General features: G+C 41.3%; 1 protein-coding gene and 1 non-coding gene across 2 annotated transcripts; both read left to right on the top strand.

Moving 5' to 3' along the window:
• The first annotated feature begins 1,765 nt into the window (after positions 1–1,765).
• Positions 1,766–1,840, top strand: Trnaw-cca. The gene has a single exon. It is a non-coding gene; the product is annotated as a tRNA-Trp (tRNA).
• A 19,399-nt stretch (positions 1,841–21,239) lies between these two features.
• On the top strand, positions 21,240–71,086 carry LOC124545832 (odorant receptor Or2-like). Its single transcript, XM_047124789.1, has 5 exons — positions 21,240–22,057; positions 37,019–37,118; positions 51,666–51,767; positions 63,644–63,799; positions 71,009–71,086. The coding sequence occupies exons 1-5, from the start codon at positions 21,240–21,242 to the stop codon at positions 71,084–71,086; spliced, it is 1,254 nt and encodes a 417-aa protein (XP_046980745.1).
• The last annotated feature ends 1,003 nt before the right edge of the window (positions 71,087–72,089 follow it).

Raw genomic sequence — 72,089 nt, 5'->3', positions numbered from 1 at the left:
CATGTAAACAAAATATTTGTGTTAGATATATGTAACTGTACGTGATATCACGAAAACAGAAACATGTTATCTCTGTAATGATAAACTTAACAAATGGAGTGTAAGTTAAATACACACATTAGAACAACAACAACGAATGCGTGATGTCAGTGGGGACATAGCCAACCAATGAGTTCACGGAGAATTGGTGTCAGGTTTGGTCATTAAGTGCAAGGCAAAGAACAATGGAAATTGGGAAAACATTGAAAATAAGATCTTACAGAGAAATACAATTGATATATATAATTGTTTCCAATTGTAGTCAAATATGTTATGATACCATTTGAGCGAGGTGAGAAATGGCAGTCTCAGAAACTGTAATCGTAGTTTTGAAAGTGTCAAATGACTTTACAGTAACCCTTCATTACAATTCACACGTCACTATCACTTTGGGCTGTGAATCGTGATCCAAGTTTTTTAGTACAGCTGTGGGGGGTGCCAGACGAACGTCCCACCCGTCAAAAGCAGCATGTTGTGGAACGGCAGACTCTTTTGTTTCCGTGTTGGGAGCACAAGGTGGCAATTATGACAGTTCGTGCAGACAGTCTCATTGGCTCCTCTAAATTGTGTTCTGATACAATTCGTCAATTATGTAACTCTTGCAGTTCGTAATCCTGATTGTAGTGCCTCACAAGGTTAAGAGCGCATTAAACGTCGCTCTATGGTGAGAAAGATACGATCTGAAAGAATGAAGGAGTAACACAATAGGTGTGGTGTCGCTATTCAAATGCCAGTTGATGTTCGTTGGTCCTGATGATTTCCGTTTCCATGGATCACATGATTTGACTAGTCACGCTAGGAGAAAAAATGTGTTTGGTTACAACGTGGCTGAAGGTAATGAGTCACTAGGACTGAATTATCAAGAAGGTTGTGGGATCTGATTACTGGGAAATGTAGCAGTAATTATTAAAGATAGATATCTACAAGGAGCTTTTCAACCTTCCAGGAATCCTCCAGGTGGTCGTGCCCAGGGGAAGCACTGTGTGACTGTGTCACCACATATGTCGTAGTGTCTTCCAGTTCTGGAGGTTGTCAACAATGAGTTTCTCCTCCTGGGACGCACTTTGGCACTTTTGCCTCACAGCATTGCGCTCACACAGGTAGGCAAGGCTACGTACCTCAGAAGTCCCATTCTGTCAATGGTTGTCCGCCTGGGGTCCCAGTCAGCTGATCACCACCAACTGGATGTCATCCCACTACCCAGTAGCCAAGACGCCTTTCCCGGCTGCACCACGTTGACATGAAGCATCTCGTGTATACGCCGTCAGGCGCCAGATCCAACTCTGCACACACTTCATACATGCCATCCGCAATCGACTGGTAAACTGATTTACAATAAGAATTTACAACGAAAGAAAGGCACTGGCAATCTGAATACAAAAATTGAATTTCCGTAATATATAATAATAAAAGTGACTCTTGCTATTGCTTAACTAGTATTGTAGTATGTACATGATGGTTCACAAATATCAAAAATATGGGTAAAATGAGGGTACAGTCTGTAGCAAGTGTAACTGCCCTTGATTCAGCATGCACGTTGAAAAGTACCAGTCCCACTACTTACCTTATGACAGCAAGGGTACAACCCAGTAACATGCATCTCCCACAACCAATTACGTCTTAAGATAATGTTTACCTATTCCCTCCACTATTAAACAACATGCCTCTTGAAGGTAGGAGACGAGGTACTGGCAGAAGTAAAGCTGTGAGTACCGGGCGTGAGTCGTGCTTCGGTAGCTCAGTTGGTAGAGCACTTGCCCGCCAAAGGCAAAGGTCCCGAGTTCGAGTCTCGGTCGGGCACACAGTTTTAATCTGCCAGGAAGTTTCAACATTCCTCTTATTCTAACGTACGATTAACAACAGCAATTACGACACAGAACGTTCATTGTGGTGGCGTGCATGGTCGGGAAATCGGCACAACCTGTTGACATACTAGCACACAAACGACAACAATGATAGCTAAAGTTTATAATCGGGGTCAATCTGACATAAACATAAAACGTATGGTACATCTTTGCAGTAAAGTATTGCGGTTGACTAAATCTTATGAACATTGAAGTGTGTTCATACATTTCAACCCTAGATACCTATATCTTCCCAAGAGGTAGATCACCCCGATGACGAAGAGCTTCGTATTGCTTGGCAGGTGTCCAGACTCAATAGCTTGTTGATACATAACAAACATGATCCACTTCAGTACGATTCATTGTTTTGTTTTCTCTCTCTGAAACTCATTGTTGAGTATTAATGACATGATGCACATTCTCTTACATGAAAAATTTTTTGTACAGTGTGCTCATGTCTGCTCCGATCGTCAGTGCACAAAGATATGAACTCCTGTCGTTCATTCTTTCGATTGTAAGTGAAATGTGGTTTCGCAGGACTGAGCGGATCAGGTTGTGGAAGGGGGCCAAGGTCAGTTACTGTTAGTTATACAAGAACACACAACTACCGCGCGAGGTGGCGCTGTGGCTAGCACACTGGACTCGCATTCGGGAGGACGACGGTTCAACTCCGCATCTGGTCATCCTGATTTAGGTTTTCCGTGATTTCCCTATATCGCTCCAGGCAAATTCCAGGATGGTTCCTTTGAAAGGGCACGGCCAACTTCTTTTCCTGTCCTTCCCTAATCCGATGAGACCGATGACCTCCCTGTCTGGTCTCCTTCCCCAAACAACCCACCCAACACACAACATTATTGCCCAAACCAATGCACAGTTTTCTCTTTGAAACAACAAAGATCAATTCACGGCTGAGGGCCCAACTAACTTCTCCAGAATCAAATGATTGCTTTTAAAACACCAGGATTTACAGTAACGAGTGAAGGCCTTACTTAAGTAAAATTACAATATATTCCGGCTAAAGGCCTTGTTAAGGAAAATTCAAGTTAATTATTTGGCTGAAAGCCCAATTAACAAAATTTAAGGCCATTTCAAGTATTGAAAATAAGTAAAGAGAAACCTTACAGACAAGGATTTACATATTAAAACCACAGATTCTGAAACAGAGGCGGCTGGAGGTCTAAATACAGAGCAACAAGAATTGTAAATGAAACACTGCTGAAGGAATAATCTTAAAGTTGTTGTGAAGTTTGGCTGAACACCATATACTAAACATAAAACAGACAATATTAATACATAGCTGAAGGCCTGGCACAGTACCTAAGACCAAATAAAATGACAATCACAGGCAACAAACAGTGGTGCTCAGAAGTGTTCCAAGGGTCGGCCTGGGGAGGAAACTCTAACCACAGTTTAGGTGAGACAGACAGCCAAGCGTAACATTTACCAATTGGGTTGCAGCACGACCTATGGACGGCTGACGAACCAACCAACCGCCTAATCAAATACACCAAAGTACCAGCGAAGACGAGGATCGCAGCAGGCTTATGTCTTAATAATTGGTGTATAAACACACTCAAGGCACAACAAACACTTAAAGAGAAAAGGAGAATAACACCAAGCTGTTGAACTACATGTCATGCCGGACAGCATCAACACGGCAAGGAAGACACACTGCTACAAAACTATGCTAACGACCAAGGCACGTAACCTGTACGTCAACGGCCACAAGGCAGAGGATGCCGTAGCTCCACTTCATTAATAAAATATAATCAATTCAAAGGTTAAGCACCATACAGGGAGACGGCTGTAAAATTTTGCTGATTCTAACTCACCATCACGTTGCTGCTTGCGGAGACGGCCCAGGATGCAACAACCAGCAATCAACGAAGAGATGTCACAATGGTTGAGCTTTCATGACAGGTTCACTGATTACTCAACTCCAGTATGCAGGTGTGGTGCGCGCTGAACTTAGCAGTCCTCACAGCAAGTGCCACACAACTCCGACTGGGCGTGCATGCCGCCAGTGGCCCCAGCCTGATCACACCCCGCAGAGACTTCCTCGCTGCTCCGCCGCAACTGACCAACTACCCACACCCTGAAACGGTCAAAAGATCAAATACACGTAGGTCGATGACACGACCAACCGAATGACCAACCAACGGTGGTTCCAAATCCAGTCTTCTTCAGTCAGACAGTCCATGTGTTTCGCTAGCGGTCGGCAAGTACTGGTTGTCCGTAATTCACTGGGGCTTCGTGCCCGACGCTCCTTCGTCCCCGACTGCTGCCCCATCCCCGGTTGCTGCTCCGTGACCAACTCCCGTGATGTCCATTCGCAACTCTGACACACGATGACCCAGATACACTGGCTTGGACCCAACCATGCAGAGGGAACACCAGCCCATTGGCCACCCGACATCTCTGCACAAGGAAGGAACCGACCCATGTCCCACAAGATGACCAATTGAAGGGGCCCAGATGCGGTCAGAAGACCAAATACACGTCGCCCGATGAGACGACCGACCGAATGACCAACCAATGGTCGTCCCCGCTCAAGTCTCCTTCCGCTGGACAGTGCATGTGCATTGCCAGTGGTCAGCGAGTACTGGCTGTGCAGACGTTACTGGAGCTCCATCCCGACTGAACTCTGGCACGAGGCGACCCGGAAATACTGGTTCGGACTCAACCATGCAGAGGGAACACCAACCCATTGGCCACCTGACATCTCTGTACAAGGAAGGAACTGACCCAAGTCCCGCAAGATGACCAATTGAAGGCCCAGAAGTGGTGTGAAGACCAAATACACGTCGCCCAATGAGGCGACCGACCAAACGAGCAACCAACGGTTGTTCCCGCTCCAGTCTCCTTCCGTTGGACAGTACGTGTGTGTCGCCAGCGGTCGCCGAGTATTGGCTGTCCACACCTCACTGGCGCTCCGTCCAGACTTCACTGCTGCTGCGTCCCACGACTGACTCCGCAACTGGTCCGTCCGCAACTGACCAACCGCCACACACACCATGCCACGGAAACATAACTGTTACACCAAAGAAATTACAGAAGTACCAGTATCGATAAACGCTCCTTCTGCCACTGACGGAGGCAAGTGAGCAAGTCGTTCAGATAGTAACTGAGGGAGGAATAAGACGCCACTAGATGGTGACAGAATGCTCAAAAGGAAAAACGGCGTTAACGTGAGCCGACTACGGCTCAGTAAGATAGTTACCTTTTGCTACTCATTCATTGGATGCTGCTCGATACATTACACCGCCAAATAACTTGCACTATTCATGCTGTCCATTAACCGACCTCAAGACAGAACTGAGTGCGTGACACGTACTTTGGCAAGGGGTGTAACAAGAAACACTTAATGAATGGATCCTGACACTTAAGTAGTATTAGCAAAGCTCAAAAGCTAAGCCTGTGTCCAACAAATATTCACTCTGCGGACACCAGATGAACTCTAGTAAAAGCTCAGGCAAGCGCGCAGCTCCTGCGTCGCCAATTACAGCAACACAAACGGATGTTAATGATGGCAAAACAAGTGAATGGATGACCATGTTTCGAGAAGATAACAACTCGAACACTCCTTAGTTGGAGTAGGATTACAAACGTTGTGATTCTATCACAGAGAAAAGACAGGAAACAGGGGAGCAACTCTCTACATAATCTCGTTACTGATAATTTGGTACAAAATTTGTTCTTTAGAATCTGTGACTCTCTCTCGCCTTCTTTCTCCATGAAGTAATTGAAAATCGAGCAAATTTGAAGATATGCACCACACTCGGATTATTGCAAGCTGAATGACACCACATTAATCATTGCAGCCCTAGGATGACACAAACTACTTGTGAAAGGTAGCCACATATTATACTAACTAATTATATAGCAACAGTATAAATTTAAATAAAGTATGCCTAACATGAATTTTTGAATCTCTATACGCTCCTTCTGTTAATCACCCTAATTGCCAAGAAACAGGCGTACTCCAATAAATTCCTCCTGTCCTCATATTTTTGAAAGTTTTGAACATACATGAAAATTTTGTGGTCAAATCCCATATCATTATTTTCGATCGCTTGTTTCCTAGTTTCTGAAATGTGAACTTCTTCACTGCGTCATGTAACATCATTATGCACTATTTTCCTCACTAGTGAGTGATTCATGTTTCCATATTGATAGACACTTATGAAATTATACACGCCCTGACTCGTGTCTCGTGGTGCGCTTATTTGCTGTGGGCCTTAAACAGCCAAACGACACGCTGGTGGTTCTATGGTATGCACAAGTTGTGTTAGATCTGAATGTGATCTTTCCGTATTATCCAATCGCTCCATTCATTTTCTGTGATCGCTGTCCACTATAGGTTTCTTTTTTGATCAATTTTAAATGCGTTTTACGTCATCTTGGATCTCTCTGATGTCTTTAACAACTTCGTTCTGCTGTGTACTAATTCCAGAGTAATCCTCCTGTACCTTCTTGAGTTCTTCATGCTGTTGTTCATTTAACATATCCTCACCAATCCTATCTGTTCCTGTGTTTCTTTTGCAATTTTCTTGCCGTGCTCTTGTAGAGTACTTAGCACCTTCCTCATTTGACAAACTCATGTTTTGGTTGTCTCGCATGTTTCTTTGCGACAAGCGCCTCATTTATTGCTCCTAATGCTTCAGTATGAGCTAGCCCTGCATCTCCTCTGGGTCAGCTGCCGTATGTTTGAATTCTGTTGCTGTTCGTTGAAATTTTTCTCTCTCGTCTCTGATGTCTATTATGTTTTGTTCTAATTTCCTAGTGAATTCCTGTACTTACTTTTCTGACTATTTTAAAAATACTTTATTTCCTTCTTTACTCTACACCTGTTTTAAAAATTTGAAAATGGTTTCAACCTACATGCTCTTGCTTATTTTTGTTTTTTGCTAAATCTTGCGTAAATGATTATGAACATATTTACTGGATCACTGTGGTGGCGAAACCGATCTCACACCCTCTCTTGTTATCGCATTTTGGATGATGATTGCTGCTTCTACATGTTGTGAACCTGCTGCGCCTTCATCCTCAATGTTGTCGAATACACTAGACATTTCTTTGTCATCTACTGTCACCACTCTGACCTGACTGACCTGCACGAGAGGTGATAAATTCGTGCACAAATTCGTGTATCTCCCTGTTTTGCGCGTGATCTAAGCCGAAATCTCGATACCTACTCTCATCGCACGCTAGCAGTGCTTTGCTCCTTATTACCATCCATGTCATGGTCTAACATATCATTATTATCAACCCGAATAAAAATTACCTACAAACGAGGAATAATCTCCCCTATGTTGCAAACATATAATAAATAACCCTTCCAAAAGAACAGCAATGGCACCAACGCCGTCAGCAATAGAACACGTAATGGCGAAAGCATAAACCAAATTCGCTCCAGCCACTACAGGTACCGCCGAGGTAATGGTTCAAAATCCTGTCGTAATCAATTAACTGATGATTAATTGTAAATTATCAGTTTGCAAATGAAGTTGTTTAAACATAATCTGATTCTGCTAGGCAATGACTTATACGCAAAACTCATTCGACAATAGCGGCCTGCTACGTCACTAAAGAGCCATAAACGCGGTGGCCGAGCGGTTCAAGGTGCTTCAGTCGGGAACCGCGCGACTTCTACGGTCGCAGGTTCGAATCCTGCCTCGGGCATGGATATGTGTCATGTCCTTAGGTCGGTACGTTTAAGTAGTTCTAAGTTCTAGGGAGCTGGTGAACTCAGATGTTAAGTCCCACAGTGCTCAGAGCCATTTGAACCATTTAGCCATCTGAACTTCAGCATTCCAACATCTCTAATACACAAATCCACCCGTAAAGTGGCCCTGCGGTGAAGATAATACTCAACGGGTTTTTAATGTAGATGATATGAAATGTGAAACTGGAGATTACAACTTGTATCTTTAATCCAAGATTACTCCTATTATTCCCACATAGACTACTAAAATTAATGAAGGTGCTCAAGGGATTTTGTCTACTTGATAACATATTTTTGGATTTACGCAAATCTAATACGCTGTGGAATGTAATGCACACACCAATTTTTAATAATTAAATCATAAAAAGAGAGTTTGTTGGCGCGCCCATGATAGGCTGCATTTATTTTACACAGCGACGGGCGTGTAGATGAGTTATCAAGACAATAACTTTTAATTGTCCCATTGTTAAGTGACACCGTCTTTGTTAAAAAAGAATGTCTAAATTGGTTACCTGCATACTACGCTAAAAACATATGTAACCTACCTGTGTTACCCATCCTTATTCACTAATTTGATCATTACTAGTATCCTTAGACTCATTGGTATTCAGTAATGTCATCATTACTGATATCCTTGGAGGAGTCTACATCAGAAACAATTTCATCATTCCCCACCATCCGCTGTGTCGTTCCGAAGTACATCTTCTTGACTTCCATCCAGACGATTTGGAATATAGCATTTGTTGAGTAATTTTACGATCATTGGTGCTCCGATACTTTTACAGGGAGCCGAAACACATTGTGGACTGAAGACGGTAACATCACGCTCCATTTCTCCTGTCGGAGCTGTTCATAGTTTCGCTGGCAATATCACTTATCATACTGTTCGTGAATGTAACCTTCGATAGTTTTATCTATACTGACGTCCAGTGGTTGTAACACAGACGTCACTCCTCCAGCAGGCTATTGGCTAGGCTTTCTTAAGTCGCCAGTGTGATGACCACCAAATGTACCTAGACAAAGCATTGGTGGTGGTTTGGTAAGCCCACCAGGACGTATTTCCCGTACGTTTGGGGGCTAGTATAGCATTAATGTTTCCCTAATCTATTCCTTCACTTGATATCAAGCAATGGCGTCATCACGGAACAGATTTTCATTTTTAGAGATCTTCTAGCATGTTTTCCGTTTGAAGATTAAGAAAGGGGGGAGTTTGTGCCCATCTGCTGTGATTCCCAGCGTTACAGTTATGCACTGTTTTTCACACCCTGATATTTTAATGGTAGCTGCTTTTGTCCCCTTCTGATGAATCGTGTAATTACATGGCATATCTAACAGAAATGGTGTCGCGTCAGCGTTGCCAATTTGGCCCATCGAGAAATTCTTCTCTTTTTGAAGTGTGGTGACATACTGCTGAAACTGTTGAAACTTTTTCTGAAAATCATGCTGAAGCTTTTAGCAACCTCAGCGCTTCAGAGATAAGCCCATCCAATTCATAAAGTGATGCACCGCTAACCTTAGGCTCTAGTCTTGATATACTAAGCCCTGCAGCCAATTTTTTGTTTCGTTTTCTATGGAGTCTATAGCCACAGATTGGCCATTTTTCCTCCTTTCATGGACGAATTCCAAAACTTTTTCTCCAACGTCTGCATGTCTTTCTTTGGGACGGCTAGCGGATTACTTTGTAGTAGGGATTGTCACAAGTAATTACAGTTTCTGTTTCTTCCATAAGAGAACGTTATTCTCTTCCTGCTGTCGTGTTACCATATTTTTCAGCATAAAGAATTACTTCTCTAACATTACCTTTTTTTTATAGAAACAGGCGATACCAAAAGGTATCTTAAATCTTGCATAGATGAACATTCTCGGCTGTTTGACTGAAAGAATTTCAATTGATTTTGTATACAATGTATTATATTTCAGACTAAAATGTATAAAGGGAAATTGATTTGGTTTGCAATCTCTTTGGGAGTGCCGTGGAATGTAAGTGGTAGTGGGAATGTGTCTGATCGATACAGACGTATTTTTATGATCGATACTAATGATGTAATTTGTAAGTGTGGAAATTGTAAAGACAACGTGACATTGAAAAATGTGACAAAAAGTAAAATTCATCAGTAAAAAAGGCAAATCTTTGAATATTATTGAGATCAACAGGAACCCCCAAAATCAACATTTCAGTCTCAAGAATGTACCTCTAGACGCGGGAACTGCAGCCAATAATAATAGAAAATGAAGATAAGTAAATAGTTTTTCTCTTGTGTATCATACGCCTCTTGAAGCTTTCGAAACATTTAGAGACAGAGGAATCTCTGTGGGAGGGTAAGATGACAACCTTCATCTCCTTCTCCCATTCTGACCCACCTGCGCGCCCAGTTCTGAGTCCAAAACCACGTATTTTCTCCAAGACTGAATCGACCACTCTCCTTGGCGGTTCACGATTGACTCCGCAGCTTACACACATTACATTCAAGTCCGCCAAAACCTTCACGAGGAGTTTGCGCCAAGAAGCAAAACCACCAATTGAAAGTCGGTGCAAATCGCATATCACTTCATGTACCAGAGATACTCCCTGCGTAATATGGGAAAAAACCTGTTCCTTCAACCCTAAGACGTCTCGAGGTAACGAAAACTGTTACGTTTTGTAAATTACAGATTGCAGCAATCTATAATTTACAAGTCAATGTAACAGTCGCTGAGTGCAACCGCTTTCCAAATGGAAGGTAACCTGCTGGTACTTTTTGTTATATCTTGGTCTGTGTCCCAATCAATACACTGTTATCTGGTGTGCTTGGGAAATAACTTGGCTTGTGTGTTTACATCACCTCAATTTAAAAAAAAAAAAAAGAGGAAAAACAACGCCACACCTCTCTTGGCCATCCAGTGTGCGGTTTTATGCAGTGTCGGCCCATTTCACCTGTTCTAGCGAAATGTTTTTCCTGACCTAGCTAATACTGGTATACAGCAAGCTTCCCGGACAACAACATGAGGACTCCTGCCGAAACGGTGGAATGGCCTTTGTCTCGGCAGGGAACAGCTGCCATTGCCTCAGTCTAACACATCTCGGCGAAAGCAGTTACAAAATATTTGGCCTCTGCCATCATGGACAATATGCTTTGGCCCCTCTCTGGGACCCCTGGTTCCTATGGCAAGTGACCCGCGTAGTTTACGCCGAGTCGTCTTCTGCTTTGCTAAGAATCCGGCCTGCGTCTCACTTCGCTCTCTCTGTACGTGGGTCTTACCCTGTGCTCAGAACGAGCACCATTAAGCCTCACGTGCCGTAGCCGCTCCTCTGCCTCAAATCAGTTCGTGCATCTAGCTGCCATTAAATTCGGCATCACGACCACCGTCAACACTCTCTAATTGTCACAGTGATCACAGAGACTGTAATTGTCTGTTTTATCAGATAAAGGGAGTGGGAAAAAATCGGGTCGAAAGGACCAAATGTCTTTCAAAATCTTTAATAGGGTGTAAACCTTTGAGTAGATAAACACAAGGATATTTCAGGTGTTTTATCTTATAGGATAACGAAAGAGAGTTTACGGGTATTGTACTAGACTCTATTGTATTCACAAGTCCCTATGACAATAGATTTGGCGGTAGCACCATTGCAATATGGCTTTCTGGTACGCGAAAGTGAAGGTGATGACTTTTGTCTCATCTGTGAGATCTAGTAAGACTTATAGAGTCATTACCACATTATCAATTAACCACCATTGTCTCACATCCTGTAAATTAGTTTTAACCGGTTTGGCAAATAAGTTAACCATCACGCATGCGGAGTATGATGTTGGATACCTGTAGAACCAAAAATAAGCGGTCATTTGCTTAATGTAAGTAGTGTGAATTTGCATGTCGTGCAGAAAGTGCAGTCCTCGGGCGCCTACGTTTATAAACTGTCGTCCATCTCACCAGACACCTGAAGCTGGCGCCAGGCTCTCATCAGGTATCTCTGGCGGCTGGCTGCATGATAACACAAGCACAGCACTGCCGAGACAGTACAGTCGCAGCAGCGAAGTCTCATATAATTTCTCTTATATCGTAACTGTCTTGTGAAGATTCGGAATTTTTTCGATCAAAAAGGAATCGTTTGAATATTAACGACATGTTGCATAGAATTTTCTATCGACGATGCTAATTAAACTCAATGCAGACGAGAGAAAATAGTTGCCACTGAATTGCTGAGCTGATAATTCTGAAGTGAGAGTTACTAACAGTATGTGGTATTATTTGTGAAGTATGTGGATAGATATGTGTCTAAATATTGCTCCATCAGAGTTTCAAAAAAGGTTTGCAGCTATACTAAGTTCAATTAACAAATTTTCTCATTGATGATGGAAAGCTCTAGATGTAGTTGATGTAAAGGCTAGCGTATATTTTAAATAATGGAGCAGGTACAAATGATCAACAACATGGAACATGCTAGGTTACAACATAAACCGAGATACTAGATTATCGAAAGTACTGAAATTATTCTGTACTGTCGATTGGGTACAAGACGACGTAGACCAAATTTCTTGTTCGCTTGATGAATCGCAGAACGCTCTAAAAGTAGAAAACTGTACGTTAATGCAGATGTATTGGAAAACAATTCCACAATGTTCGAATACAGCATTAGTAGCGATATGAAATGGAACAAGCATGTAAGGATTGTAGTAGGGAGGTGAATAGTCGACTTCGGTTTATCGGGAGAATTTTAGGAAAGCGTGCGACCCATTCCTGAGTACTGCTGGAGCACATGGGATTCCCACCAGGTCGGATGAAAGGAAGACGTGGAAGCAACCGACAGGTGGGCGGCTAGATTTGTTTCCGATATGTTCGAGCTCAGTTTGGAAGCCTTCGAAGGAATGCGACGTTCTATTCTAGAGACCACTGAGAAAAATTATAGAATCGTCGCTTGAAGCTGCCTGCAGAACGATTATACTGCCTCCAACACATATTTCGAGTAAGAACCACGAAGATACGAGAAATTGGGGCTTATATGGTCACCTAGTCAGTCGTTTTTCCCTCGGTCTGTTTGCTACTGACACAAGAAAGGAAATGCCTAGTAGTGGTTCAGGGTGGATTCCGCCACTCACAGTACGTTTGCTTACGGACTCTGTATGTTGATGTAGATGTAGACGAGCACACGACGAAGACCGCTCCGGACGTGAGGACCTTCAGAGGAAGAAGAGGACATCAGAAGAATACCTTCAGACTCCCAGTTTCTGCTGACTCCCTCCTGCTCTGCTGCCGCAGAGCCGGAATCATGTCTCACATCCTGGAATTGGTTGGAGAAATATTAGTGGCAGCCATTTGAAGACTGTTCTTTGCCCTTTCTCTTCCTCTCGATTCCGACTTCTAGGAAGCTGTATTTCCATTGATGTACGAGCTTCTGGGGATTGCTCCCACGATCCGGTGTGATGCCAGGTCGTGCCGGGGACAACATCAAATTGGTCTCACATTTAAAGTGTTCTCAGCATCCATTATGTTTGATTTCCATAGGCAGGGATGTAGTCAAGCGGTGGGTTTTTCTTGTTCCGTGAGGGTGACGGTCAGCGAATCCCTTCCACCAACTCTGAGCCATTACCAACAAGTCCGAGCACGATACATTGTCCTCTCCAGGCATAAGTGTCATCGTATCGGAATAACAGTCGTCATACCAGTCATAGAGGAAGATGGACCACCCAAGTAAACACTCCAGAGGATCCTTTTGTGCGTCAAGCTTATTGACGGTATACTAGGATTCCTCATTTACTACACTACGTTAATGCAAGTGGACTGGCTGAGAGCAAAGGTTTATGTTTTATAGTAACTCGCAAATACGCTTCACAATATGTGACTGATAACTGTTTCTTAAACGTTGTCTCTTGAAAGATTTTCAAATCATTGAATTGAAAGTAGTCTTTGTACTACCTTAGCTCGTATGATTGTATATCACGTGTTATTTTACTTTTGGTGATAACCAACGAAATTTCGTACTACACCCCTCCGATGCTCGGCTTCCTTTCCTCAGTAGGGAGTGGGCCTCTGGTCTCCAGCTCAGCCAATGGAAAGCACTGGTTCCGAAAATGGCGTGGATCGGTTCCTTTATGATCAGATTCAGCTTTGGTTAATTATTTAACTTACGACTTCTTCATCCTGCCCAACGTGTGGAATTTTGGAACAAATTTGGGGTCCTGCAGTTCTTCTCCACTTTCACAGAATGACATCAATATCTTCTCCAAACCAAGTTGTTACTCGGAATTTTCAAACATATAAATCTTTCACAGAGCTTAAATAATCCACATATGAGTGTGAAAATATTAGGACTCATTGAGATACCACTAAACCTGAAAGCTGATCTTTATCCACTTAGCCATGGAGCCATTGTGCTGAATAAGATACAGTATTAAATTTGTACACCGATATGCCAGAATATTGTGACCACCTACTATCGATATAAACCAGTCCAGCAGGTAGCAGCGTCACCTGGCGAGATATGACTGCTAGTCGGACACACGCACGGTGCATGTAAAACTAATGAGCGTGCTGTCTGTGTGCAGAGTAGAGAAGGCGCGCAATCTATCCGAGTGTGACAAACGGCAGAAGCTGGTGAAACGGAGGCACGAGCAATTCGGAAACTGCACGACTTGCCTGGTGTTCAAAGAGTACTGTCTTCCACACGTGCCGAAAGCAAAGTGAAACGACATCCAAACATTGGGGCTGGGCTGCCACCGCTCATTACAGATGTCGGACGTCGTAATCTGAGTAGACTGGTAAAACAGGGCGGAACTAACATCAGAGTTTAATGCTGTCCTGAGTAGAAGTGTGTCTCAACACACATTGCACCGAACACTCTTAACGATGGGCCTCCGCAGCTGGCGATCCATACATGGGCCAATGTTAACACTACGACATCGGCAGCTACCGCTGAAATGGGCATCTGACCATCGGAACTGGACGTTGGCGTAGTGGAAGAGCGTTGCATGGCCTGATGAATCCCGAAACCTTCTTCATCAAGCCGATGAAGACAAGCTGGCGGCTGCTCCATTATGCACCGAAGAACATTCACGTTGGCATCCATTGGACCAGTGAGCTCGTGCGAGGCACCATGACGGCCATGGTGTATCGTACACTGGTTGTAGAGCAAGTACACCCTTTTCATGACGATCATGTTTCCCGACGGTAATGGCATTTTTCAACATGACAATGCGCCATGTCACATGGCCAGCAGTGTGATGGATTGTTTCGAGGAACACAACAGCGAGTTCCAATTGATATGATGGTCCCCTAACTCGCCAGATCTGAACTCGATCGAACACATGTGGAATGTTATTGGACGTGGTATCAGAGTTTATCGTCACTCCCCGGAATTTTGGAGAATTAGGTGACTTGTTTGTGCAGATGTGGTACGAGTTCCCTCAAGCGACCTACCAAGATCTCATTGCTTCCATGTCATATCGAGTCGCCGTTGTTGTACGTGCCAGAGGTGGACATACCAGCTGTTAAGTAGGTGTTCATAATGTTCTGACTGATGAGTGTATATGAAATGTACGTCATAGGTCTAGAAGGACGTTTTGATCCTCCTGCACAATAAGTGTACGGCTGGTGTAACCACCTTCATGTAGAACTGAGGGCTTTAGTATCAATCGTTGTTCTGTCTGGAACATAATCAGACTGTGAGGTTCGACACGAACTATTCCTGTGTCTCTACGGTATCAAGTAGTATTGATATCCGACCTCGCATCGTGCGCTCTGCAGTTGAGCAATTGAATCCCAGCACCGGCACCGATGTCCGCAGCCGAAACGCCGGTCTGTAGTGTTACGGAATCTGGCAGCTCCCACCACCATACGAAGCAACAGTTTTCGGTTTAAAGAAAAGGGCCGTAAAAACTGTAGACACAAATAATTAGATTCACTGTAAAAATGTGTTTAACTAGCTGAGGATTCTAACAGCATAAGTCGGTGTGCAACTGTCTGTTATGCACAACAAGAAGAATATCAATAATTCTTGAACAACAACTAGAATTAACTAAGATTTATGGGAGAAAAGCGAACACAAAAAAGCATTCTACATCAGTTAGTGAAATTATACTAGAAATTGTCCAAAGAGAATAGAGAGTGAATTAAAGTCCAGGTATTTAAAAAAGTTCGTTAAAACATATATGAAATATAGTAAATACCACATGGTTTAGAGTTATTTAGAGAACACAGAACACGGATTGGTAAAAAGAAATCATTCATTAAGGGGCTCAGGAGCAGTTGAAATCTTGAAATTTCTTGTATTTATCTTAATCTACGAAATTTTCCCTTTCGAACGGTATCTAATACATGTATATTATTGCCTTATTTCTTCTTTGTTCATTTATGTAAACAAAACACAGTGTGAGTGTGACTATGTACATTCGACAGGTCTCAGGCTAAAACTAAATTTTTTGGATCACCCACATACTTGGGTTCATTTCTTAGACACCAGCGACATTATTGTGTTACGTTCGATGCACAGATGTCTCTGTAAGGACAAAATCGCCTTTTGATCTTTTTTTAAAAATTTTCTTTGGTTTCGTTCATGGTTTTGTTCCAGTAAGCCGGTAAGTAACAGTTAATTTGTCTATCGTTACAATTTTCTTCAGTATACAGTGAATTTATTAGTGCGGTTAATTTATGATTTAGTTCATTAGAGACATAAATATAATGTTAATAGCCTAAAAGATATGAGAGAACTTGTATGGGCAGTTTTTCTTTTTTTGCTTACTTCGACATAAGATAAGTCTCTTCATTCCCTATCCCTTCAAATAAATGATTCCTGCTGCAAATACAACAGAACACAGCAGAATAGTGAGAAATTTATTCACGGAGCAGCTACACCATAGTGGAGGCCTTGAAACAAACTTTCCGAAATTTGGCAGGTGAAAGATTATTGAAGAAATATCTCCGTGGCACTACCAAGAGTGCTAACGAGTCCTTCAACAATGTAATCTGGTCTAGAATTTCGAAGATAGTGTTGTGTTGGTGTCAGTAATACTCTCCATTCGGTGTCTTTAATGCAGTGTCAACGTTAATGAAAGAAATGTTACAAGGTGTGAAGGCCTGAAACGACTGCTATAAACTGATGGTCGTTTCACAGTGAAATAATTGTTAAATTTAGGTAAAAAGAGTTAGGGCTCCCGATAGAGCCATTAAAGACCTTCAAATAAGGGCAAGATAACTCAGGCGACCAGGGAAAAAGAAAATGCAATATGAGACGGAAGAGGATGCCGACACTCATGGAGCCGGAATACATTTACAACTTTAATGGCTGCTTCTCATACGTGGGTTTTAAGAATAAAGTGTAATTTTTCTCAACTTCAACTTGAAGACTTTGTTCAGAATTAGATGATACACTAATGTGAGTGTTGTGCATATTTTAACAAACGAGACATCCTTTTTTTAAAGCCAAGGAAGTTATAATCTTACGAATATAGAAAATTGCAGACAGTTCCTTATTTGATGTCAACTTTTTTGCAAAAATCGTTATTACTTTAAAACTAATTCATATTTTTAGAAATTCTTCTGTTGAAGTGGTTAGAAATATGCAGCCCACGAGAAATATTTTTTGCAAAATTTTATTCACATTAGTTCCTGATAAAAGGTACGTTTTATGCGAATAAACTTTACATAATTTAAGATGGGATTACCAATCTGCTCGATCCCACTTACTTTTTAACAACCCCCGAACTTTTGGAATGTACGGTCAAAATGTACAGTACGCGTCTGTAAATCTTATACCGATGAACTGTCATTCATATTATGCAAACCTCTTTCCATCTTCCCGAGCTCAAGATAACGTTTATTCGTAGAGGAAGAGGATTCATCTGTGTCCTGGACAGACAAATAGGAAAATGCGGAGGTCATACAGAGCTATAAATGCTGAAGAATCTTGATGGTTCTGCTGTAAGCCCAAGACAGTGTTTGTGTGCGTGTGTGTGTGTGTGTGTGTGTGTGTGTGTGTGTGTGTGTGTGTGTGTGTGTGTGTGTGTGCGCGCGCGTGTGTGTTTGTGCGCGTGTGTGCGTATGTGTGTATGTGAGTTTGTGTGTGACACACACACAGTGGTTACGGTTACTAGAAGCCCCAACACAAGTTGGGAAACGGGGCCAAAATGTCTAGTAGTTTACTGTCGAGTTGAGATTTTCACACAAAAATGTTTTATTTATATCTTACAGAAACTTACAGTACGGCAATAAACAACCTTTAAAACACGCCGCTAACGGCAATCAAGTCATTTATAGCAATAGAACAGTTTAAATTTTTTTTAAAAGAAACACAGAAGCCAACAGTACGGCAATAACAGCCTTTCAAAACACGCCGCTAAGGGCAATCAAGTAATTTATAGTAATACCACAATATAAAAAATATTCTTTCCTTAAAAAAAACACAGAAGTTAGCAGTACGGCAATCAACAACCTTTCAAAACACGTCGCTAACGGCAATCAAGTAATTTACAGCAATGCAACAGTTTACAAATTTCTTTTAAAACGGCAATCAAGTCATTTATACCAATAAAACAATTTAAATTAAAAAAAAACGCAGAAGCTAACAGTACGGCAATAACAGCCTTTCAAAACACGCCGCTAACGGCAATCAAGTAATTTATAGCAATACCACAATTTAAAAAAAATTCTTTAAAAAAAAGACACAGAATCTAGCAGTACGGCAATAAACAACCGTGCCGCTAACGGCAATCCAATAATTTATAGCAATACGACAATTTAAAAAATTTAAAGAACATTAGTAAACAGGCTACTAAAGTAAATACCGAACTTTGTTAATAAAGTACGGTGAGGTAGTGAAGCTACTAACACCGCCATTTAAAATAAATCAAAATCCTCAGCAAACATACGATTAATGGCAATAAAGCAATGGAGGAATTTAAAAAAGTTTTTAAACAAAAGTGTCCTGGAATATCATTAGAACATAACAGATATGACGGACCCGTGTAAGGTGGCCACAAATCACCCACTCAGGGCTGCTCAGGCTAGGCAGAAAACTGACCAATTTAAATACGCCCGTAAACACAATTGCCACTCTCAGGCTGGTCATTGCACCGGCTTTTAGCCAGCGAAAACTTATAATAAGATGGCTTAACCTGTTGACAACATTAGAGCTAACCTCGTGCAAGGCTACATTACACCACACAGTCCTGAATGAGCGACCATATGATCAACCAACAAGAAACATGAATTTACTCATAACACACGACAGAATAGCGAAACAAACTGCCAAAACTACACCTCCCACCGGGTAGTAACGAGAGGAGGAAAGATCACTGTCTTCAATTACACCGGTGCCGGGGACAGGAACCCGATCGCCGGAGGCCACAAGGCAGAAGAGACACTGCTTACGCAAACTTATTACTTAATGCTTAAACCTTACACTAACTTAACTTGCAATTATGCTCGAACAGGCAGTACACTACCTTCGATGGCAAGGATCCACACATCCGACCGCGCACGCTTCGCCAGTGTACCCAACACGCCACGGTCACGCGACAACACGCTCTGTCACCGGAGTTCACCTCTTCTCTGAAACGTGACCGCTCCTTCATGTTAGGTATCTCCTTTTGAAATTCCAGTGTTGAAACAGAGGACTTAAAGAAGCTTGTTAACGTCCCACCAAGGTGAAATGAACAGCAAGTACTCGTCGGGCGATTCTGTATACAACCAACCCGCAGGGAGCTCTTCCGTCAACTCGACCCGCGCGTTACACACAACCGACATACATCACATGGCGACTCGGTACAACCGACCACGCCAGGTCGGAACTGGCGAGCCACACTGCCCTCCCATGTCCACCAGACTCTCTGAGCGCACCCCTACTTCCGCGCCACCACACGAAGTTACCACCGGTCAGAGATCTCATTTCCTCCGTAGCAGTTTCCCGGACGCAAAAACGCAGATATCGATAGCAGAGAGAAAAGACAACGAAGCTGCCACTTGATGACAGACAACATATGAAACAAACATGTCAGAGGAAGAAAAGGTAAACCAATGCTATCTAAATACATGGTGTAGCACGAGTCGATACACGGCTCAGTGTGTGTATGTCTCCGTGTGAAGGTGTGTAGTGCATTGCAAGAAGTGAACAGTGAAGATGCATGAGTTGGAGATTACCATAAACATTTTGGGAGACTATAGGTTAGCTCATTTATAAAATACCAGCTCTGCGCTCAGTACTTGACGGATTAATCTATGTCGACCGTCCGCCACGTCACCCACCGCGACCTACCTGATTATGATTCGGTATGGAAGGGCATAGTGTCAGTACACCACTCTCCCGGCCGTCGATAGCTTCTCAATCCTTGATCCTGTTACTTCTCCATCAAGTGCTTTGTCGAAATCAACCACGAGGCTGAGTGCAACTACCCTAGCCATGCCACCAGGAAAAAAAAACAAAAAAAACGAAGCGCATACCGAGAATTCACATTTGGGCTCCCACATGGCAGGCACTGTGAGCGCTCAGCTAAGGAGGAGGATTCGTCTTTAAGTTTATATCTTTTGTCGCCTAAGACTGTCTGTAGACTATTAATAGGGTTACATGTGTGAAAAAATTACCTTTCCAGCAATTGACCTCTCTGTATTGAGATGACACGTGGACGAGTAAGATAGTCAGCTGTCATGGCGGGTAAGATCCTTACAAACTGGATGGCGGATCGATAATATTTCTTCCTTTTTCCCTCTTTGAGTGTTCAGATAATGAGAATAACATTTCACATCTCACATTCGCACGGAATACGGTACATACCGTTTCCTGGAGCCTAAATAGTCTTCAAGATAACACTTACCTTCCTTGTTGGATATGACATACAGTATGCATCTTGAATATATTATGACAATTCTGAGCATTTCCTCACAAGACGAAAGAGACGTTAGTAAAATTAGCAACCTTTCTGTCATCAGTTTTGTAATATGGGTCACATACTTGTAAGAAAGGGACCAACCAAACAGAATACACAAATTTCGACCGTTGTTGTACACAGCTCAGTGACAATAACAAAAAAATTATGGGACTAAAGGGTATTTGTTCCAAAGGTATTTCCAGCAGCATAATTTCATTGCAGCTCAGTTTAATCGACGAACTTTATACTTTCTTGCGTCACTGTTATTTTCTCAGCTCCCGGGATTTGCTGTAACTGAGAAATTTGTGAAACTTTTCATGCAGGAACCCTAATTTACGTGTAGTAGTATACAAATCTCATAAGACAGCTCGCTATTCTTATGAACTACATTATGAGAACTACGTCGTCTGCTGGATACGAGAGAAGAGAGTGTTATTACTTTTAATCACCACCATCGATCAGTTTCGGTGAGTCGAGCTATTCCAACGAAACACTTTCATATTTTATTTCTTTACCTTGATCGTTTGTTTATGTTATATAACCCAGAAATGTGTAACTATGGAAGATTATAAATTTTACACAGTAGCTCATTTATTTAAATCCCATTAACAAGCCTTTTCATTCCTCCATTTGCGTCCGTGTATATAACGTAGGCCTCCTTCAGAAGAAGTCACAGTGAAATTGTGAACGGCTCAGAGTACGTCGTAAGGAGTACAAAGTAGAATATCCACCGTGCACTAGTTCACAAGTCCTTACAGGAAGGGAAAGAGTGGTCATCGGGACTGATACCGGTACTAGATGGGGGGAGAGGTAGCAAATGATATGGAACTGCCTCTGTCCTGGGCAGCTAGCGGGCAGTCGATCCTCAAGCTCAACATCCGCCATCTGTGGTTATGTGGTGTGTGGCAACTACCTGGTTCCTGGATGTTTGAAGCGTACGGGGCTTTGGGCCTGGCGCTGGGCGTCTGGAACGCGATAGAGGGTTCGCTGGCCATCTATTACAGCTGGGGGGACATGGAGGAGACGACACTGGTGCTTACCAGTACCGTATACATCGGCTGCAACACCATCAAGATGGCCTTCTCCAGGCGCAACCGGCGGCAGTACTACGCGCTGGCTCGACGCGTGCAGACTCTCGTGTCCCTGCAGAGTGAGTCCTGCTTCGCGGATCCTGCCTTGGCCGGCATCCAGAAGGACTCCCAGAGGCTCGCGCTACGCCTCACCCTGGGAATACTGCTTTTCATGTTCGCGCAGTGCTTCGTGTGGTTCCCCACGCCGCTCGTGGCGCATCCAGGAGAGCGCCGCCTGCCGCTGGTTCAACACGCCTGGGACAACAACACCAACTACTACGCTCTGTCGTACGCCTCGCAGTGCGTCATAGGAGCGTGGACGAGTCAGCTGGGCTACAGCGTCGACCTGCTGTTCATGGCCGTCATGATTCTCGTGGCCGCGCAGCTGCGGATACTTTCGCTGCGCATAGCCAGTCTGAAAACGGAGGACTGCGAAGAAAATCTAGAAGATGGGGAGAGACGCATGAACGGCATGCCAGCAGACACCTGCGATAAAATGTACGAAAATTTGTGTCTTTGTATCGAAACTCATCAGAAAATTCTCAGGTACGTTACGTAAAATGGATAATTTCGGTAGTACATACCTGGATTAGCGCTATGAAGTTTCTCTGTAATATGCACGATACCTGATGCAGTGCGACACACAATAATAAATAACAATAACCCAACTTTTCTGTTTAATGTTAAGCATTGTTGTAATGAAACTTCCTGGCAGATTAAATCTGTGTGCCCGACCGAGACACGAACTCGGGACCTTTGCCTTTCGCGGGCAAGTGCTCTACCATCTGAGCTACCGAAGCACGACTCACGCCCGGTACTCACAGCTTTACTTCTGCCAGTATCTCGTCTCCTACCTTCCAAACTTTACAGAAGCTCTCCTGCGAATTTCTACTCACATCGCGATAAGACATTGTCTTGGTACAGAGACCTACTCTGAATGAAGAGAAATTCGTCGTTGTCAACTTCGATAAACTTTAGAGTACACTATAACATGCCGATTTTAAAAATTAAACAGCCGTCTAAATTTCCAGCTGGTATTTTATTTGAGAAACCAATTTCAGAACGACATTACGCCATCTTCATGCCCTGTCACCTGCGTGTAAGAAGAAACCCACCTCCGGTCTCGTCAAAGTAGGGACCCGCGTTCAGTGACTGGCTTCCGTAGATATTTGACACGGTGATCCCTTAGATTATCACTTGCCGCTCCGTCAAAGACTTATGGATACCAGTCATAGCGTGTTGGTCCCTATTTTGACTCTATCTGGGGTGGGTTTCTTCCTGCATGTCGGTTAGGGGGGCCTGAAGATGACTTTATGTAGCGCTGGAACTGGTTGCTCAAATTAAATAACAAGTGGAAATTTAGACTGGAAAGGTGTTCTGATTCGACATATTATGTTGAACAGCCGAGAACCCGAAACCATCAGTATAAAAGTGGAACTACAGAGATTTAGAGTTTAAAAGTAGTACTTACTCTTTGTATGTTTCCACAAGCGTACAATTTGATTCTGTTACGTTGAATACTATCCCTAATAGGCTGTATCTGGTTGAAAAGGGTGGACCGAATTGCAGCGTTAACCATAATCTAAAATTTCATTATACGTGGTGTTGACTAGAATACACTCTGAGGATTTCTGAAGATATCATGGATAACCTAAAGGCCGCCCTGAGTGGCCGACCGGTTCTAGGCGCTTCAGTCTGGAACCGCGCGACCGCTACGGTCGCAGGTTCGAATCCTGCATCGGGCATGGTTGTGTGTGATGTCCTTAGGTTAGTTACGTTTAAGTAGTAGTTCTAGGGGACTGATGACCTCAGCTGTTATGTCCCACAGTGCTCAGATCCATTTGAACCATAACCTAAAGGAAGTGATGTGGTATCTACAATTTGTTGAGAATTCAGAGCCCAGTACTTAGAATTTAAGAACCTGACACTGGCGCATCGGCTGACAAAAGAGTTACTTAACTTCAATTCACAAAAAGAAAGGACAAATTTCGAAACCAAATATAAATTCAGGGTGAACCTATAAGAGATAATATTTGCCGATGACCTTATAGCCCTACCAGAGATAGGAAGATCACATTTACGGGAAGTAATACATATTGTCTTGAGAACACCATTAAAATTCAGACGAGGACAATGGAGCCTGTTAGACTTAAGTGATGCTGGGGCAATTGGGTTAGGGAATTAGAGGCAACAAGTAGTGAGCAGAAACAGCTAACGATGTCACAAAAAAAGGGTATATAAAATGGATACTGGAAGTAAGGGAAAATGTTTTTCCAGAAAAGAGTAATATGTTGATATCTGATATAAATTTGTTTTAACAAGTCATTCCTGAAAGCACTGCTCTGAAATGTAGCCTTCGATACAGTCAATTAGAGAGGAGAATTTTTGGGAATATGGTGGTACAAGAGAGTGGTGAAGATAGGTGAGTAGATAGAATAAACTATGGCGAGATATTCGTACTCGGGAGAAAACATGGTAAAATTTGATTAAAGGAAGGGGTTGTTCAATAGGAGGCATCTCAAGGCATCAAGGAATTAGTTCAAGGAATAGTCAAGTGCGACAGAAGGCTTTGTGTGTGTGTGTGTGTGTGTGTGTGTGTGTGTGTGTGTGTGTGTGTGCGTGTGTGCGTGTGTGTTTGGGAAGGGATGGAGAAATGAGGAGCAGGAAAGGGGTCCAGAGAGAGAGAGACCAAGGTATGGGAAGCGTAGACAGGTTTTACGGATGTAGATTGCAATAATTTATACAAAGATGAAGAGCTTTGGACGGGATAGACTGACGTGGAGCGCTGCGTCAAGCCAGTCTTTAAACAAAAATAACAACATATATGGCATTAGAATATGATGCTTGAAACTGACATTAATGAAATCATTGGAAAATACAACCCAAAAGGAAAATCATCTACAAAATTTAGATTTGACCATGCAGTATGAGGATAACTACGAGGGTGTGTCATACCGCACTAACATCTGGGATAAATAGAGTATTGGGATGAAATAATGAAGGATTACTTAGTTTTGTTGAGGCTCAAGGGTCTAGTGCAAGTCTCTTGATTGGACGCCACTTCAGTGACTTGCCTGGCCCTAAGTTATTCCATTTACGCAACGGGGGAAATGAGACCTACAGCTTAACGTGGTATCCAAACCACCTATCGTTCCAGGGGACTCTTCACATCGCTGGACGGTAAAGGTTGTTGACAGACTGAAAATTTCCGTCAGCTGATCTGGATTCGATTCCGCCACCTCTTTGTTTCCAGGTATGCGCTTTACCATTAGACCACCAGGAACGACAAATTCGAGGTTTAGATATAAGGACAGTGTTTAACTGAGGAAATTTTGAAAAGAAAGGTTATATACTCCTGACATTGTCAGTACTGGAGCGATTAACTGTGCACGATAACTGAAGAAAACTTCACAAACCAAGATAGGATTTTACTGGATGACCGGTTTCAACAGAGATGCGATGGTGGCAGAATAGCTAAGTCGAAACCGTTGATCCAATAAAATGTTTTTTACCGATGTTGGCTTGTGAAGTTTCCTTCACTTACCGAAAAAAAGGTGTTGATCATACGAGTTTGTAAGGAAGCATTTAAAGCTCCTTTGACGACAAGACCATTAGACACGAAATCGGCCGTGAACATTTCAAATGAATTTCCTACCATTATTTTCAAGTGTTAAAGGCACGTCAGATTGCTGTCAACATATAGCGTAGGCAACGCAAACGTTCACAGACGTGTTTAACTGGTGCAAGAGAGAAACAGAGAAACCGCAATGCTCCAGGGCGTAAACTGGTAAACATTCACTAGATGACACCTAATACATATTAAAATTCACAGTACCAGATTTCAGTGAATAACATCAAATATTATTAAACTTCATTATTAATCGCTCCTGGATGGTCCACGAGGAAAGATAAACAAATAGTTCGGGAAATAACAAAAAAGCCTTCCCCTAAAACAGCAATGCGGTAAATATGCGAAAATGACTATGTATTGCTATAGTAAGTGTTACATCACACACCCCCACCCCACACACTAGAGATTAGATGTAGATAGCCGGCCGGAGTGGCCGTGCGGTTATAGGCGCTACAGTCTGGAACCGCGAGACCGCTACGGTCGCAGGTTCGAATCCCGCCTCGGGCATGGATGAGTGTGATTAGGTTAGTTAGGTTTAAGTAGTTCTAAGTTCTAGGGCACTGATGACCTCAGAAGTTGAGTCCCATAGTGCTCAGAGCCACTTGAACCATTTTTAGATGTAGATAAACAGAAGTGAGACTCAGCCACAAATCGCGTGTTATGAGGCACTGCTTAAGATACTCATCTTGAACTCAAGTAACACTGGAGTCACATTCCATCCGACTATTACATAGGATCCAATAAGCATAATCAGAAAGCTGAAATACCTTTGCGAAAAGCGTAGGACTGGTTCCTGCACCATTTCCTCAGGTTCTCGGCCGGCCGCTGTGACCGAGCGGTTCTAGGCGCTTCAGTCTGGAACTGCGGTGCTGCTACGGTCACAGGTTTGAATCCTGCCTCGAACATGGATGTGTGTGATGTTCTTAGGTTAGTTAGGTTAAAGTAGTTCTAAGTCTAGGAGACCTGATGTTAAGTCCCAAACTGCTTAGAGCCATTTGAGCCATCACGTTCTCGATTTCTATGAACGTATACTTATATGAGCTTTCAAAGGTTAGAGGTAAAACGATTCGCCATCATCACAAAACTATTCACTTGCAACTATAATAGGAATATTTAACAACTACGACCGGTTTCGACGCTTACATCTTCTTCGGACAGGCTGTCCATCTATTCATCTCTTGAGGCCCATGATCTGTCTATCGATGTAGTCTTCTGTAATCTTTCTCAGGCTAAAATCCAGGTACAAGAGGCGAGAATAACGGTGTGCTATCCGCACATGATAGAACTACCGAAACTGTTCATAGCTGCTGAAATTATTTGATTGCTGTAAAATTCCTTCGTATTAACTTACACCCCAAATAGCCTTTAGGTCTGTCACCATCAATATGACAAGAATCCTACATCAAAGATCAAGCTCGACTGTTATAAAGTGCATGGAGAAGACGAAACTTCCGTCAATAACGATGGGTTCAGAATACACCATCGGCGTGAAACACAACTCATTTTTGACCTTAGATATATCGGAAACGGTACATAGGACGACATAATTTCCACCAGGGTGTTAGTTTAAATGATTAATAAGTGAGGCCATTGTGGTGTAGTGGGCAGAGCATTCGTCTCCTGCTATGAAGTGTTCCGAATTCCAACCTGGGCAGGGTTGAGGATGTTTCCTCACCCATTGCCTATAGGACGTCCCACATCAACCGATCACCCTGTTAAAATGAGCGCCGGAGGTCTTTTCTGTGGGTACAGCGTTGGCGTGGTTACGTCGCCACTTCTGTGCTCCTGGCGCCACGGTGCATAGAAAGGCTACGTTCTACCGGTGTTCCTGCCGACAGTAGCGACACTTGGCCCTTGCTCCACAGGCTGTACGTTTACTTTATTGGATTGAGTACGCTGTCTAGTTTCGGCCAGGTACACTCACAAGAGGACTGCATCTACTCGTCATCACCGATTTCGCCTAAATTTATGTTACATGCAAGGCTTAGCCAAAAATGAAAATAACTGGAGCTCCAGGATTCAGGAAAAAAAGCGAAGTAAAAAAATTGCAGCGGGTGAGGCAAGCATTAAACTTTTATGTTTAGTTACCGTGCAGTGGTTGGCGCAGCAGAAATAGTACAGAACGATAAACGTAGGGTAGTGGGGGGCTGGGCCGCTACGCAGAAACTTCTATTTTATTTTCAATTTTTTCTTTAATCACACTGAAAATAAACCAAAATTATGCTCAGTATGGTTTATTAAAATTTTCATGCAACATATGGAAAGGAGGACGATGCTTGGGATTATAAATAAATTTCCAAGTAGGAATTGTAATTGTACACGGGAACAAAGTGTATAAAATTAGACACTTTTAGTATCTTACACTTGATGATGTGCAAATGCTGAAGCGATATTCATCGGAAAAATCGGGGAAGGACTAATAGTATTGACATGTTTCACTCGCTATAAATGCTACATTTTTGTAATCACACGGTTGTTTTAAAGTTGCTACAGAAAAACAAACGTGATTTACATTGGCAAATTGTTCTCTCTCTTTGCACAGCTTGGAAATAACAACATGTAACTTATCATTTCGCCGAATATTGGCGAAGAGCGCTGATGATGTACAATGGAGCGTATTTTGATGCAGTCTTCTCGGGAAATGATCTCCTTTCCCTCGCGATGGGGCGGTTGTACCTGCACCAGGAACCAATCGATCGCGTGTACCTGCCGAAGGCTGCTGGAAGGTCAAAATAAAACCAACGGGAAGAAATTCTTGTATGCTTTAATTCCAATCTCTTCTTCGAAATATATTTACAGAATCCTTGAGGAAGCCGTAATTAAAATCCATGCCGGCCGTGGTGGCCGAGCGGGTCTGGGCACTACAGTCTGGAAACGCGCGACCGCTACGGTCGCAGGTTCCAATCCTGCCTCGGGCATGGATGTGTGTGATGTCCTTAGGTTAGTTAGGTTTAAGTAGTTCTAAGTTCTGGGGGACTGATGACCTCAGAAGTTAAGTCCCATATTGCTCATTTAAAATAAATAAATAAAGAATAAAATAAAATCCTTCGTAGGAAATTTATTTGCAATCACAAATTTTTCCATTGCCATTCCTTTCAACGCCATTTGCGCTTATTTGCAGTGTAAATAACCTTAACATTGAAAATAATAAATATTCTGTATGGAGGCTCTAGTCCAAAACGACTGGTCATCTGAATCTCCCACCTGTTTCACATTCATTTCCGTCCTAGCCTTGCAAATGTCGATGGAGTCGGTGATGACATGAAGGCGAGGTCCCCTTATCAGGTGAATGTAGAAACGTCATTATCATAAGCAGTATAAAAAAATAATCACTTGTCGTTGAGAGTCATGCATGGCGTAGTCGTCAGTGGACATGCCTTCGGAATAAGTATCCACAAGCTTTTCATGCATTGCGTGGAATACTACACCGCTCAAAATAATTAACGTATCACGTCTTCTGATTTCTGCCCTTTTTTCACATGTGTGGACATCTTTCTGTTCGAAGAGTCGTCAAGCTAGACGATGACGTCGCAGGGCACCAAACTTTTGCACCGTTACAGAAGAACCCCTAGGCATCTTTCAGCCAAATTTCAAACTTAATGAGCGCAATGGGGGAAAATGACGGTCTATCGAATAAACGACCCTTTAATTCCTTTGCGCTGTCTATCTTAAGATTTCCATGTTGTTCTTAATGGGGTAAACCCATCTGACATAAAAGTAAGTTTGCGAGTAGCGCCAGAGAATGTTGCGTGATCGTCACTATTTACTAATTACATACGTACGTACATACATACAATGGTGAACCAAAACATTATGACCACTACCCACCATGTTCCTGAATGGTGGCCACCTCACTATCTCCAAATGACAAGACGACAATATGTGTACTCAAACAGCAACAGCGAACTACAAATAAAAACTGACAATCGATGGATGACCACACAGCAGCCGGAATACCAACATGCAAAACTAAAGCTCTACGAGCTTATGCACCAACCTGATAGTTCATGTCAGCCGCATACGTCCTCGTAAAGGAATTGTAGAGGTGCCGCTTCCAGGCCTCAGTACCTTCGGTAGGGGCTAGGGGAATTTGTGGGAAAAAAAGAAATATGGAAAAGGCTAACTAAGAAGAAGACAGTTCTGCAGTTATCCTGACACACTGCCATGCGCTAAGGCCAGGGGAAAGAATAATAAAATAACAACAGAATTTTCCTCTTCCTTTAGGGCAAAATGTTCTACAATAGGTCGAGATGACGCAGTTACAACACCAGGCTTCCGGCTCTTGACGAAAAGGCAAAGAAATCCAGGAAGCTCCATTATAATACGGCAGCTATGTTGCCGCAGAAATTGTAAAAACCATCCAGATACGTGCTCTAATAGGTGGTATCTCATTTTCATGACATCGAACGTGATATGTCAAACCAGCAGCGGGCCCTGGAGTTCGATTGCAATGTTCGAGCACTGGAGAACGAAATTCTGCGGGTAGAAAGCACATTTGACAAATTACAGGTCATGATAAATAAACGGGTTCAGTGACATGCAGGGAGGGTATCCGTTACTGCGGTTAACTTTTTCATGACTCAGAGACAGCTACCTAAGACTGTGGAGTTACTCCCTGGAGTACGCCAAAAAAACAGATTCGCCTAGCAGCCGGCTCTTGAAAGCAGTGTTTGGAACAGCTGACATTGACTGCCTAGGTAAGATAGACAAGGCACTACAAAAAAGTACATGCCGACTGGCACGGCAACCAGAAGACAGTGGAGAAAGACGTAGTAAAGACTACCAAATATCTGCACGCCTTGGCCAAAGCGCTGCTAGTGTCCAACGTTCAAGCAACAGCCGATCTTGGTCATTCTTAAGGACCGACTGGCTAATGTAGATACCTATCTATTAACTGCAGAATTACTCGCGACCCTTTATGATGGAATTACTGATAAGCGCATTGCGACCAAAGAGCTAAAGAAAGATCTTTTATACTCTGTTAGCATGAATTTTACAGCAATTCTGCTACCACGAAATAAATTATTAGAATGGTTATAGAAAATCCAAATAGAAGTAACGACTCCTTAGAGCTGCAAACAGCAGCAGGACAAAACATTTTGGCATTGTACTGTCACATGAGTACAGTTGTTAGTAGATAAATAAGCACATGCATCCAAGTTGCTGACAAGAATAATATGCAGAAGAATCGAAATGAAATTTCGGGGATCTGCTAGACGATAACGAGACTGGTTTTTGGAAATGTAAAGGCACCAGAGATGCAGTTGTGACACTACGGTTGATAATGGAAGCCAGACTAAAGAAAAATCAAGATACGATCACAGGATTTGTCAACCTGGAGAAAGCGTTCATTAATGTCAAATGCAAGATATTCGAAATTCTGTGAAAAATAGGGGTAAGCTATAGGAAGAGACGGCCAATATACGTATAATACGTACAATAAGATTGGACGACCAAGAACGAAGTGCTCGGTTAAAAAGAAGGGTGTAACACTTGGATGCAGTCTTTCCGTCCGTCCCCCCCCCCCCCCCGCCCCCCCCCCCCCCCCCCCACTGTTCAATGTGTGCATCGAAGAGACAATGAGGAAAATAAAAGAAAGGTTCAGGAATGCAATTAAATTTCAAAATGAGAGGATATCAATGATACGATTCACTGATGACATGCTTATCCTCAGTGAAAGTGGAGAAGAATTAAAGGATGTTTTGAATAGAGTGATCGGTGTAATGTGTACAGAATATCGATTGAGAGTAAACAGAGTAAAGGCGAATGTAATGAGAAATAGCAGAAAATTGAACCGCGAGAAACGTATCATCAGGATGGGTAATCACGAAATAGATGTTCAGGTATTCAGTTCCCTAGGCAGCAAAATGTTCCAAGAGGGCTGGAGGGAGAAGGACATAAAAATCACACTAGCATTGCCCATGAGAAATCTACTAGTATTAAACATAGGCGTTAATTAGAGGAGGAAACTTCTGAGACAGTAAGTTTGGAGCACAGCACTGTATTGTGGTGGAACATGCACTGTGGGAAAACCGGAACAAAAGAGAATCGAGTTATTTGAAATGTGTTACAGAAGAATGTTGAAAATAAGGTGGACTGATCAGGTAGGACATGAAGATGTTCTCCGTAGGATCGGCGAGGGAAGGAAAACATGGAAAAACAATGACAAGAAGAAGCGACAGTATGGTAAGACATCCGTCAAACCATCACAGAATAAATTCCTTTGTACTAAAGGTAGCTGTAAAGGGCAAAAGCTATAGAGGAAAACACACACTACATCTAGCAAAGAACTGAGCACGTAGGTTGCAAGTCTTGTTGGGAGATGAAGAGGTTAGCACAGGAGAGGAATTAGTGGCGCGCTACATCAAACAAGTCAGAAGTCTGGTGATTAAAAAAAGAAAAAAAGAAAAAGAAAAGGCAAGCACCCATTTACAAATTCATATCCAAGCACTGGTAACTTGTAGGGACTGTAGATTTGGGTGTTAAGCACTAAGCACTAAAACCTAAAAACGGCGTACAGTCCAAAGTGCACGAATTTTTACTGGTGACGTCGAACAGCCCCATTGCCATCAAACAGACAATTTCATACCCTGCTCTCCGCTCAGGAATTACTTACTATACTGTCAGACAGGGGTAACCAACATCTGCCTTACAGAATAGCTATATACCGTTAGAGATTGATTTGAGTTTATCTTGTTTCACCTACACAAATCTGTGACAGAACGCCTGAATACTTACATGCAAAACAGAATTTTTCGAAATAGCACGTCCACACCGATTATCTTCTATAGCAAACCACTCATTATTTATATTTGTTAGTAGCAAGGTTAATAAATTGGCACACAGCGAAAAGAACTACAAGGTCAAGGTTTGTTAATGAGTGCTACCCACTGTGATACATCCAGACCGCTCTTCCGATTACCCAACAGCAAAACAGGAATTATCAACCTGAATACAAGTCATACACTGATTTATGTATCAGAGCTACCCCTCCAAAATCTACCTAGAAGAAACCAAACTTACATTAATTGCACATTAGTTCCAACTCTGCTTGTCTCTCTAGAGTAAATGTTAGCTGTGCAAAATGGTCGCATATCGACGAAGTGCTTTTCAGACTATGTGCAAAGGTACCGTACTGAACATCATCCACAACTAGAAAACTACGAGTATAGTAGCCTCAACCTCAACTTCCTACAGTATTCTAGCAGTAATAGGCATTAAATACTAATAGTTCAAGCAAAAATAGGCCACATCTCATGCCTGTGACCCTTCAACCTACTGTTTCAATCCAGTCAAAATAACAAGAAGCAATTTGACAAACGACCAAGTGAACCGTAAACAAGAGCTCTACATGTACCGAAGAGCTACCGAAGTCAGACAGAAAATATAAATAGTGTAAAGGACAAAGTGATACTGCACGTGAAGATGGAAATGTGAAAAGGAAATAACTCTAAATAATCCGGTGTATATATTTCAGCAAAATCCGATGGCCGATTCTTTCCATAGAGGGGAGGAACTGTAAAAGGAGAAAAGCTATGATTTGAATTGGAGCCAGAGACGGAGCGCAAGGGAGGTAATCACGCCACAATAGAGTCAGTGAAGTGCCGCTCAGTTGCCCAAGTACTGAGTGAGCCAACACCTCTTCCCCAACACAGCCTACTGCATAGCGAAACCACGCCGGCTACCAGGAAGTACTTCAACCAGACCTGCTCGCCGCTGCAACATCCTTTCACTGCCTCTATTCTGGATTACCTGACGTGACAGCACTAGCTCAAAGTAGGGATAGCGGCTATCGCTGAAACAATGTTTTAGGTTATATTGTTTTTTTTTTCAGCGCCAGGATAATAGGACTGTTAAAACCGCTCGTAATAACCGGTTTGTGAAATAACAGACTTCGGTTTTTTGTTCCTGTTATTTCCTGTAATAAACGCAGAAATCCAACAAATTTTGACTTCTTTACATTCATGATACGTAGAATCAAGATATTAAATTAAATAGGCAAATAAAACAAAATCGAAAAGTGATAAGAGGGAATAGTCAGTTGCGAAGGGTGAAAGATGACATGGACGAGCTCAGTTTTTTTATTTAAATTTGTCAGTTTTAATTGGCTACGACCAGATAAAAGCCTGTTAGGTAGACAAAGGGAGCACATCATACAGACAGATAGGGCATGTGTTGCACATTGCATGTACACGCGTACCATCTAACAGGCCACGTCACGTGGTAATAGATGCATCATTGTCTCATCAATGCTCTACCAATTCTTATGCCGTGTGCTTGTTGTTCGTTTCTGTTGGCATTGTTATGTAGCACTGATCTCTTTTCTCAATTTTTGTAGTAACGCAATGTTTCAAAGCTATGAAGATTTTGCGAATACAAATTACTCGTTTCTTAAAAAAAAGTTATTTAAAAATGAAAAATTTTAGTACTGCTGGTAATTATATTTCAGTTTTGTATCCAGCTAGTCGTAAAAAAGAAAAACCCCTGTTATAACAGAGACCAAACAAATACCGAAAAATACCAGTAATTCAGAACTAAAATACCAGTCTCTATTTTAACCGGTCGGTTTTCGCCATATCAGCGCAAAGGCAGCAGGGAGCCATTTACGTCCACCACAAATAGCCGGTTAGCACTCTGACAGGTTGTCATTTTCGTGACGACGATCGTGCGATGTTCAGCGCAGTGCCAACGACCTAGACGTGTCTACCACTGTTGGGATACGAACCACAGCCTGCCGCCTAAGCATTTGGCTGCCAGGAAAGTACCGCACTTTGCGGCGGACGTGGAAGTCCGACGAGGAGGTCTAGACACACATGCCCTTTCTGGAGTACCAACAGAAGTCCTCTAAGGTCTGGGCATCGGTACATGATGTTGTCAGAATTTTTCGTAGACACTGCCTCTGGCCACACCTGTCCCGACCGTGCAATACAAGTATCAGGCGAGGCAGCATCAGCAGCACCAGGGTGTACAGTCCCCGCCAGAGGCCAACGCCGTGTCATTCTCCTCTTCCGTCATGTTTACCTACAGTTCCAATTCAATGAGGTGAAAACAAACTGCAATAAAGAAGTTGTAATAACGTTGAGTGGACCTTTCCTGGTTTCACTCCTCATCCTTCTTCAGCAGAGAATGTCAGTCCCCAAGCAGCCACCCCGGAAGCGCCATCGTAACGAAGGTGCAAGAACGAATTACTCTAGGCATCGTTCTATTAACTTGGCTACCGAATTCGTCTGTCCCAACGCAGTTCAACACCTATGAGAAGCTATTGGGCAGCAGCACTGTACCAGTAAACTACCGGCCCATAATTTATATGAACTTATAACGGACCTACACTTCTGGTTAATTAGGATTTTTACAAGACACATGCACCGAATATTTCTAGTTGTTTGGGAAGAATAATAATGAATACCCGGGTAAGGGCAGATGCAGTTCTAACTGAATTGTTACTGTGCGACTATTTTTGCACGATTACGATCGAAAGAAATATTGACAATAAAGGTGAAAGTAAGAAATAGTTAGTGAGATTTAGAATAAATATACTAAATGTATTGTGTATAATTTTAGATTCCATATTATTAAAGAACGGTCGCCAGCTCACTATGTGAGCAAAAACTACTGTTTGGTTATTAATTTCTGACAGACTGTAATTACGAACTATTCACTGAACCGTAATCAGGCGAGAACGGAACCGAAAGCACTGTCTCGATCTCAGATACAGAAACCCAGTTAATACCACGACTTAAGCAGAAAACCAACAAAATAATCTGTATTGAACATATGCGCGCAAAAGGTAATTGGTTGCAAAAAATGGTTCAAATGGCTCTGAGCACTATGGGACTTAACATCTATGGTCATCAGTCCCCTAGAACTTAGAACTACTTAAACCTAACTAACCTAAGGACAGCACACAACACCCAGCCATCACGAGGCAGAGAAAATCCCTGACCCCGCCGGGAATCGAACCCAGGAACCCGGGAATTGTTTGCAAAACAGTTCGCTTTATTAATAGCATTGCGTTACTCACAGTAATGCTAACTGCTACTGATTTTAAAAATGTGAATGTTCATAAATACTTGTTTGCTAATAGTAAGTTATTTCTGGAAGTTCGTAATTTTTTGCTTAGAGAAGAATAAATAATTTTCACTACACTGTTAGTAATTTTCAACTGTGAGCAGAGTTAGCAATGCTTTCAAAAACATGATATATATATTATTCAGAAATAATATTTTTCCAACATTCACTTAAACCACGGTTTTACTCCTTTACAATTAGTCATTATTCTTTAACTATAGCTGCTCTACCAAGCAACAAAATTCACTGCTGTTAAATGGTAGTTTTAGATAGTTCTCAGTTTTGTAATTTGTACTTCATTATCTCAGTTATCAAAATTAACTAAGCTGATCACTTTCATTATTTTACTATTTTTTCACTGATACTTTTCCTTCAGCAGGTAAGGGTGATAGGTTAGGACCCTGTTAGGTACATGAGGTAAAGTTAATTTACACTACAACAGTTGCTGCACTACCCTCTGTTATTCAATTAAGAAAGACTACTGCGCTGGCTATCCTTGTATAGTCTGAAGATGAAACTAATCGGATCTTCTTTTGATGAGTTGCTGCTGATGCGATGTAAGGCATTACTTGTCGACTATGTATGACAACAGGTTCTTCTTTATCGACGCTCCACATAACACGTTTGGGCTCACAGGACTCTTCTTGAAATGAATTCCTCTTGTTGACAATGTACTGTGTCTATTTACAACCACATAATATGGCTGACCATAAAAAATTTCAGTTTACTCTTTATATTCCCGCGCACTAGACCACTTGTCGCACTTGACCACATGTCTCTCTGCTGACGCCTTCTACCCGACAATGCGCTTATTTTAAACGTGTTCTTTGCCTCTATACAATAGCAAACTTTCCTGACTAGGTGATTGTTTCTGCTACATTGTAATTCCAATTCTCATTTTTGGTTAGTTCATTGGAAATAATTCATTAACTATCAATTATATGATAACATTAATAAAATGGTAAAAGGTACATATCACAGATATTACACCTTACATTATTGTTGCAGAATTAATCATGTGAAAAATTATTAGAAACTGTGTTGTCGTACTTCACACTGTATTACAGGAACTGTATCACTTGTGCAGAGACATCTGGTCACACGTGTCTTCAGAAACGTACCAATGACTTTCCGAGTACATGTGAAGCAGGATCACTGTTGTTCTGTGTTCCAAAGTTGGTTCAACGCTCTAATAAGAGGGTGGTCATAGTGATCTTGTTCGTCATTGTAAATGACCTGCTGGATAACATAAGAAACTCCTTACGACTGTTCATGGGTGGAATGTGGTACTATGGTACAATGAAAGCACGGTAGTGGAAAGAGAAAATAATGTGTAAAACCCTGCAAGAAGGAGAGAAAGAGCAGTCTCCCCCACCCCCCTCCCCCCGACACTTCAGTGTGTAAGGTAGCGAAGAAGACCTTACAGTCCGACAGACTTTCAACTGTAAGTTATTTGTAGTTAAACAGAATGTCGTAAATAAGTTCTCTAACACATTATCTGCCACAAACATTTAATTTGGAATAATAATGAATTAAAAGAGATATTGTGACAACAACTTAAATTATGGCGTGTGGTTTATTGCAAACTAATGAAAGTATTTTTCCGCAATCTACACTTTCGTTAATTTTAACAGAAAATATTAATGGTAGTTGTATTTTCATTTATTCTTAGTTTCTTAAAATAACATGACATTGCAGACAGTTGCCTTTCAAAATCCTCCGACGTGGAATCAGCTTTTGTTTTACAATTAAATACAGTTGCCTCAGTTTGTGTCTAGTGCAACTAAAGGTACTTTCTTTTGTTCCAGGTTCATTAAGCACTTGCAGAACACTATGAGTTCCGTCGTAGTGACGCAGTTCTGCTGCTGCGTTCTCGTGGCGTGTGTGGCATTATTTCAAGCGACATACGTAAGATATTTTAAAATTTTTGAAATATGACACATGACTTGTCAAATTTTTATCTGATGTAAGAATTTCGTGTAAAAACGGAAAAAGTACTTAGAATAGATAACACTCTGAGCTCAAAATCCCACTGCAGTCCGTATAGACTTATAAAACGTGAAACCATCCATTCACCACCTTTTTGTAACGTGAACTTGAATACATTGCAGATATTTTATGCGGAAGACAGAGTAAAAACGGAATTCTTCAGGAAATATAAATGATATGTTACGGGTGAGGTCACAACGGACAGTGAAGTGTGATTTCCATCATTGGCTTGGCCACCGTGAAAAAATTCCATTACTGAGCTTACACTATATCATCGCCATTTCCAATAACAGTCAATTCACGGACATCAAGAGTTATTGCGAAATGATGTATGGAAGTTGCTTGAAAGCAAGGGATAACCCTCAATTATTCAGTCAGGATAAAGAATATGACTTATAGTGGGAGAAACAGCAAGGGAGTCAATACTCAAAGAAATCAAAGTAACCTGTCACTTAATTTTGTATTGCTCTCACTAGCCATCCTTCACATATAGATCGAAATATACATCTACAAGACTGTTCTGCGATTCACACTTGTCGGTCGGTTCACAGATCCTCTTCCAGACCATTTCTCGCCTTCGGAGGAAATAGTCGATGATGGAAATTTCGTCAAACGACCTTCCCTCAACTAGAAACGTCTTTGCTTTATGATGGCCACTCGAACTACCATATCCGTGCACACCCTGCCCTATTTAGCGGTAATGCAAAAGGAGCTGTCCTTCTTTGAACTATTCGATGTGTTTCGTCAATCCCATCTGGTATTGATCTCATGCCATGTGGCAGTATTCAGGAATAGGACGGACAAGCGTAGTGCAGGCAGTCTCTTTAGCGCATTCGTTGCATCTTCCTAGTGTCCTCCCAATAAAACGCAGTCTTCGGTTCTCCTTTCTCACAACATTCTTTGTGTGATGATTCCAATTTAATTTGTATGACGTTTGAATCCACAGATATTTAGCTGAATAGACAACTATTAAATACTCACCGAAGCGCCAAAGAAACTAATATACACAAGCGTATTCAAATACAGAGGTATGTAAAAAGGCAGAATACGGCGCTGCGGCCGGCAACGACTATATAAGACAACAAGTACCTGGTGCAATTGTTAGGTCAGTTACTGCTGCTACAGTGGAAAGTTATCAAAATTTAAGTGAGCTTGAACGTGGCCTCATAGTCGGCACATGAGCGATGCGACACAGCATCTCAGAGGTAGCCATGGAGTGGGGATCATCCCGTGCGACCATTTCACGAGTATACCGTGAATATCAGGAAACCGGTAAAACATAAAATCTCCGACATCGCTGTGGCTGGAAAAAGAACCTACAAGAACGGGACCAACGACGACTGAAGAGAATCGTTTAGCTTGACAGAAGTGCAACCCTTCCTCAAAATGCTGCAGATTTCAATGCTGGGCCATCAACAAGTGTCAGCGTGCGAACCATTCAACGAAACATCATCGATAGGGACTTTCGGAGTCGAATTCACTCACATTCACTCTTGATGACTGCACGACACAAATCTTTAAGCCTCGCCTGCGCCCGTCAACACCGACATTGGACTGTTGATGACTGGAAACGTGTTGCCTCGTTTCAAATTGTACACAGCGGGAGGACGTGTACGGGTATGGAGACAAGCACTTGACTTCATGGACCCTGCACGTCAGCAGGCGGAGGCTCTGTAAGGGTGTGAGGCGTGTGCAGTTAGAGTGATATGGGACCCCTGATACGTCTAGATACGACTCTGACAGGTGACACATACATGAGCAGACTGTCTGATCACCTGCATCGATCCATGTCCATTGTGCATTCCGACGGGCTTGGGCAACTCCAGAAAAACAATGCCACACCCCACAATCCAGGATTGCTACAGAGTGGTTCCAGGAACACTCTTGTGAGTTTAAACACTTCCGGTGCCCACCAAACTCCCCAGAAACAAACGTTATTGCACGTATCTTGGATCCCTTGCAATGTGCTTTTCAGAAGAGATCTCCAGCCCCTCGTACTCTTATGGATTTATGGACAGCCCTGCAGAATTCATGGTGTCATGACGTCAAATTGAACACATTTCAAACTCATTTTATTTGGCTACCAGTTTCGGCGATCTACCACGCCATCTCCAGGTCCTTGACCGGCGTGTAGGAAGATTCCACCTCGGTTGTGATCAAAACAGAGGTCAGCAGTACTGGTATTAGTAGTTACAGCGGTACCCTCAACTATCATGATTCGACTGTTAGAACATACTGCGTAGTAAATCGCCGAAACTAGTAGCCAAATAAAATAACTCTGCAAACTAGACGGCTATATGGCGTTTAATTATACATTCTGTATCGCAGCAGTTCCCAACCATCTCTGAAAAGAGGGACAAACAGAGTCATGGTGTCAGTTGCCTCCAGGACTTCGGTTCTTAAGTAACCGAGTTTAAAGGACCTTTTTAGGTTCATTACTGACATCATTTTTGTAACTTTTTCAGGAGATTACGTATACCAGAACTGTGTCTCACCTGAGCAACAGTAATGTCCTCAAAAAACCACAGTTTGTATATCAGAAGAGTTGCTCTAATGAGAGTCCATTTACGTGTTCCTCGCCAAAATTTTCGATAAACTTAATAATAATATAAAGATGGTTAGTATTTTTATGTAACACGTCTAAGGCATTTGAGTGTGAGAATCACAGTTGCCTCCTAGATAAGTTGAAGTCTTAAGGCGTTGATGGTAAAACCAACCAATGTGTAATGTGATACTTAACTAAGGGAGTTCAGAAAGTCATGCTTACAGTAATTCGTACATGAGGTTCCACAAGGATCAGTCACAAGTCCATTACTGTTCCTTGTATACAGGGGCGCGGAAATTCCCGTTACAAAGTTCTAGGACTTATAGAGTGGGGCGAGTACAGAGGACCTGGAATAGGAACACATGTCCTGAAACTTACCGTTTCTGACAGTTTCAGTTCTGATGCGTAACACATCCATGTCAGCAGAGGGAAAGAGAAAAAGTCTCATGGTTGCTTGTTCTGGTATACAATAGGGAAGAGGGGATTTACTTCTATGGACCACTTCCTGTGGGGTCGTATGCAAAGTTTAATATAGAGATGTATGTAGAGACAGAGGAAGACCTGCTGGCTCTAGTTTTGCCAACTGCACTAGAATCTGAACGGACATCAAGTGGGATCGAGAGTGTTTAGCAGAACATGCTTCGTAAGAACGATGTGCGCAACTTAGTTGGTGATCTCCACAACGAATCGCTGTTGTAATACATTAGTGCTGTTCTGTACATACAGTATGGTGGGTACTTTTCGTTCTGGAATAATGTAAACAAGTAATATTTAAGTACTAATACAAAAAAATATGCTTAAGTGATAAATGAATGTTTGGTTACCTTTCATTTCGATCTATAAATGTTCTGCTTAACGCCTAATTCAGTTCCTCAAGATGAAGTGGATGAGTTAAATATCTAAACTGAATTAGTCACAGAACGGAAATGATACGTTTATGGACATGGGTTCCTTTTCAGAATATTATGTACTCACTGCCTCTACAAGCCCTAGAAGTTCGTAACAGGAATTTCCGAACACCCTTTATGTAAACCAACTTGTGTCTGATATACAACAATTAGAATGACACTAGTAATAAACCTAAACATACATACAAAAACAGAAGAAATGGTAAACGATATTCTTCAGATTGTCTTTTCTTCTAATAGTCTCATCTGAATCTTAAAAACACACAACACATTTAGTTCTACATGGGGTACTACACCAGTACTAAGTGAAAACATGGTGAGAAAATAACAAATTTCGTGGAAAATTCAAAATTCTTTTGTGTCCATTTTCATGAGAAATTAAACTGAAAATAGCACATATTGTATCTCCTAAAACATTGTAGTTCAGCCACATCTGCACTTAGACTCGTTGCAAATCAGCAATTTGACATATTTTGCATATTTTCATTGAATAATGCCATATCTCAAAGAAAGAAAGTTTTCATTACTGAAAAAAGTGCTGTAAGAATGACGAGTGGTGTTCACCCATGACTATCTTGTAGTGTGTGGCCTTAAGGAGTTAAGTATATTCACTACTGCTTCATGGTATATTTACTCATTAATAAGTTTGTTGTAAATGATTAACTGCAGCACACAAGAATAATTACAATACCACAAGGAAAAGTGACGCTCATTACTCCACATTAAGGTTATCTTTTTAATAAAAAGCCATGCATAATGCAGGAACTAAAATTTTTGGTAACTTATCCAGTAATATAAAATGTCTGAAAGACAGCAAAGCAAAATTTAAAAACACACTGAAAAAGGTTCTACATGACAACTCTTTCTGTTCCATAGAAGGATTCCTATTATTATAATGTCTAAAACGTGGTGGGTAATAATTATTAACCCACATCTGTATATTTAAAGTGAAAACCTTTTAAAATTCCATCAAATTGCCATACTTGCAATTTCATTTACGATGTTAACGTAAAATGACTCATTTCATGCCATTACTATTTATGTTGCAAAAGGTCCATTCAACATGAAGCTCACTACAACTAATGAAGCTAATCTGTGTGAACACTAACATTTTATTGTTTAGTGTTAATTGCCATTTCTTTGTACCACGTAGACATCTCGTTGAATTCATTCTTCTTGATCTTTTGATGACTTTACTAGATGATAAACAATAGCATCGTCTACAAATAGATTAAGAGGGCTACCCAGATTGCATTTAAATCGGTTATATAGCTTTGGAGTAGCAGACAGTTTATAGCAGTCCTTGGGGGACCACCAGGAATCATTTCTGTTTCACTCACTGGCTTCCTACCAGTTATTACGATGTGTGGCTTTACCGATGAAATATCACGAATCCAGTGACACAACTGAAACGACCTTCTAAAGGCTTGCAATTTGACTAGAATCCACTTGTGAAGACTGGTGTCAAAGACTTCTGAAAATCCAGAAATACAGAATCTGGAGAGATATTTTCTGGATCTGTTCTGTTACATGTCAATAGGCCGTTTCTCCGAGGAATATAAATATGATTGTGGAATTGTGGCTCTGCCTTCAGCGACAGTAAATTCTTCTTGTTTAGCACACTGACTTGTGTTGGTGAAGTTCCAACATCATCATTGGGTTCAATTATTCTCTGTCAAATAATATATATAGAAATTTGACATTATAAATCAGACAGTTCTGAGTATTGTATTTACATTTACAAAATTAGTAACAGAAAAATATATCTTACAAGTAATATCTAATGTATATGTGTGTGTCTAATATTTGCATTTTATCTGATAGTTTGCTTCAGTTACTCATCCGCAATTATTTAGGTATTTTCTGTATTATGTTGCGTATATTTACTAAAATGTTAAGCCAAAAATAAAATTATTCCTGTTTTGATATTGATAATGTTAAATATTTCTACTAATGTCATTATGTCATGTTCAACTGTCATCAAGGATTGCTTGTTTTATTTTTCAATTATCATTCGCTTGATTAAAGTACTGGCTTTGGAAATACGGTGGGGATACGTTGGTTTTCACTGACTTTTGTGAGCTGGTGAGCCACAGGGGAGGATGTGTGTATGTTAACTGAGTGTTCTCACTTTATGTTGATTCCAGTTTCTCATGCCCCTACGGGGTGTTTAATATTCATTTGTTACTTCACCAAATGGAGCTGGGCGTCGATGTGTGTGTGTGTGTGTGTGTGTGTGTGTGTGTGTGTGTGTGTGTGTTATGCGGATTGATCTTCTGATAATTCCTTCAGAGCTGAGAAGAGGGTTCCGCGGCAAGTGCGTTATATTCATTCATAATTTGCTTTACTTCTGCTGTGTCGTTTTTTATATGTTAATTTTCTTCTATGGCGAATCTCTGTGGGCATTGTGGCTGAATTTAAGGAATTTTAGGTTAGTGTTTGTGTCCATTGGCCTGTTATTAATACCTATAAGGTGATATGCAAATGCAGAATGACAGCTGATCCTCTTAAGTGCCCTTCTGTGTTCATTGTGTCTGGTGCTGTATTTTCTACCTTTCTGTCCAACATAAACTGAACTGCAGTCTTGACATTTGAGCTGATAGCTTCCAGATGTGTGTTATTTGCGTTTTTACTGGTTGTCCTAAGTTTTATCTGTAGAGCTGTCTGTTCTGCAGGCTATTTTCGGTCCTTGTTTTTCGATCTGTTTCCAAATCTGTGAGTAGCTTTAGTGTTGTAGGTGAGTGTGTGCCATTGGTTTTTAGTTTGGATGCGCTGAATTTGTTTGTGCTTTGTGTGTTTATGTTCAATGTGTCCAAGTTTCTAGGTTTGTGTTGATCTATTCGTTGCCGGGCGTAGAGGCACAGAAGCTCTCACCTTCTGTGACAGCCAGCTTTTCACAATATCACTACAATTCTGCTTATATGTTCAGTTGTCTTTTGAAATCATATGCGATTTGTCACCATCTGTTGCCAAGATCGAACACGTGCTTCCGATATACGATAATTACTTGAGCTGTTTCTATATCTTTCGAATTTGCGACGTTCTCCTTTCGTCGATATCTTTCAACTGACGACATGTTCTCATACCTAGCTTCCCGTCCTGCAGTTGAGTCTTTATTTTCCACAGACACTGTTAACTTCAAGAAATAATCGGTTCATCCCGAAGTTCATATTCAGATGATATCGTTATGATATGAATTATTGACTGTCACCTTCAAAGCTATCACTAAACCCTACTGCTCTACCAGATTATTTGGGTTATTCCGACGGATAAATTCGAGATTTGTAGACGATTTGTTGGACAGCGTCTTCCTCATTGTAATTATCCTCTTCTTCTACATCGTCATCATGTTTCCCACTGTAATCCTCCTCCTCCTCCTCTTCTTCTTCTTCTTCTTCAATATCTCAACCCTCAGTTTTCATTAGTGCATTGTTTTCTTTGGCTTTATTTTTTGTCTTGACCTATCCTTTTACGGAGTACTTATTCCAATCTCTGCAGAGGTTGAAAAAGGTGTCTAAGGACTTTTTCTAGCACAAACTCAGCTTCAGTTTGACTTTATCTACAGCAACGATGGTTTCGTACGTATATTTTGTCGAGAATTAAACATTTATTATCAGTTCTTAATCTGATTTGCAGTGTGCTAATATGTACATTATAGTTCTAAGCGACACACCTAGAGTGATAATTAGTTTCCCTTTTTTGATATATTCTGGAGTTCAAGTAGCTTTTTACGTCTTTGTTATATATTTTCTAACAATATATATGAAAAATATAAGAACATGGATGCTATTGTAGCACTAATGGTTGTTTTTCAGGGTAGGGCGATTATGGTTAGTGTAAAAGATGGCTGCCACTACGCACCCCAAACCACTGGGTGAGACAATGATGGTTAGTTTAGAGGGATTACCACCTGGTTACAGCTAGATGGTTCAGTGATGATCTTTTGGCGAATGATGGTCAATCGACAAGTTGACTGCCATTACTCTCTACATTCTAATGGGTGGGGCAGTTCACAGAGTGTTGCGATGATGATTAAAGATGACATAAAGGTGCATCCTATGTGAAAGACGGTATGTCTTCCTAGTCATTGTACATATACACCACTGGAGATTAAAATTGCTATACCACGAAGATGACGTGCTACAGACGCAAAATTTAACCGACAGGAAGAAGATGCTGTGATCTGCAAATGGGTTTTCAGTGCATTCACACAAGGTTGGCGTCGGTGGCTACACCTACAACGTGCTGGCATGAGGAAAGTTTCCAACCGATTTCTCATACACAAACAGCAGTTGACCTGCGTTGCCTGGTGAAACGTTGTTGTGATGCCTCGTGTAAAGAGGAGAAATGCGTACCATAACGTTTCCGACTTTGATAAAGGTATTATTGTAGCCTATCGTGATTGCGGTTTATCGTATCGTGACATTGCTGCTCGCGTTGGTCGAGATCCAATGACTGTTAGCGGAGTATGGAATCGGTGGGTTCACGAGGGTAATACGGAACGCCGTGCTGGATCCCAACGGCCTCGCGTCACTAGCAGTCGAGATGACAGGCATCTTATCCGTATGGATGTACCGGATCGTGCAGCCAGGTCTCGATCCATGAGTCAACAGATGGGTACGTTTGCAAGACAACAGCCATCTTCACGGACATTTCGACGATGTTTGCAGCAGCATGGACTATCAGCTCGGAGACCATGGCTGCGGTTACCCTTGACGCTGCATCACAGACAGGAGCGCCTGCGATGGTATACTCAACGACGAACCTGGGTGCACGGATGGCAAAACGTCATTTTTTTTCGGATGAATCCAGGTTCTGTTTACAGCATCACGATGTCGTATCAGTGTTGGGCGACATCGCGGAGAACGCACTTTGTAAGCGTGTATTCGTCATCACCATACTGGCGTATCACCCGGCGTGATGATATGGGGTGCCATTGGTTACACGTCTCGGTCACCTCTTGTTCGCACTGAAGGCACTTTGAGCAGTGGACGTTACATTTAAGATGTGTTACGACCTGTGACTCTACCCTTCATCCGATCCCCGTGAAATCCTACGTTTCAGCAGGATAATGCACGACCGCATGTTGCAGGTCCTGGACGGGCCTTTCTGGATACAGAAAATCTTCAACTGCTACCCTGGCCAGCACATTCTCCAGATCTCTCACCAATTGAAAACGTCTGGTCAATGGTGGCCGAGCAACTGGCTCGTCACAATACGCCAGTCACTACTCTTGATGGACTGTGGTATCGTGTTGAAGCTGCATGGGCATCTGTACCTCTACACGCCATCCAGGCTCTGTTTGACTCAATGCCCAGGCGTATCAAGGCCGTTATTACGGCCAGAGGTGGTTGTTCTGGGTACTGATTTCTCAGGATCTATGCAACCAAATTGCGTGAAAATGTAATCAGATGTCGGTTCTAGTATAATATATTTGTCCAATGAATACCCGTTTATCATCTGTATTTCTTCTTGGTGTAGCAATTTTAATGGCCGGTAGTGTATGATAAACTTTCTGAAGTAGAAAAACTTTTCCCAACGCAATGTGAAATTGAAAAATAAATTTCCGTGTTAGCAAATTAATAAAGAAAGAATTAACATAGTGATTCGTCCAGTGAGCACCCTAAAGTGGCATACTGAATATCTGCACCTGTATTTTCGTATTGAACTGTTTTATATTTAAATTGGAAAAACTGAATCCGAGGTATGAAATGCTTATGTGACTGTATGGTCATCCATAAGCATAACAACTACAGTCCACATCAATCTTGGAATCAATCAGTGGAATGTGTACTCGAACAATTGTCAATTGCAAAAATGGTTCAAATGGCTCTGAGCACTATGGGACTTAACTTCTGATGTCATCAGTCCCCTAGAACTGAGAACTAATTAAACCTAACTAACCTAAGGACACCACACACATCCATGCCCGAGGCAGGATTCGAACCTGCGACCGTAGCGGTCTCGCGGTTTCAGACTGTACCGCCTAGAACCGCTCGGCCACCTCGGCCGGCTTTCAATTGCATACATGGTTTATTTATGGTAGTACATGTTGTCTCCTCGGTATTATACAGATCTCCAAGTCATACCACTTATTTGAAACTCGTTACGAAATGAACCTGTACTACTAGTACATACGACGCGGAGAATGATTACCTGCGAATAATATTTTATTTTTCCTCCGAACGAAGATTAATAAAGGCTGTTTCTGAAATTAAAAAACAGGTGTCTCAAATTCCAGTGTGCTTCCACTTTGATACACTAGGAAGCCATATCGCATTGTCACCACAGCAAAATTTATTGGCACAGAGACCCGAAAATACTATGAAGACCTGGACAACACCAAGAAAAAGTTCAGTCACTCTGTTTTTCTCTCCTATAAAATAAAAAATATCGACATCTGAAATGTATAACTTCACCCAAACAAGCGACATGCCCTTGAGTTTCCATAACAAGAAATGCAATGCAGTTTCTTATAGTATATATTTTCATAGAAGAAGTGAATCGTTTTTATCTCGAGAAAACGTTTGTACATCCAGAACATCAACAGAACTCGAATTCCAAATGTAAGACTGCACAAGACACGCGCCAGCGGCGGCTTCCAAAAGGCAACTAACAGACAATCACAGGTCAGGTTACGTGCGGTAACTCACTGCTAGGTACACACGCAGCTTACCGGTGCCACGCTGTTGAAGATGAGCAGACATGCAATAACGCAGACTGTCATGTTCAAATGTATACCAAACGATCTGAATTTTGTGTACATTAACGTCATGTTCAAAAGTATCTGAGTGATCTGAATTTTCCGAAAACAGATGCAGTGTTCAATAGAAACCAAATGATTTGTTCGATGTTTTAATAACGCTTGATCGTTATAATCAGTAGTTAATGATATAACTCATGCTTAACAAAGTAACGTTTGACGTTTCTATAAACCATTTCATTTTGTTACCTATCTCACGCTTGCTCGACAATGCATGTGACTCTCGGCTTGCCGTAATATGGTACACCTGTGGATTACTTTGAAAGATCAGGCATCGGTCAGTCTGAAATAGCGGGCAGAGTATTTTTGTCTGTAGGATCGAGATACAGCTTGTCCTGGCTTCTCTGAGAAAATTACACGAACATTTCTGTCGACTCATCGATACATGGCATACTTTAGGATTGCGGAATTACTGAGTCGCTGATTAGGTGGAATTATAGGCAATAAAGGTATCTGTGCACTCGTAGAAGTAAGTCATGTCATGATACTGTCCTCTGTACATGTTTCATTGGGAGATTTTGCGCAATATAATATTATTACACCTCCATTTAGCAATCTGTTAGTGAAGAAAAGACTTCAGTGGCTCCAGTTATAAATAACGCTTAAGCTATCCACAAAGTGTGTTGAGATCTATCATGGGAGTCTAGCACGGGAACGTTTGTATGCAGTTTTTAAAAGCCGCATCGTTAGTGTCCTAATAGGCAGTCATGAAGGGTCTGAATAACATACCATACATTGCTTTTAACATTGGAATTCTATGCAGATTGCCATTAATTATCAAAGATTAAATCCTTAACAGAAAACTGTTTCACAATCTTTGTCTGTGCTTCTCCTCCTGATGCAGTGTCAAATGCAAACGTTTCAGTTCACTGACGAACAAATTCAGTATTAGATTCTCCGTTCAACTCATCTTTGAATAATCAGCCTTCTCTTTATTTACAATTGACAAGTTATATCTGTTATTTACAGGGAAACCAGAAATATCAAAATACCTGATATCCTCCTAACACAGTTTTACATCCTTTGCTGGAGACGTATTTGGTAAAAATCCATAGCGAAAGTCCTACTCTAACTGGCTCATTAAACATTAAATTAAGTCTGTTTAATATCAACAAAATGTTCGTTACAAGTAACGCTCATTAGAAAATTAGGTGCATCTGCTCCTCATGTACCTTCTAAGAATGCTGCTAGTTGTCTGTCCGTTGCATAAAAAAATTCTTCTTTTCGAATAAAGATGATAGGCATTACATTCCAGATTATAATGTGAGCACTGTTACATGGGGTTACAGATGTGTGTGTGTGTGTGTGTGTGTGTGTGTGTGTGTGTGTGTGTGTGTGTGTGTGCGTGTGTATGTGTGTATGTTACATAATTTCGATAAGGAGAGCTGATCATTCAAGTAGGTTTTGAACATGGTGGTTCTTCAGATGATGAAGAAAATGACATAACTGCTGTGCGTGGAAATACTGTAACACATTTGGATATCTCTGAATATTGTGGGCTACATACTAATTGGATTCCTCGTTTTACGCAACAAAGGCTGTTTCAGTTTGAATGGATGCTTTCTTTATTTTACTTTCACAGCGTAACATCTTTGCTTCGTTTTAATGTCTGACAAAATACAACACTCTGATAGTTTACTTCATTTTAAAGGATGCAAAGATATTTATTTATATTTTCCTGCACCGTCAGCTTGGATTTTAAAATTTCCTGCCAGTACCATATCACGTATTTTTCGATTTACCACCAACGCTGTCTTTCATGTTTTTCGATTTTCACACCCACCGCTACTTTAGATTTTTCAGCATCTCACCAGTGTCATTGTCGATATTTAAGTTTTCCGCCCAATTCGGTGTGTAATTTTGAATTTTAACGCCGTTCACCTTCCTAAAGATGTCATGGTCCCTGCACTTGCGTTTAGGTAACCTGACAGACATAGTTAAAAATGACCCATAATCCTCTTAGATACATTAATCAATACCATGCAAAATTTCCTTATATTTGGCTGAATATCAATGAAAACAGTGGTGAAACTTCACTGAAACATATTTCTTTATTTAATAGGAAGAAATAGTGTTAGTCCAAGGCAAAACCAAATTTCCAGAACCTCAGTATATATTCGGAAGCAAACGTGAACATAAAGAAAGCTTCATTCGCAAGACTGTGTCATAATGCTTGAACACCGTGTATGTCCCAAAATCTTACATATTTCGGAGGATAATCTTGTCCTGTCGGATGAAAACTACACTGGAACACAGTCATTTTCTTCGGCAGCTAATCAATGAGCACACCTAAACAGCTTGTCCTCACGATCCCATATATCGCTATTTCTACCCAGTGGTTGGATGTTCGATTGCCTGTGGTAACAATACTTAAACCGTAGCTAAGCCATTTTCGTCACATCCCTTGTCCTCGAAGGAACAGTGGATAATGAGGACGTATATAAATAAACAGATCGCCGTTAATGCTACCAGTGCCGTTAATGCCCTAGTAGGAGTACTGTCCTGTCAAAACTAATTACTACAAACAGTAGAATAAGCGACTTTTCGGCGGGCTTACGGAGGCTTTCTTCAGGGTAGAGAGGGGCACTTTATATAATTATATCACATCTGTCGGTGTTAAAGTGCTTTTATTTTTTACCGAAATTACGCTGCTCTGTGGTGAATAGCGATATGAGGATAGCGTACGTGGTCATCAGTCCGAAGACTTGTTTGATTCAACTCTCCACGCTTTTTCACCTTATGCAAGTCTGTCCTTCTGACTGTTAGTCAGACACACTCATGGTGTGAGAGTTCGGTCCGTATGTAGAAAGGGAATAGCGCCCGATCTGTCTGAGTTTGACCGAGGGCAGATTGTGATGGGCCGCAGGCTCCGCAGGAACTTTTAGTAAACTGAATGGCCTGTCCGGAGTTCGACGAGTCCTGTGGTGAGTGTCTTCGATATGTGGCGAAACCGCTGTGATACCACGTCCAGACATCGTGGGGTAGGGCAGCTAACCTCATTAAAATTTCGGACGTCGTAGGCTGGGGAGACTGCTGAAACAAGACAGGCGGCGAATTGTGGTGGACCTAGAGTGAGATTTGAATGCCGAGCAGTGTACAAGAGTGAACACACAGTCCACTGAACGCCCCTAACGATGGGCCTCCGTAGCCGACGACCCATGGATTTGCGAATGCTAACAGCATGGCATCGGCAACTATGACTGAAATGAGCACGAGACCATCGGGCACTGGACGCTGGCGCAGTGGCAGAGCGCCGGACGGTCTGATGAATCGCAATACCTTCTGCGCCATGCAGGTGGCAGGGAGCGAGTCTGTTGTTCTCGAAATGAACAGCTCCTTGACCCTGTACTGTGGGAAGGAGGCAAGCTGGCGGCGGCGGCTCCATTATGCTCTGAGGAGTATTCACGTTGACGTCCATCGGTCCAGTGGAGCTCGTGCAGAGCACCACGATGGCCAAGGAGTATCGTACACTGGTGGCAGACCATGTGCACCCCTTCATGAGGATGACGTTGTCCGACAGCAGTGGCATCTTTCAACAAGGTACGGCGCTTTGTCACAAGGAGTGTGATGGGCTGATACGAGGAACTCAGAGATGAGTTCCAATTGATGTGCTGCCCCGCCACCCAACTCACAAGATTCGAGGCCGATCGACGCATCTTGGATGCAACAGAACGTGGCGTCAAAGCTCATCGTCACCCTCCCCGGAATTTACTGGGATTAGGTGAGTTGTGTGTGCAAATGTGGTGGCAACTCCCCCCCTCCCCCCCAGCAATCTGCCACGCTCTCATTGCTTCCATGCTAAGTCGCGTCGCTGCTGTTATCAGTGGCAAAGCTGGACAGCAAGAATGGTTCAAATGGCTCTGAGCACTATGGGACTCAACGGCTGAGGTCATTAGTCCCCTAGAACTTAGAACTAGTTAAACCTAACTAACCTAAGGACATCACAAACATCCATGCCCGAGGCAGGATTCGAACCTGTGACCGTAGCGGTCTTGCGGTTCCAGACTGCAGCGCCTTTAACCTCACGGCCACTTCGGCCGGCGCTAGACAGCAGATATTAGATAGGTGACTAATTTATAAGCAAAAGTACGTCTGAGGTGATCATACATGTATTGTTAACTACTATTTGTAAAACTGTTTAAGGCACTCCTTTGACACTGATTTTCTCATCTTAACAATTTGCGATATTCTATTTGGTTCCATACTTCAGTTTCTCTGCTGTGATGCATTTTTTATCTTTGTTTTTACAGAGTACAGACTTCAGTGCAGTTCTCATGTGCGCCTCTTTCCTTCCGGTACCAAGTAGTCACGTGTTCCTTTACTGCTGGGCCGCACACAATGTAACCGAGCAGGTAAGTACGTGTTGGAGATTTGACAATGAGAATCCAGAAACATCAACGTCAATTTCGTTAAGGAACTTCTTTTTTAATTTACCATTTACAAACTCTGCGTCCGAGAAATTCATAAAGTCAGTGGAAATATTCAATTTTTTAAAAGCCATGTCTAAATAGATTTACGACAGACGTTGAAACAGTCTATGTTTGACCTCATTATGCCCTTACCTTGACAGTAACGATCACCCGAATAGTCAAACATGATATTATCCGCTTTCTGTCCAACGAAATACGTTACTGATTTGTTCAAGCTATTCATCTCTTCTCTTATTAAACGCCCCCCCCTCCCCAAAAAAACAAATAAAATAAAAAAAAGGTTCAAGTGGCTCTGAGCACTATGGGACCTAACTGCTGTGGTCATCAGTCCCCTTGAACTTAGAATTACTTAAACCTAACTAACCTGAGGATATCACACACATTCATGCCCTAGGCAGGATTCAAACCTCCGACCGTAGCGGTCGCCGGTTCCAGACTGTAACGTTTAGAACAGCTCGGCAACCCCGGCCGGCAATAAAATAAAAGACAGTGAAATAAAATAAGATAAAATGTTAAACTGAAAGAATGCTAACTGGGCAACAGACAGTGCTGGAGGCATCAGATGTCGTCAAGTATAACATTAGATGTCCTCACGTGCTAACACTGAAATATAGCTAGGTTGCAACCAGAAGTTGCTGTGCGCAGAATTTGGTAGTGTGCCGAGCAGCTATGCTAGTGTGGTACTCCGGAATGGATAGTGAAGGATAGTAAGCTGCCCTCTTTGAGCGGGACGGCAGAGATTTAGACCTTGGAGTCAATTACGATCTAATCCAGCAAACATTTGAATGAGAAATCTTGGTTCATTAAATGTGAACTTCACATGTACGTTTACATGTCTTCTCCGCAAATCACCTTGAGGTCTCTGGTGGAGGTACGCACCTACAGAAATATGATTTCCTCTGTTTATTCCCTGTTGTATTCGTGAATGGTGCAACAGCAGAATGACCGTCAGGAGGTTTCAGTAGCTGCTCTCGTGTCTTTAAATAACTGTTGTGAAACTTCGTTGAATGTATACGGGTGCCTGCAATTTGTCACATGGAAATCTCTATGTGAAGCAGTTTGCTTTTCTTCTAACGCCTGCCACTAGAGTTAAATGAATAACTCCCTAAAGTTCTCGCTCTTACTAAATTAAATATTGACGAAGTGTACCAGTTTTCGCTGTATCTTCGTAATCTCCTTTATTAATCGTACTTGCTAAAGGCCTCAAATAGATGAACATTTTAACGTCACCGTTACTCTTTAAACGGATTGAAGTTACATAAGGTAACTGAGTAACGAAAATACTGACATTCTGTAAGTTCTGACTTGAAATAATTAGCAATGAAGGCAACGTTACAAAATTTTCATGAAATATAGTTTCTCTGATTCTACCGTGAACGCTTTTGCATAAATTGTTGAACAGTTTCAGTAGCAACTATAAAATAACTATGACCTACAATTAGCTTGGACGGCAGTTCTTTTGATAATCTATAAACTGACTGTGGAATTTAATGCCGTTTTCTTTCGGATGATGACACGTATCTTATGAATGATCTCTGTAATGTAAAAATGATTGCAGGTCCTCTCGAAATTGAAAGACAAAAGATAGCTGCACATGGAGTGGCACAAGAAATTTACGTGGACCAAGAGAAAAGCTTCCATATTTTATTCCACGGTTACTAATTTATAATGAAAGAATTAGTGCTTTAAATGAAATAAAAATGATTTTAACAATATACTTTCAAAGTAACTGACACACATGCTTACACTTGGTCATCACATGGACTAATCGATACCTATGACAGAAAAACAAAGAAATCTTGTCTGTGAACGTAATACTTTAATATGATTCCCATACATTTAAGTATTCCCGGCATCTGATTACACGTTTGTTCTCCGGATAAGAATTAAAGCTGAGCACCCATCTGAACTAACATCCGATCAAAGCCGATGATCTTTGTCCATTTAGAGATTATATTTATGGCTACAGCTGTGGTATCTCTGATACAGTTCATATATCCCAAAAGTTTCATTCCTATCGGTTGGCCACTCTACAGTGTATGTTTCCACATTTTACATTAGGAAGACGAAGGGGAAAAATCTGTAAATTTCGGTTGTGACGCCATAGCATCACTCATCAATCGCTCGAATGAATGTTCCGTAAACCACGTGTTTAGAGCATAAATCAAATTTACTTGAGATTGATTGGATGGATCTCAGACGGGAATCTACTTTCCCTGTAAGAAGTTTTATGCACTCATTCCAACTGATGTTTAGTTTTGATTCTTTTACGTTTGTTTCTGTTTCCAATGATTAATCGCTGGTAGTTTAACTGGACAGTACTGGTTGTTACCATCTACTTATACGCTACTTGCGACGTACCCGGAAGCTGTTTCTTAATTATTCTCAGTCGGCCGGGGTGGCCGAGCGGTTCTAGGCGCTACAGTCTGGAACAGCGCGACCGCTACTGTCGCAGGTTCGAATCCTGCCTCGGGCATGGATGTGTGTAATGTCCTTGGGTTAGTTAGGTCTAAGTAGATCTAAGTTCTAAGGGACTGATGACTTCAGAAGTTAAGTCCCATAGGGCTCAGAGCCATTTTTAATTATTCTCAGAAAATCGGCCTTTCTTCAACACTGTATAAAATTAAATCGAGCAACCTGCAGTGGAATGCGTTCCGATCTAACTGACGAATGCTATGAATCACACCAATGAAGTAATCGATTTGCGTTCACATACATCAGTTTTCTTTCTAACTCCACGTAAGTAGATAGAGCGCCCGCAGTCCTTTTTAAGGGGGCCCCAAACAAAGTAGTTGTGTCATCGCTAGGCGTGGAGCCATGACCCATGTTTGTGGGCCAGGTGCCTGCCTGTGTATTTTATGGACCTGCTCGTTTTCTCTGATTGGGCTCTCCCCTCCCCTCCATGAAGCAAGTCACTGTGAGTGTCGTTTACCTGTGTCGGTATGTCAAAGTCTCTAGTATTTCGTGTCTATCGAAAAGTGAATATTCTCCTGTACACAAACTGCACTGTCAACAAGCTCCACTCATCTAAGAATGCACAACGCCCGAAAATTCTATTTCGAAACGGAATTTGGAGACTTTGACACACACATGTACGGCAGTATTACAAAACCAACACTAAAACTGAATGCAAAGTGCCCCACTATCTTCCAAACGTAACAGTACTAGTAGCGAATAGCTTTTACTTTTGGCATTGAATGAAAGTGAGTGAACTACTGGATTCTTAAATTTTCTTCTGTGAGGATGTTAAATTAATTAACGTTTACTGTCCCTCTCCCAGAAGCTGATATATTCAGTACACAGTCTCTCTAGGCACTGGACAGTCATGTGTTGGCCACTCAGAGCTCAAAGATCCTGCAGTTGGCGTCTTCTCAGTGTCGGCAGCAACGGTTGGCGGCGAAACGCGGAATTCTTATCTTTCGTTATCAATATGTGCTGGATCAGTTTTCTTAACGTTTTCAGGGACCGAAAAACCTTCGGATGACGTTGGATTATGCGGGAGTGCTGCAGCAAAAATGTACAAGGTGTAACGAGTGTAACCGCAGATATTTCTCTTGGGAACTGGTGAGGTGTACTGAAAAACATTACATAGGTATTTACGTCATCTGCAGACAAATAATTACAGATATTAGAGGTTGTATGTTTTTAAGTTGGTCAGTATTTACAAGTACCTGTGGCAAGGGCAAGCCATTAATGCCTATTTTCTCCTATGTATCAGGTCAGGTGTTGAAGTGTGAATACTTGGACGCAAGATGGTACGTCTATAATGACAGACATAGTCCACTTAGCCGTGCAGTTACGACTATATAGAGAACACCAAATCATAAAGTTTGTGATGCGTTTGTATGAAGATTGTTGGCTCAGAGAAAAAAAAGCCAATACACTGCTGTGCATACATATGAAGGTACCACACATAAATACATCTGCACTTACGTCCGTTACACCTGTCCATTCAGTTTCTTTAGCCAGTTACGGGGTCTATTCGGGGAGTGAGGTCCGATCGGTGGCAAAAAGGAAACCACTGTGAAAATAAAAAATGCTTTACTTGCAACAGTTAGCTACACCTTCCAGCTACTTCTCTACATAGATGCCGCTCCGATTTAGAGATCTGTCGTAGCGTTGTACCTACTTTCCAATATCCTGTGCTTCCTGCCAATTCTCTACACTGGTCCACAGCTCGTTGTCTGTGCCAGAATGTTGTCTTCGTAGCTAGCGGTTCATGTGAGCAGAGATGAAACCCAGGAATAGTCAATTATGGGCTTTATTGTGTTGTCGTTCAGAAGGAAACGCATGACAGTTACGTTATGTGGACTGCATGACATCAGGCAAAATCTCACACCAGGCCCTCATACTTGGCGGAAGACACTATTGTTGTGAGCATCTTTAAGAGCAACGTGACGTGATCGACGGGCATACTAGCGACATTGCCCAACACATCTGTTCAAAGTTTAATTCTGTTTTCACTGTTCCCATTTCCCGCCCTATCGGACCTTTCCTTCCGAAGAGCCCTCGTATAGTGAAACCTTGCAACGGTATACCGTATATGCAGAATCAGTCTCTGTCAAATGACGTCACGAAACAAAATGTTCTTTGTTCTCAATGCATGTATTTGTGTGAATATTCGCTACTAAATACGGTTGTTACGCAAAGCCACGATTGACACTGAGGTCACTGAAAATCGATCTTTTGCCACGTCGTGTTAATCAGCATAATTTACTCTCTTTTCACAATTTTAATAACGTTTGTTGAACACATTTTCAAGAATTTCAGCATCGGCATTTGCTAAACTTAACTGAAGGCTGTGCCCCAATGCCCTTTTTGTGCACTCGTGTGGGCACATGTTAGACAGTTCCTGTGTGCTCTAACCGTCTGTCATGCGGTTGTTACTATGATTAATTTCTCCACACTTTTCTCCGTCATTCGGAGGTCAATGCCTCCGAACGTCACCGTGGTTTTCCCCCGTCTCGGGAAACATTCATCACCCTTCTTAATCGTGACGCTACACGCTGCGTAGTTGATGGTTGTTTTTTGTAGTATCCCTGGCTCGCCATTGTACATTTACTTCGGTAGAGTTCATTCTGTACTGTTCGGAATCATGTATACGCGTGCTCGCGCGCGCTTTTTGCAACTTCCTGTAAACTTTAATTTTAAAATTTTGAGTCATCCTCCTCGTCGTTTCCATCAGTCAGCTGGCTTCCTTGAAACGTTCTTCCACTTTGGCTTCACACTGACACCACAATAAAGGTTCGCCTCTGCGCCACCGTATGGCGTAATCTCTCCGTCATTAACAATAATTAAGATAGTTGCTTCATTGGTTCAACACAGGTGTCGTGTCTGATAATGTTATGGGAGCTGCACAGTATTTCAACGAGACAGCTGTTCGTTATTTTTAGGTGCTTACTGACATGTTGCTACAATGAGTCGGTAATACATACGCTGTGCTGCTTCCACAACAGTATCGGACGCGACACCCGTGAACCACTGAAGCACTTATTACGTCCTCAGAGTCTCAATCAGCACATTTAAAATAATAATTTATTCATTTATTCATTCGTATAGTTTTCGAGGGGATTAAAACTATCTATCACTGCAACAACCGTCGATTCTTTAGTGGCATTGCAGCAACAGCATCATTCGTAGAAAGCCTCACGTGATCCTGCTAAGTTGTCCACAAGATCATTTATATTCTATAGCAAACCGTAATAACCCTACAAGACTCCGTCGGATTACACCAAAAGTTTACATCTGACGGAATCGTCATGTTGTGAAAGTAGTGCTCCCATATAGCTAGAAAGACCTGGATGTAGTCATTAAGATGCTATTATATTGAGGAACTTTGTATTCTGTCCATTAAACGGTAGTGAGGAGTTTTATTGAACGCCTCCCGAGAGTCAAGGGACACCGTATCAGTCACTGCACAGGTCTATCTGTGACAGTTTGGCTCCCTCTGGTGATTACATCGAGCTGAAATTCGTATGAGTTCCGGAAGTCCCAAATGAAACGACCCTGAATAAAAAAAAGAAAAGCACCGTTGCTCAGTGACCTATGAGCCACTCGCATATGTATTTGTCCTTTACAACTGTATGAAAATTATGTATATTTACAAAAGTAATTTTGTGCGGTATATCGTTGCTGTATGCTTAGCAGCGAGATCATGAACTAATTGTATAGCTGCGTAGCACAGATTGTAGTGAACAGCATAGCAAGGACAGATCCAGTTTTTATGCCTTTCAGTGCTTACGAAATTGCATGAGGAGTTCTTTGGCAGCTTATGTTACTAAGTGCGTCGTTATAAGTTTCAATTAATTTATTGTACTAAACCATTATGAATTAGGTAAGTTACATTTACAGCACAGTACACTTCACTGAGAATACACCCAGCAAATAACTGAGGACGTAGGTGGCAGATGCCGCTCTCAGAGGGAAAACGAATATTTTACTAATGATGTTTGATGTATTATCAAACCAAAATATGTCACAAACCATTCGTTAGATATTTTCAGGAACAGAGTTTGTGAAACCAGCATTAAAATAAAAAGTTATTTCTATGACTAAAAAGTTATTTATGTTGGAACTAGTGTATGTTGTTACTGCAGGATACGACCCACCGTACACAGACATATGTGCTGTGAATGAGATTCTTCATGTATTACTTGTGTCATACTTTAGCTCATGGATTCTGTATGGTATCTGAGGAACAGTGTTAAACGAAAGAGAATAAACAAAAGCATTTTCTTGTGATAAATCTTAACCTGAAATTTCACTAGTTATGAATGCCCGAATGCAAAGTGAACGAAACACCAAAGAAAATAATTTTATTACGCCATCTGACTGCCCTCATTTATGAATCGCCATAGACAAACATACTTCACACAACAGATATTCCTTGGCGTCTTATAATACTTCCTGTTGATCACTGATTAACTATCACGCTATTAAAACTCATTTAGGATCGTATAAGCAACATCTAAATTTGACTTAATCAGAGGGTGTGTACCAAAATCAAGAGTTTGGTCTTGAATCGACAACACTTGATTATTGTGAGTTGGTAATGTAACCTTATCATAAAAAATATTATCACAATGATAAAGCAGCTGGTCCCCTGAAGATCTCAAGGCAAACTTACCTTTTGTGATCTGAATATAATTTACTAAAATGAAAGAATTCTTCGACATATCAGTAATTCATATGACAGTAGACATAGTGGTAACTGAACTGTTTATTCAATTAAAGATACATGATCGTTTCTTCCATTCCTTCTGCATGAAGCACGTACGTTCTCGTGGTTGCTCAGTGCCGCCGTCACATAAATACATGTCATGCAGTTAAACTGATGGAATGAATCGTAAATAAAGACATGAGACCGTCTTTAACTTTGAAGTTGTTACTGGATTCCAAGAATACAAAGGTTTTACACCTAACAATAAGATTAACGGTACACGGCTCACGTCGTGCTCTCGACACAGTCATACAAAGAGCTCCTCCATAATGTAGATTTCATTAGTATACAACACGCAAAAACATTTTAGTGAGGGAAATACGAGCATGCTAAACTCAGCCACAAATTAAATACGGTATATGAACAGAACTGGGTCTGCTCACATTCCTCGTAGCTCGAAACAGCACACTGCAAAATCCCATTATCTCAATAAGACTAGTCTTGACGAAATATTACCTTATATTCCAGAGTTACATATAATTCTGTTTACAACTTTCCCAATTCAAACCCATAGGTGTTTCCATACATAGTTCTCATTTCTCAGCATAATTCTGTACAGCGACGTTCGTAAGCACTCTATATCACACACAGGCGTAATCATACCTTCACTCAAGAACACTCTAAAACAGAACACTCATGAAGGAAAAGCCTTTGATCCCATTCAAAACTCGTAGGCCACGTGGAGTTTATTCTCGCACTCGCTTCTGATTGGCCAACGCTGCTGTCACCTCTTGGAACTTCGGCATAGAAAGTAGCTTAACATACGTAGCTGTGAATGTACAGAAGTCTATCATTGGGCACAGGTATGACAGTAAAGAAAGCTCGCGAGTAGTAGATGTGTAATAAATATAATATACGGAATTTGGCAAATATAACAAACAAATTTTAACGTATTTATGCGTTGAACGATGAGTGTCATTTCAGATGTAAGGCGTCTCAACTTCTGCTGGCAATATGCAGGAGAATGGGCCACTCTTGAGAAAGAAGATAGAAGAAAACTGATCTTGCTCGGGATACACAGCTGAACTGCTTCGCGTATCAGCACGTGCGGTGGACCACTTCGAAAAATATAACTACACTATCGGATGGCCGATTAAAAGGTTATGCAAGTTAAAATCAGTCAACAATGATACGTTTCAGAAAGATCGTTTCTGATAGACCGGTACTGAGGTATTTCGCACGTCACGTAACCATCACCCTACACAAGGTACTTTCCGGCTGGAAAATGTAGTACCAAAATGTACAAGAGCCCAGCCTCACACAGCAGTCAAAAGAATTATCAAGCTAACGGCAATGCCTACCTGGATGGAATGAGGTGTAGCGTCAATGAAATTAGCGATAAAATTAATATCAAAATTGCTAACACGAAGCAGACAAAGTGCGAGAATTCCGATGCCTCGGGAGCTAAATAACAATATGACCGAGAAAGGAAGAAGGATATAAAAGGCAGACCAACACAGGCAAAGGGTGAGTTCATGAGCAACAGAGATGTTCTAGCATTAAACATTGCCCTTAATTGCAGAATTAAATGTATGAGAATGTACATTTTTAGCACAATACTGAACTGAAAGGAATTGTGGACTGTGGGAAAATTGGAAAGGAAGAGTATCGAAGCGTCTGAGAAGTGGTTCTAATGTAATATGTTGGAGATTAGGTAGACTGAAAAGAAATGAGGAGCCTGGCCGTAGAATCGACGAGGAGAGGAACTTTGGGAAACACAAGAACCAAGGACAGGTTTAAATGTTATGGTAATAATTTAGGCATATGTAATTGTGATGTCAGATGATAATATCGGGTCGTACTACCACTGCGTCATCAGATGTACTTAAAAGAATGTTTGCGCTGGGATTTGTCAGTCGTAAAATGGTGATGAATGTGAACATTTGTAATCGGTGCAACAACATTTATGTACATAGCTGTTATTTAAAAATGACATGCCGACTTCCAGTATAGCTCACGATATCAACATAGACATACATTGAATATCACCACTTACTCTGCTGAAGGAGAAGATTGTGTAAATATATGTACGTTTCTATTTCATGTATCGCAAACCTTGGATATAGTTGCGTGTGTTGTTATGGTAGTTTCTGTATCATAGTATTTTCGGTCTCATCTTCCGAAGATGGCAACAGAGAATTGAAGAACAGGTCATCTATATGAATAAATGATTTTAGCGATTATAGCAGCTGAAAATTTATTCAGCTTTCATAGAAGCTTGCTGACATCCTGCTGAAGCTTGCCATTCAGATTTAGAACTTCGCTGTTTGCCTAAATTGCTTAAGGCGAATTACTGTATGAGTACATTGGAAGGGCGTGACAGAGTTCATACTAGATCTCGTCCAAAGAAAGGCCTAGCGAGGTAGCACAAGGTCCTCACACCCTCTCTTACCCACATTTCACTACTTATTTTTTCACCTCTAATTTAAGGTCAGAGGACAGGTGTTGAAATCAAGCAGTTTTCTTATGGTGGCGGAGGGAAACATTTCAGACATACAGCAACTAAGAATCGACACGAAAGGCCTCAAGGAGTGGCATAAGGGCGTCAATTGAGCCACTCCTTCCTTTGGGGTGTTGCTTCCACATTTCGCCATAGAAAATGACAGCTCACAGTCCAATGAGCAATAGGGCGACTTTCTTGACAGCGTTCGACACTGTTAACACATCACAAATGGCTGAAATCTTCCCTAAGGCCTCTGTTGCTGCAACTCCATTGAAACTGATCGAAGTCATTTGAAGTGTATCGCGACCACAATTTCTGCTCTGATATCCAGGGACCATTTAGAGTCTGTTTGTGCCTTTTCAGCCCTCCTCTTGCATGGATTTCTGCGGCGAGATTACAAAGGGGTTGCAAAATTGACAACTATGAGAATAAAAAGGCAAGGGGTCGCTCCAAGACCTCTGCTTCAGAAAACATCACCAATGGCATCTGAAGAGGGGCATCTTTAGAGTCCTAAACAAAGATGTATATGTATCATATAACAAATCGTGGGCTAACAGATTTTTTTCTGAGTGCAGTAGGGCTGCTTAGAATTTTCAGCCATTTTTACATAATACAGGACCATGAAGTGTGGATTTTAATGTGATACTATTGATCATTTTTACACTCAGATCGTAGGGACGACGATGGTCGACACTTCACGTTGTCATCTACTGTGCTGACCTTTACCATTACATAAAAAGGCACGCAACAAATGCTAAAATGAACCAATGTGTAACTCCCTTGTAAATCGTCTCACCAGTGTGCTCTCACTATTGGATCAAGTAATAATACAGGAGATGCAGAACATGATTCCTTTAAGGGAGAGGGAAAGCGGGTTTATGATGTCACATACATCGTCAACTTCGTACCAGTCACCTTCTTGGTCACTGTGTCTGACTGTGTCATCATACAGGCAGACATTTTTGACCAGCTATTCCCTTGCGACCTCCTGCTATATAGTCAACTAGGTCGACCTTTAACGACCCAGCAGGATAACAGTCATGCACCTAGAATCCTAGGGGAGGAGGTAATAAATCACGGGAGGGGTGGTGTAGTCCTATGGTGCCTCACAAAGGAAGGGAAAAAGACATAAGTCATCTACTATTCAGGTGACAGGTCTGGAGGGGGCTCATAAATCATCCCATCGTTCTTGGTGTCAGTTAGGGGTGGGGAGGGTGATATAAATCATTCCCTTGCTCAAGGATTAGCATATTCTTTTGTGTATGACAGGACGTACATGGGACAAATAGAGATGATGTGATATTTGTATAATTACAAGGATTAGTTTATTAGCAGCAGTAAGAAATAAATATCCTCTGTTCGTCTGTCCTGCCAAACTTTTGTCCTCTGTCTGTAACGACTTCTTCATTGGCAGGGCATTAAAACCTAAAGTAGTGTTTTCTCTTCAAGACATAAATTTCAATCAATAGATCATGCAACATGTTACTGTGCTACAACAAATTCTGTTATATTTGATGTCATGTTATTTGTAAATTTTTCTGTTTCACTAGTCCTGTAATCTGACACCTTACAATTTTACCTGTTGATTTTTATTCTTGCATGTTTATAAAGTTGTTTTCAAAATAACACGCCAGTGTATGTTGGCAAATTGTGCATTTTCCCCTTCGTTTTTGCTATGCGTATTTAATGTACAATTTTAAATTTCAAATATTCAATTAATGATTTGCAAGTACACATTTGGTATTTTGTGGTAATCTTTTGCCAAATAAAGTAATGTTAAGTCTTCATATCACACAGAGGGCGTTCCAAGCCCCTGCCACACTGCGGTCTGCTGTATAGGTGAATGTTAACAGCGGCTTCAGTTATTGTGATCGTTTCGTAGCTTCTGTTACTGATAATAACTAGACACCAGTACCTACGAGCTTTGATTTGTACACTAAAGGTACGTTCTTACCAACAGTTGGTTTACTCTGGTGTATTTGTGGTCTTTTGTTTCTTATTCCTAATCACTATGTGAAAATTTTTAACTTCCAGCAATGAAAATAATCATTTTTTGATGTTAATAATTCAACAAAATTACGGCCAACGCTGACCTTCCTTCTAATTTTTTTTCTTGAATTGTTTTGCTTTCCGTAGGCAGAGGTGGTAGTGTTCTCAGCATACAGCTGTTCCTGGGTAGAGGCAAGTGGGCGTTTCAAGCGCGCTCTCAGGATCCTCATCAGCCGCGCCCAGAAACCACTGGTTCTCACTGCTGGACACATCTACCCTATCAACAGGGAAGCCTTCGTCTCTGTAAGTGTTATCATGTAGGCTTTAATGTGAATACTCTGTGGAACCGCATAAGTCTATGATACCCCAATCATTCTTCCAAAAATTATCCTATCATGAGGTAAAATGAATTACTAAAATATGCTGACTCATTGCTTTTCCAAGCGCACTACATTTACGTTAATTTGACCATGATAGCACGTATTAGTTAAAGTCGAAAGTAGTAGTTCACTCCACGTCTGTCTTAATCGTTTTAAAGCCTAAAGACTGAAATCTGAGTTGTAGCACAGTTACTAATACAATGGAAGGCGAGAATAGTGCAGTTTAGGCAAGGTTACCCAATTTTAGTTACGTAAATATTAACAATAGTTTGAAGGTCGTCAGGTAAAATTATATATATATATGCTAATATTCATTATCTGGTTTCTTGTTGTTGTTGTTGCTGTTGTCTTCAGTCCTCAGACTGGTTTGATGCAGCTCTCCATGCTACTCTATCCTGTGCAAGCTACTTCATCTCCCAGCACTTACTACAACCTGCATCGTTCTGAATCTGCTTAGTGTACTCATCTCTTGGTCTCCCTCTACGATTTTTACCCTCCACGCTGCCCTCCAATGCTAAATTTGTGATCCCTTGATGCCTCAGAGCATATCCCACCAACCGGTCCCTTCTTCTTGTCAAGTTGTGCCACAAACTCCTCTTCTCCCCAATTCTATTCAATACCTCCTCATTAAATATGTGATCTACCCATCTCATCATCAGCATTCTTCTGTAGCACCACATTTCGAAAGCTTCTATTCTCTTCTTGTCCAAACTATTTATTGTCCATGTTTCACTTCCATACATGGCTACACTCCATACAAATACTTTCAGAAACGACTTCCTGACACTTAAATCTATACTCGATGTTAACAAATTTCTCTTCTTCAGAAACGTTTTCCTTGCCATTGCCAGACTCCGTTTTATATCCTCTCTACTTCGAACATCATCAGTTATTTTGCTCCCCAAATAGCAAAACTCCTTTACTACTTTAAGTGTCTCATTTCCTAATCTAATTCCCTCAGCATCACCCGACTTAATTCGACTACATTCCATTATCCTCGGTTTGCTTTTGTTGATGTTCATCTTGTATCCTCCTTTTAAGACACTGTCCATTCCGTTCAACTGCTCTTCCAAGTCCTTTGCTGACTCTGACAGAATTACAATGTCATCGGCGAGCCTCAACGTTTTTATTTCTTCTGCATGGACTTTAATACCTACGCCGAATTTTTCTTTTGTTTCCTTTACTACTCGCTCAATATACAGATTGAATAACATCGGGGACAGGCTACAACCCTGTCTCACTCCCTTCCCAACCGCTGCATCCCTTTCATGCCCCTCGACTCTTATAACTGACATCTGGTTTCTGTACAAATTGCAAATAGCCTTTCGCTCCCTGTATTTTACCCCTGCCGCCTTCATAATTTGAAAGAGAGTATTCCAGTCAACATTGTCAAAAGCTTTCTCAAAGTCTACAAATAATAGAAATGTAGGTGTGCCTTTCCTAAATCTATTTTCTAAGATAAGTCGTAGGGTCAGTAGTGCCTCACGCGTTCCAGCATTTCTGCGGAATCCAAACTGATCTTCACCGAGGTTGGCTTCTACCAGTTTTTCCATTCGTCTGTAAAGAATTCGCGTTAGTATTTTGCAGCTGTGACTTATTAAACTGATAGTTCGGTAATTTTCACATCTGTTAACAGCTGCTTGCTTTGGGATTGAATTATTATATTCTTCTTGGAGTTGAGGGTATTTCGCCGGTTTCATACATCTTGCTCACCAGATGGTAGAGTTTTGTCAGGACTGGCTCTCCCAAGGCTGTCAGTAGCTCTAATGGAATGTTGTCTACTCCCGGGGCCTTGTTTCGTCTCAGGTCTTTCAGTGACCTGTCAAACTCTTCACGCAGTACCGTATCTCCCATTTCATCTCCATCTACATCTTCTTCCATTTCCATAATATTGTCCTCTAGTACATCGCCCTTGTATAGACCCTCTATATACTCCTTCCACCTTTCTGCTTTCCCTTCTTTGCTTAGAACTGGGTTTCCATCTGAGCTCTTGATATTCATACAAGTGGCTCTCTTTTCTCCAAAGGTCTCTTTAATTTTCCTGTAGGCAGTATCTATCTTACCCCTAGTGAGATAAGCCTCTACATCCTTACATTAGTCCTCTAGCCATCCTTAGCCATTTTGCGCTTCCTGTCGATCTCATTTTTGAGACGTTTGTATTCCCTTTTGCCTGCTTCATTTACTGCGTTTTTATATTTTCTCCTTTTATCAATTTCATTCAATATTTCTTCTGTTACCCAAGGATTTCTACTAGCCCTCGTCTTTTTACCTACTTGTTTCACTGCTGCCTTCACTACTTCATACCTCAGAGCTACCCATTCTTCTTCTACTGTATTTCTTTCCCCCTTTCCTGTCAATTGTTCCCTTATGCTCTCCCTGAACCTCTGTAAAACCTCTGGTTTAGTCAGTTTATCCAGGTCCCATCTCCTTAAATTCCCGCCTTTTGGCAGTTTCTTCAATTTTAATTTACAGTTCCTAGCCAATAGATTGTGGTCAGAGTCCACATCTACCCCTGGAAATGTCTTACAATTTAAAGCCTGGTTCCTAAATCTCTGTCTTACCATTATATAATCTATCTGATACCTTCTAGTATCTCACAGGATTCTTCCATGTATACAACCTTCTTATATGATTCTTGAACCAAGTGTTAGCTATGCTTAAGTTTTGCTCTGTGTTTCCTTCTCTCCCTTATCCTACTCTCGAATTCCAGTCACCCATGACTATTAAATTTTCGTCTCCCTTCACTACCTGAATAATTTCTTTTATCTTATCATACATTTCATCAATTTCTTCATAATCTGCAGAGCTAGTTGGCATATAAACTTGTACTACTGTAGTAGGCGTGGGCTTCGTGTCTATCTTGGCCACAATAATTCGTTCACTATGCTGTTGGTAGTAGCTTACCTGCGCTCCTATTTTTTATTCGTTATTAAACCTACTCCTGCATTACCCCTATTTGATTTTGTATTTATAACCCTGTATTCACCTGACCAAAAGTCTTGTTCCTCCTGCCACCGAACTTCACTAATTCCTACTATATCTAACTTCAACCTATCCAATGCCCTTTTTAAAAATTGTAACCCACCTGCCCGATTAAGGGATCTGACATTCCACGCTCCGATCCGTAGAACGCCTGTTTTCTTTCTCCTGATAACTGTTCCTTAACGTTACTTAAATATAACAATCTTTCAGACTGTGTTTAATGGTTATTTTACTATAACCACTGATGCAACTAGTCAGAAAGAAGAGTTTAATACACAACTGAAAAACTTGTAATTGTAAATCAATTCTTCCTTCTGGCAAATGTGTTCTACAACAACCTCACAGATGCATACACTTTTCAAGTATGTGGGTTCTTTAGGACTGTGTACCCTAAAGTTACTGTGCTTATACAATTAAAACATAATGCTCGAAACTCTGATACAATGAAGGAGCGTACAGACAAGCGTTACCACTGAACGAAAGTTAGTGTAAACCAATAACATTAATGCACTTCTAGAAACTTATCTCAGTGTTGTTGAGATAACGTAGTAATATCTAAGATTATATTTGAAATAGAAATTAAAATATCTAGAAAAAAATTTACCTGGAAAATTCATTATAGTTTCACTGAAAATTTGCTTTGGCTGATTCGAGTAATAGTTCAAATGGTTCAAGTGGCTCTGAGCACTATGAGACTTAACTTCTGAGATCATCAGTCCCCTAGGACCGTAGCGGTCGCGCGGTTCCAGACTGTAGCGCCTAGAACCGCTCGGCCACTTCGGCCGGCTTGAGTAGTAGTAAAGTTGCTTAGTGTCACCTTTCTATGTACGTTATTAGTTATTATCTTGACCGGGAAGACAGCAAGGTTCATTTACAGTGAATGTGAATGAATACTATTTCGCGTAACATGAAGTAGCAAAATTATAGACAACCTACTATCGCAAGTGCAAGCGCATCGAAGAAATATCTGTGGTATGGGCAGACCAGTATAAAATTCCTCAAGATTAGTAGCAGCTCATCCACTAGCTCGCTGTCATGATGAATGACTGATCTGACCTTCAGACGTTACCCAAAGTTGCGTTTTTACGCTGTTATTGAAAACAGCTGAATCCAATGGAATCGAAACTTTTTACATTTCCTGAGTAAATGCCGATGTACTGTACGGTTCAATGATGACCACATACTCCCGGATAAAATATCTCCGACGTTGATTAGTCAGGAGATATTTGTCACAAGCGAAAATAAACTTGGTAAGGTACAGAATTCAGAAAATGGAACGTTTATTTAGAAGTTACCGAGAGTATAGGAGGGATGGCAGGAAGAGAGGACTTCTACTAAGGCAAACACAGGACTATACTTACAAAATCATATAAGGATAATGCTGGACAATGTCTAAGAATGAGTAAAAAGTAAGAATACCAGTAAGCTACTGTGAACAGCACGATTAACGCTTTTTCACATCCAAGACAGATACAAAGCCAACTACAAATTAAATGGCTGCTAACACTGCTGATGATAGAAAGAATTATCATGACATAACATAAAATACCCTGACTGGTAAGGGAGACGTAATTTTGACTATAATGGGAGACTGAAGCTCGATAATAGGGAGAGGAAAGAACATGTATCAGTAGGGGAACATGACTGGGAGAAAAGAATGAAAGGTACTGGTGGAAATTTTTGCAGGGCACAATTTAATGTGATTACGTAGGCTTTCCCGGCGTAATAAGTCTTGAAAGCCTCTTCGTTTTTGCTGCCGGATCCTATAATCAACTTGATGCGATATTTCGGCGATCGAACTGGTCGCCATCTTCAGGAGAATGCTGCTTCCGCTGATGAGTCCCGCTGAGAACTGACGTCAGGCTGCGAATCGATGCCCATCACGGTTGCTGCCCTCCAAGACATGGGGGTGGCGCCGCCCTTAGTGAAACACTGCTGGCAACGATATATCGCACTCAGGGCCATACAGAAGAACGTTCAATTTTGATGCGAGATAATACAAGATTCCACGTCTTACTCAGAGGAAACACATTGTCTCTGTTGATTAAATTATTAGCCAACCTAATTTCAATAGCCTCTTTATAGACACTGTTCCAAAAACCAGAAATGTTGGCAACTGCCACAGTTTCATCAAATTTCATACTGTTTCCCTCGTTTAAGCAGTGTTCTGCTACTGCCCGTTTTTGCGGCTGTTGTAGCCGTAGATTTAATTTTTACTGAAATTGGGAGAATGTGCATGGGAGCGAGACTGGAAGACGTTGTTCACGTCGTCCATATACCGTCTTCCATAAGTAGTTCAATCATAGCACTTTTATCTGGATTCAGGCTCTTATCTCTAGACCATTGTGTGATAAGATGCTAGGGATCATCTATACCTGTTCTTCATGCCATTTAACTAATTAACGACCGTTTGAGGCTAATTAATCAATATGATTGAGCGACGATGGGTCATATTCATATGTTTTCTGCCGCGCAAGCCATTTTCCGGGTGCATACTGTTACTTGGTTTTCAAGCACAGAGCTCACACCTTCTGACTTTTACAACGGAATACCCAACCCGCCGTCCAACTTCTCCACAGGAATTTGGTGTTTGTCTTTACACGATATTTCCGATCAGAACATGAGTCAGTTAGTATTGTTTACAAAAGAAAGACAGATACGTAATTTTCACACATACAAAATTTAACCGAAGGATACAACACATACTGAAGTGGACGTTTCAGTAAAAAAACTAGAGGGAGAAGTCCCAGTGGACAACAATTTCAATATTTGGTCTGTTTAGGGTAAAAATGCATTTTTGAAGCAACTATAATATGATAATCCAAGGGTTTTACACAAACACAAACACACACACACACACACACACACACACACACACACAACAACAACAACAACAACAACAACAACCCCCCAACACACACACACACAAACACAACCACCCACACACATGGCAGACACGCGTGTGCAAGCCTTTTCAGAAGCGCCCCTATGGGACGTCATACAGGCGAATGTATAAATTTTTTACCTGTTAAAGTACAAAGTGTCTCTGAGTGTCCAACACTTACCGATATGTACTGAGTAATAAATCAGGCATCCTATGGTTGTCAGGTGTACTTAAGTACAATTTAAATACTTACAGACTGCTTAACCCTCTTTTTTTCATGAGAATTAGATTTTATGTTACTTCATAGTGGAACGTACTCCGCCACCAGTCCTTGAGCTGACTGGAAACTGTGCACTGTATGGAGACTCAGACTCACATCCTGCCATTCGCAAGCGGTGCTCTGTCGTTTTCACTACCTGAGAACGCTGTATGTACATTTTGGATATCATAATTGGCAGTGAATTGGCTGCAAAATGCAGGTACTTGAGGTTGAGGCATTCTGTGGAACTCAGTTGGCTTGTTGGCTCAGATTATCTATCACCACTGCCTTCGGATCTTCTATTTGACGTTTAGAAGTGTCCCTACCCCCCTTGGTGATCAGTATTAGAACATTTATCTATTAATATTAACCAGAGTTCCAATCTAAATAAGCCTCACAACCGCTTCTTGTTCCTCGTAATCAAATTCGTAATATAAGGATCAACGGCCTGTAACATCTAACTGCATATGGAAGAGACCACTAAAAGTAGGGTGTATTTTACATCGGCTCTAAATTTATGAACCACACGGCGGCTCCTAGCGAACTCGCTGTACGTTTTGTATACACTACAGCATACACACTGTTAGACACGCGCGATTCCTAACGACGTGTGCGTGTGGGGGTTGGTTTTTGTGGTGAAATTCCCTACGCAATGAATAAACACGTAGTTGAGATTTATGTGAAACACTTCTTCACCTAGCACGGCGTCTATCTCTCTTAGGCTTCAGTAACCCACTCTCCAACATGTCACTATTGAGCGCTCGAAATGCCTTCCAATGTGGATGACGTCTGTTAGAAATACTTGTCTGTACATGTCTTAGATTTTCTCGATCGACTACTGTTTTGTATTTGGTCGAAATGATCATTAGTTTAGTATAAAGGTCACTTTGTTACAGGATGTGTGTGCACTGCGAATGTAATCCCAAAGGTTATGGACTTTGTTCACATAGATTTATAAAAACATGGAATCACTTCCAGTGATCTCATATTACATATTTATCTTACAGCTGGTGAATGCATCCTATTCATACTACGCGTTGTTGGGTCAAATGAACAGACGTTCGAACCAAATTATTCGGAGCTGAAGGTCGGTGAATTGATTTGTTCAGCTTTTAAGTCACAATGAAGCTCCCAAGGCTAGTAAACATATGGATCTCCTAGTTTAAATTATCTGATGTAATGAACAGAATAGAAGGTTTAGAATGTTAATGTAATATTAATTAAAAGGTATTAACAATTTGTAAAGAACTCTACAGACATTGTAGAATGTAATGTATCTACCTACATAGTGTAATAAAATATTTTGTAACAAAGGAACAAAAATTTAATTATTTATTCTGCTCCTAACAAAGACCTGTAGAAAAACAATTAATTACACAAAAAATAAACTGATAACATTTTTCCGTTATAGCCTCTTTCACATCTATAATTTTTGCAATGCAAATATAACACTTTTCCTTGAAAAAGTGATTATTATATATGTAATCTACTATAATTTGTGGCCCTGACATGCTTACCACAAATGTTGTATAGAACGTTTTGTCGAAACAGGAAGAGAGCTTGGACATCAGATAATGACATTATGCAGCTATGTACCCTGATAATCCTACATATCAAGAATGTCATCATTTTGTTTCCGTTTATGAATGAATGTTAATTGCATTACACAAAGAAAAACTTTATTCCATATAATTACATATTAAGGCGTAGGTATTTCAGATAACAAAATTTTACTTTAAATATTATATAGAACATAAAACAAATTACAGTTTACAAGCCAAATTCTTTAAGTTAATGGTTAAATTTTTGCTACTGGAAATGAACTGTAAATAAAAGTGCAGACGTTTGAAAGTTATGAAAAATTTTGTTTTTCCGAGGTTTATTTCGATTATTTGCGTTAGTAACCTGATTTACTGTCACAATTGTACAAAAATACAGGTATACTTTTCGTTACATTTGATTTCTAAATGCTGCTGCTTTGGAGACTTCACTAACTGACTTTAAAGCTTTTCTAGCAAAACTTAATGGTCCAGTATTTGACACCTGTGACTTTATTCACTCTCTGTACTTAAAATATAAATCATAATT

This window comes from Schistocerca americana, chromosome 8 (assembly GCF_021461395.2).
Source record: "Schistocerca americana isolate TAMUIC-IGC-003095 chromosome 8, iqSchAmer2.1, whole genome shotgun sequence".
NCBI lineage: Eukaryota > Metazoa > Arthropoda > Insecta > Orthoptera > Acrididae > Schistocerca > Schistocerca americana.
The sequence above is the reverse complement of the archived record's forward strand: the minus strand, read 5'-3'. Positions and strand labels throughout refer to the sequence as shown.

Excerpts from the sequence above, each read along its gene's own strand:
- LOC124545832 (XM_047124789.1), top strand. The coding sequence starts at position 21,240 with ATGGGGGGAGAGGTAGCAAATGATATGGAACTGCCTCTGTCCTGGGCA. Across the intron at positions 37,119-51,665 it reads CATTATTTCAAGCGACATAC|AGTACAGACTTCAGTGCAGT; the intron begins GTAAGATATTTT and ends TTGTTTTTACAG. Across the intron at positions 51,768-63,643 it reads CACACAATGTAACCGAGCAG|GCAGAGGTGGTAGTGTTCTC; the intron begins GTAAGTACGTGT and ends TGCTTTCCGTAG.